Source organism: Phocoena phocoena, chromosome 13 (genome assembly GCF_963924675.1).
Source record: "Phocoena phocoena chromosome 13, mPhoPho1.1, whole genome shotgun sequence".
In the NCBI taxonomy this organism is placed as follows: domain Eukaryota; kingdom Metazoa; phylum Chordata; class Mammalia; order Artiodactyla; family Phocoenidae; genus Phocoena; species Phocoena phocoena.
This window is the reverse complement of record NC_089231.1, coordinates 762,955-832,944: the sequence shown is the minus strand read 5'-3', so window position 1 is coordinate 832,944 and position 69,990 is coordinate 762,955. Positions and strand designations below refer to the sequence as shown.

Below are 69,990 nucleotides of genomic sequence, written 5' to 3'. Positions count from 1 at the left end.
CACAGAAAAGTGGCAAGACGGCCATGCTTTTGAAAAGTTATTGTATTTCTCCAAAGAAGACATGCAGATGGCCAACAGACACGTGAAAAGATGCTCTACGTCGTTAATTATTAGAGAAACGCAAATCAAAACCACAATGAGTTATCACCTCACACTGTCTACAAATAATAAATGCTGGAGAAGGTGTGGAGAAAAGGGAACCCTCCTACACTGTTGGCGGGAATGTAAATGAGTGCAGCCAGCCACTGATAAACAGTATGGAGGTTCCTTAAAAAAAAACACCTGAAAATAGATCCAACAATCCCACTCCTGGGCATATATCCAGAAAAGATGAAAACTCTAATTTGTAAAGATACAGGCACACCCATGTTCATAACAGCACTATTTACGATAGCCAAGACATGGAAACAACCTAAGTGTCCATCAACAGATGACTGGTTTAAGAAAATGTGAGATCTGTATAGAGAGACATAGATATACAGAGGTATAGATACTCAGCCATAAAAAGAATGAAATATTGCCATTTGCAGCAACATGGTTGGAGCTAGAGATTATTATACTAAGTGAAGTAAGTCAGAGAAAGACAAATATTATATGCCATCACTTATATGTGGAATCTAAAAAATAATACAAATGAATGTATATACAAAACAGAAACAGACTCACAGACATATAATACAAAATTATGGTTACCAAAGGGGAAAGGGAAGGAGGGATAAATTAGGAGTTCGGGATTAACGGATACACACGACAATACATAAAACAGATAAGCAACAAGGATTCACTGTATAACACAGGGAACTATATTCAGTATCTTGAATAACCTATAATGGAAAAGAATCTGAATATAGATCTAGATCTAGGATAGAGATAGAGGTAGATATCTGAAGCCTTTTGCTGTACACCCGAAAACTAACGCGATATTGTATACTTCAACAATACTTCAATAAAAAAGTTACAACTTTAACAACCCTATTGAGATGTAATTCACGTATATATGCGATACAATCCACCCATTTACAGTATAAAATACAATGATTTTTTTGTTTGTTTGTTTGTTTTTGCGGTACGCGGTCCTCTCACTGTGGTGGCCTCTCCCGTTGCGGAGCACAGGCTCGGGACGCGCAGGCTCAGCGGCCACGGCTCACGGGCTCAGCCGCTCCGCGGCATGTGGGATCTTCCCGGGCCGGGGCACGAACCCGTGTCCCCTGCATCGGCAGGCGGACTCTCAATCACTGCGCCACCAGGGAAGCCCCAATTCAATGATTTTTAATATATTCACAGGGTTGTGCAACCGTCGCCACGATTTGACCTTAAGTATTTATTTATTTTGGCTGAGCCAGGTCTTAATTGTGGCACGCGGGATCTTTAGTTACGGCATGCGGACTTCTTAGTTGCAGCATACGGGATCTAGTTCCCCAACCAGGGATCGAACCTGGGCCTCCTGCAGTGGAAGCGCAGTCTTACCCACTGGACCACCAAGGAAGTCCCCCCACGATTTGATCTTAGAATATTTTTGCCCCCAAGAAGAAACCCCTTAACTATGGCACAGTCTCTCCCCTTCCCCCTCAACTTCCTGTCTCCATGGATTTGCCAATCTGGACACGTCACATGAGTGGAATCCAGCCACGTGTCCTCTTGTGATTGGCTCCTCTCACTGAGCATCACGTTCCCAAGGTTCATCCATGTTGTGTCACGTGTCAGGGCTTCATTCCTTCTTACGCCTGAATTATATCCCATCGAGGGGAGGGACCACGTTTTGCTTATCCATTCGTCTGTTGATGGACATTTGGGTTGTTTCTACCTTTTGACTAGTGTTAATAATGCTGCTGTAGACATTTGTGTACATGTTTTTGTGTGGACATATGCTGTCATTTCCCTTGGGTACATACCTAGAGGTAGAACTGAGATTCTATGGTAACTCTATGTTTAAGTTTTTATGGACCTGCCAGACTAGCTGCACGACTTTCCATTCCCACCAGCGTGTGACGTTCCAACTTTGCCACACCCTCGTCCACACTTGTTATTGTCTCTTTTGATTTTAGCCATCAACGTGCATGTGAAGTGGATCTTGTGGCGGTTTTCATTTGCATTCTCATGATGACTAAGGATGTTGGGTTTCTCTGCATGCAAGGCTGTGTTTCACACACATTCAGCAACCAGGTGTCCCCACGTAGTCACTTGGCTGGGCTCCCGGGATGTTGACAGGACCCAGACAGACACAGCCCTGCCCCACAGAGGGGTACAGACATGTAAACAAAGCAGGTACTTGCTAAGAACAGGGTCCTGGGACATCACTCATAAAGTGCCCCATGAGCCACAATCCAGACAGGCCTAAAGGGCATCTGAGGGAGGGAAAGTCACAGTGAGGCCTTCCTTCCAGATCGTCGATAAAATCAGAGCAGAGATGCGAGTGTTGGCAGCCTGTTGGAGTTGGTCACAGAACATAACTATTCTTTTTTTTTTTTTTTTTTAACCATGCAGCGTGTTGCTTGTGGAATCTGAATTCCCCCAACTGGGGACTGAACCTGGGCCTTTGGCAGTGAGAGCTTGGAGTCCTAACCACTGGGCCGTCAGGGGAGTCCCAGAGCATAAATATTCTTAATCTCAAAGTTGACAGCAGACATGGCAGGGGTCCGGAGAGATGGCCGAGCCTCCTAGATGGATGGTCCCAGGTCCCAGGACCGCAGTGCGAACTTGGGCTGTGTGGTGACTGCAGCCACATTCCATCCCCACCCCTGCCTCCAGGATCCCCCATTAGACGGGTGACAGCCTTGCAAAAACACGACGGGACACAGGGGAAGGGCGAGTGCTGGGGGCTGGTGAGGCTGGGGAGCCGGTGTCTCCTGGATGCAGAGCTTGGTGTGGGAAGATTAGGAAGTCGCGGAGGGGGGCGGGGGGGTGGGGGTGGTTTGCACAACAGTGTGAACGTACCTAACGCCACCGCACCGCGCCCTGAAAAACAGCGAGAACGGCAACTTGTAGGTTGTGTGTTCTTTGCCACAATGATAATGAAAAGGTCGTGCTCACCCTGAGCTCTGACGCAATGAAAACGAAGCCAACAGCGTAGCTGGGATCGGCTGGTCCGGCGAGGTCCCGCCCCGCCCGGACGGCCACCTGCGCCCCGCTACGGCCTCACCTCCGTGCCCGGCTGCTCGGCCCGGTTCGGGCGCACAGCCCGGGCCGCGCGGGTGGATCCACGGCCATCGCCGCGGGAGCCGCGGGCGGCGGAGCGGAGCCGACAGAGCCAGCGGCCCCGGGACCAGCCGACCCACCTGGACACCCCGCACCCCGGACCCGGGGGACACCCCGATGGCCGCGCGGGGCCCCGAAGCCCCCAGCGGGCGCGCGCTGCGGGACGCGGTGAGTCGGACCCCGCGCGCGCCAAGCTTCGCTCCCCGGCTGGACACCCTCCCTCCCCTACCTCCTCCCCTCCCCCCTCCTCCTCCCCTCCCCTCCCCCCTCCCCTCCTCCTCCCCTCCTCCTTCCCTCCCCTCCCCTCCCCTCCCTTCCCTCCCCTCCCCCCCTCCCACCCCGCCCAGCGCCGGGAGGCCAGCGGTCCTGCTTCCCGTTCGCTGAAGGAGCCGCAGCGCCGGAGAGGAGACAACCAGTGGTCAGGACTGATCAGTTTGCCTCGTTAAAAAGAATTGGTTAGCTGTGCACACTCGAATCCACGTTTTCCTGACATGATTGAAGGGAAGAGCTCCTGACAGAGGGCCTTCTTCATACGTAAACGCAGGCTCCAGGTGGAGATCCGCCTCTATATCCTGGGCTCTAAAATGGAGATAATACACGGGTGCCAGGAGTGAACTGTGTCGTAAATGGTATGAGATTTAAATCTGTTAACTGTAAGGCGACTTACAATACCGCCTGCTGTCAGTCACCATAGATGATATATCCGTATGGCCTGGTAACCAATTTCTGCAACCCCAGTCCCAGCTAATAAATACCCACAAGTGTGGGCGAGGCAAGAGGCCCACGGTGGGTGTGTCTGGTGATTGTCTCAGGCCTTCTCAAGAAGTCTTTGAGGAGCCCAAGGTTAATAAGACTTTCTCCTACATTATCTTCTAGATGTCTGATAGTTTATCGCTTATATTTAAGTGTATAATCATTTTGAGTTAATTGTTGTGAATGGTGTGAGGTAAAGGTCGGGCCTGCTTATTTAGCGAGTTATGCATTTGGCTAGCACTGCTCCAGTGCTGTTGGTTGAATAGACCTTCCTTATCCTTTGAGTGGGAAGGCCTTAACACCTTGTCAGGAACCAACTAATTGTATATATAGATGGTTCTCTTCCATGGCGCTTAGAATGCTCTGCATCACAGGTAAATATATATTCACTTGTGGTTCATTTTTCAGGCAGAAAATCTATTTCAGGAACTTCAAGAACACTTTCAAGCTCTGACTGCAACGTTAAACCTGAGAAATATCCTTTTCTGTCTCATAACAAATACTGCAGTTGCTTTTGGACTATTGAACTGTCGGGGACTATCTTGTTGTTTTCTGTATTAGTGGATAATTGTTGACCTAAGACTTACTGGTGTTTACGTCTGCGCCTTTACATGGCATCCTGATGTATTAATTACCGCTCACAGGTAATTACTTCCTGCTTGACCAGCAATACAGGGCATTTCATGAGGCAAGGATAAAACACAAGGACACACGAACAATACATACTACCCAGTGGGGCTTCCCAGCAAGCCCTAAAGAAATCTGGTTAGTCTGCTAAATAGCATTTATACTCCCCCAAACAGTCAACCCTGCACAGGTACTGGTTAGGTCTCCAGCGCAGGGTACGCTGTGTGGCTCTCCTTGCCTTGTTTTGTTTTGTAACTTCAGCAGCTCGCCATTTGGTAAGCCATGGATTCAAACAGAGTTAGGTGGAATGTCTGTTTCCGGTTTAAGAAAATCCAGAAAAGGGGACACTTGCCCTAAGACTTGCCCAAGTGAACTCACTTCACACAATTAAACTCCTGTCTTAAAATGTGTGCAAATTGTTTGCAGAGAGATCCTGTAGATGGGCTCCTACAGGGAAAAAGAGATTCTGAAACAGGATAAAATTAAACAGTAGCAAAGTTTGTTTTAAACACAGTTAATTTTCATTGTATTTACATACTGATTAGAGTTTGATTAAAACATAAACATACCAGACAACCTCATCTCCCCGAATCTATGTCCACAGAAAGGGAGCCAAGGTTTCAGAACCGGGCTCACAGTGCAAAGATTAAAGGCACGTACAGACCCTCAGGGATGTGATTCATGTGCACTGACTTAAGGTGTTAGTACACATCCGCTGCCTTTGATTCCCTCATTTTAGATGCACCACAGGGCATTTTTATCAGCCCTGGTGATGCAGTTTACGTGGAGGCTTTGAGGGACCTGGGTGGGTGCCCGTGTTCCATGTGCTGTTCTCCTTAACCTCGTACTGGAAGAAATGGGAGGTCGCATTGAAGACTTGCAGAAGAATGTGAACGACTTGATGGTGCAAGCTGGGATTGAAAGTTCCGCTCAAGAGCAAATGGCGAGGCCTTATTAAGGCACTAAGGTGTTCACCGTTTACATATCTTCTGCTTTCATCTTGAAACATTTAAGCCCATACTTGTTCACTGAGGGAACTACTGCTTCTGCACTACATGAAAAACCTTCAGGAATAATAAAAAAAAATCACAAATGCTCTTTTCTAAATAGAACAGAAATACTCTTTGTCGTTGTTCCTTAAAAAGTGCACATTTTAAAGGAAAACTATTATTTAAAAATTGGATTTTGTTAAAGTACTTTTCACCCTCATCCCTCAAATTAGTTTTCAATCAAAACACAAGTCACGATGAATGAGTGCTTGGGGATGACAACTAGTGGCTTCTGTTTGAGACGTTCATGGAAGGATTTAAAGAAGACACATGTGCATTAGGTTCTCACCCCGTTTCATGAGTGGTTCCTGAGGATCCCACCCCACCCCCCAGAATGCAAATATTTCTTTTCCAGTGGAATTTTGCATTTCATCTTTTTTCTTTTACTATTTTATTTTTAATTTTTAGTCTTAGTTTTATTTTTTAATTGAAGGTTTTATTGTAGTTGACGTACAATAGTATATGTTATAGGTGTACATGTTATAGGTGTACAATGTAGTGATTCACAATTTTTAAATGTTATACTCCATTTATAGTTATTAGAAAATATTGGCTGTATTACCCATGTTGTACAATGTATCCTTGTAGCTTATTTTATACATAATGGTTTGTACCTCTTAATCCCCTACCCCTAGTTGCCTCTCCCCCTTCCCTCTCCCCAATGGTAACCACTAATTTGTTCTCTATATCTGTGAGTCTGCTTTTTTTTTTTTTTTTTTTTTTTTTGCGGTACGCGGGCCTCTCACTGTTGTGTCCTCTCCCGTTGCGGAGCACAGGCTCCGGACGCGCAGGCTCAGCGGCCATGGCTCACGGGCCCAGCCGCTCCGCGGCATGTGGGATCCTCCCGGACCGGGGCACGAACCCGTGTCCCCTGCATCGGCAGGCAGACTCTCAACCACTGCGCCACCAGGGAAGCCCTGTGAGTCTGCTTCTTTTCTGTTATATTCACTAGTTTGTTATGTTTTTTAGATTTCCTACATATAAGTGAAATCCTACAGTATTTGGCTTTCTCTGCCTGACTTATTTCACTTAGCGTGATGCCCTCCAAGTCTATCCATGTTGCTGCAAATGGCAAATTTCATTCTTTGTTTATGGCTGAGAAGTATTCCATTGTATATACACACCACATCTTCTTTATCCGTCATCTGTTGATGGACACTTGGGTTGCTTCCATATCTTGGCAATTGTAAATAATGCTGCAATGAACATTGGGGTGCATGTATCTTTTCAAATTAGTGTTTTTGGGTTTTTTTCTGCACTTCATTTTGAAGATGCAGATAAATGCTTGGCTTCGGGTCTTGGACTGAATATGTATCTGTGTGACATACCTGGAGACACAAACCTTTTGTCTTTTGTGAAGATACTCAAGCATGTTTCACTGACATAATATTCTGATTCTATGAGCACATTCTAATTTTAGTTGAACAATTAGATGCTGCTGTTTTCCTTGCTTTCCTATTTCTCTGTCAATTGTTATCCCAAGTCAGCTGGCAGATCATCCATGCTTATCCTGCTGAATCAGAGTGAGTTCACCTGTCAGTGACTTATTTATAAATTTCTACATCTGCTGTTCTGGTAGAAAGGGTAATTGGAATCTGTGTCCTGCACACACGAGCTGCAGATCTCAGGGAGGGCGCTCCAGTTCTGTCTGCAGGATGAATACTTAGCTCTACCGAGGGAGGTTGCGTCAGACGGGTCCACCTGCCCTGGAGCCTTGTCCTCCCTCCACCCTCTGCAGAGCCCAGCTCTGGGCACGCTGCCAGGAAGGGGATGGCGGCCAGTAATTTAGTTCCTTCCTGTCATCACCCAGACTCCAGCTGGCTGTTTTAAATTTGGTCAAAACCCACCACATATTAGGCATCAAATTAAATGGATGAGTAGGTATCAAAACTTCACTTTTTTTTTTTTTTTTTTTGCGGTACGCGGGCCTCTCACTGTCGCGGCCTCTCCCATTGCGGAGCACAGGCTCCGGACGCACAGGCTCAGCGGCCATGGCTCACGGGCCCAGCCCCTCCGCGGCACGTGAGATCTTCCCGGACCGGGGCACAAACCCGTGTCCCCTGCATCGGCAGGCGGACTCTCAACCACTGCGCCACCAGGGAGGCCCCAAAACTTCACTTTTTTGATGCACGTACAGCCATTATTTAAAGCAGCATGAGAGAAGGTCAGATATCTAAAAGTGCGTTTAAAAGCTGATAATGCCTTTTAAATTAAAAGAAGGACCTGAGTGAGTCTAAAACTGTTTGGCTAAATCTGTGCTTGTTGGTTTTGCTGGGTCAAGGATTCCTAGCACAGTGCTGTGGATTTCAGGGGATTCGGCAAACCCCCTAAACTGGCTGTGTTCCTGCTGTGGGGAGGGGAGTCCATGACCCCCAGATGGTAGGAGCTACTGTTCCATATTCCAGCGGATTTGGCCCGCCGCCCCGACATCTTCCTGCTGTGAGGAAGCAGGCACGCTGTTGTCTGAGGAGAACCTCTCCACACTGTTGATGCAAAGTGATGCTTTGTCACTTGAAGAACACACCCCTTAAGCTGTGAATCCACACAGACTCCATCTGACTAAAATGAACATCATTTAACATTTAGGGTTTTCTATATTCCAAATTTTTCCTGTACAAAACTGTTCTAGTAATTACAGGAAAGTAAGCTAATTTTATTGATAGCTTTGGATTCCAGTTTACGGAACTGTACATTAATTGATATATAACTCAATCGTTACTTCATTCAACTTTTTTCTTACAGACTTGAAGACAGTAGACCAGTCATTTGAAAATGTGAAAGAGTGAAAACTGTACTTTTTGAGTAATAATCTACATAACACGAGTTCTTATTTTTAGTATTTAAGAATTCATTTTATAAAAAAAATAAAAATAAAAAAAAGAATTCATTTTAGTAAAATAAAGGATTAAAAGAACAAAGGCAATGCAGTAAGAATGTAATTAAGGAGGTGATTAACCACTTAACAAAGCTGGTTGTAAAATGGCAGAGCACTTTTCAATGCACACCTAATATTTGTAAATCATGGAGGAAAAGCACGACTTACATTAGGTCAATTTTTTTTCCAGAATTAAGTTCTATCTAGATCCTTCTTTAAAATACCACAAGCAGTTTTCTGATAGAAGTTGCTGTTTTTTGGCCACCGCAGCATGTGGGATCTTAGTTCCCCAACCAGGGATCGAACCCACACCCTCTGTATTGGAAGTGCAGAGTCTTAACCACTGGACTGCCAGGGAAATCCCAGAAGTTGCTTTTTTAATAACTGCATTGCAATTCAATAATTCCAGTCACAGTTTTGGGGAAGACTTGGTTTAATCTGCCCAGTCCAAGCAAATTCTAACAGTATGTTCTCCAAACCAAAGGAAACCAATCAAAGGACAGCCAAAGAAACAGGTGATGCAGGAGCCCCCTGATTGCTTCCTGGGACACCCTCACCCGCTCCAGCCCCCATAGAGGTAGTTACCAAGGATATGCACAAAGATTGCACCTAAGTTTACTTTGTCAGTTAGAGATGCTTTCAAACAATTGTTCAATTCACCTGTCTCTGAGCCAAAGTACAAACAGAGCTATGATCGCCTAAAAAGGCTTTCATTGTAAAGAATAACATTATTCCTGCATATAAAATAAATCATACTCTTTATACAAAAGTCAGAATCACTCACAATTCTACAATTTAGAATTAACCACTGTCAATACTTTTTTCTAGGCAGGCACTTTTATATAGCTGATCATATTGTTTATAATCTAATATCCTGTTCTCATATCGTAAACACTTTTCCCCAGGTGAAAGTTTCATACCCACTTTTTATGGTTACTAATATTCTATTATGTGGTTGAAATAATTTAACCATCCCCTTAACTATTCCTTGGACTTTGAGGTTGTTTCTCACTTCCTTGCTATTATAAAGAATGCCTTAATGAGCAGTGTTATCCACGAATTCTCTGCACATTTCACTAGGGCCAGAGGTATGACCACAGGCCAAGCACATTGAGCAGAATGCACCTAAGAAAAGAAAGGAAGGGTCATTTCACACCCCCGACAGTGATGCAAACCCAAAGTTTTAAAATAGCATCATTTAAATTCAATATTCTTGGTGGTTTAAAATCACGACATTTCCGTTTGATTATGTGAAAAATCTCAAAGCATCTTAGCCGTAATTATAATTTTAGTAGAAACTGGGGCAAGTACTTGAATTAAAGTAAACTAAACAGATTTGAGCCTTCATCAATAATATAGAACACAACTTAAAGTCCAGGATTTTTAAGGAATTAAATAAGTAGAAAAGAGAGCTTCTATTAGTTATTAACTAAAATAAAAACATTGATATTGTCAAAAATATGCTACCTTCTTTCTAAAGAAAGTCCCAGGCTGATCCCCTTTTATTGGCTCATCTGACTGACATCTCAATTACTCACTCAAACCACAGACATCTAACTTTAAAGAGATTATTTGGCATTTCATAATATCATACCTGTTTCTATATCTTCCTAATGTTTTTATAAAGAATTGCTTTTTTCCAGCACCCTGTTACATATATTTAAAAGAAACGAGAATGTTTTCATAAGGAAAAGAGGGAAAGTAACAGATGGATTTACATGTACTTAAATACTCTTATTCTAATCTAAATTGGACTAACACAACATTTTAGTAGAAAGCAGTGTATTCGTTGAATACTTAAGTAAAATGGAGTCACTTCAATATCCAATCCTGCATTCATGTATCTGTTATGAAACTTATGAAAGCATAAAGCTTAATAATAAAGGGATGAATCTATAAGGCAGAAGTTCTGGGTGCAGTTGTCTGAAGTTTTAAATTCTCACATTTCACTTCCTTTTTTACAATTGCCCGATCTATTACCATAGATTTTTAACTCCCCCCAAATCTCCCTTCAGCCGCTCCAAGCTTGGGCAAGAAAGATCTTTTCAGAACTGAAGTTCGATCACCTTACACCTCCTTCCCCAAGCAAAGCCTCCATAGCTGCCAGCACCCCCCTTTCCCCCCACCCCGCATCCCACTACACTCTCCCCGCAAGACGAGCCCCGCTCCCTCCCACCACTGGCTCCTGAGGTACCCTCTGGAATGGAGTTACACACACACACACACACACACACACACACACACACACACGCGCGCGCGCACGCCTAGTTAGCACTTTTTATATCTGATCTCAGCTTGAAAATAATTTCCTCAGAGATTCTTTCCTTGAGCGCCTGTCCGGGTCTGAAGTAATTTTATGGGATCTCTTGCTGACTATCACAGTTGTAATTTTACTTTTATGTGATCATTTGATTGTCTTCTCCACAAGGCAGCAACTCGATTGATTTTGTTCACCCCAGGTGCCCAGATGCTATTCAAACATTTTCTTTGAATTAATGAATGAATTTTGAGAGTTTCAGAATACTTTGCAATCTTTTTGTCCATGGAGATGCGTGAAAACTTGACCACTTTTTGAACAAGAAAACCGGAGGCCAGAGGGAGGGCTGGGGGCAACAGCAATGACTGGAGGAGACTAGTGTGATGTGGCCCCCAGAGAGCAGGGGAGGTGATGCCGAGCTCCTGGGGGAGCTGCGGTTGTTCTTATAGAACCTTTGATGATAAATGTAAAAACGCCACAGAAGAATGCTACGATCAGATGCATTTTAAAAGCCATTAATAGAAACAATGTAGGAAAAACAATTCAAAATGATACCCACTTAAAGCAAGTCTTCCAAAATGTCCTGGTCTGATTTTCAAGGCCTCAGACTTTCCCAGGCAATCCGGGGAGGTCACAAGAACACCCTGCATTTTAACTGAGCAACCCGAGAAAGCAAACTTTCAGGGTGGTCTTTGGAATCATCGGTGATGCGGTTTTCTAGGGTAGTTTTACATGGGAGATGCTTTGATTCTGTTGGTGCCCCAAGCTCCCCGTCTTGTCCGGACTCGGCGCGGGCAGAATAGGGCAGTCAAGCCCACAGACCCTTGGACGCCTACGTAACAGCCTAGTGCAAACACGGAGGCTGCTGATTGTCTTACTGTCTCAGATCTTGTTTTCGATGTCTTAAAACTATATGAATGGCATCATGCCGTAGTGTCCTCCGGACCTGGCTTTTCCATTCAGCAGTTTGAGATTCGCCTGTGTTGATATGTAGAGGTCTAGACAACGTAACTAACTTCAGTGTAATAGTCCTTTGACTCTTTGCCATTGGTTTCCAAATGATGCTGCAGTGAATACTCTTGCATGTCTGCTGTGTGTATGTCAGTCTCTCTAGTGTACCTGATAACTTACTATATTCCTGAATATATACTGTACCTCCTAGGCTGGTTGCCTCTGTGTCAGCTGCCATGTCTAATTCCTGGACTTTGCATAAAAGCCATCCTGGGAAGGTTGGGAAACAGAAGTCACTCGATGCCCAGAGAACCAGGGGTATCAGCATACTTTCTCTACCAGTTAATTTCAATTTGATTAAAGCAATATGCACACAGCAGTGAGGTAAGGTTTGGTAACCCTGCAGATCTAGGTTTTGAATTCCTGTCCTCTGCGACTGGTTGTAACTTTGGGCAATCTATGCTTTAGTTTCCTTCTCTGCAAACTATCTACCTGGCAGGTGCTTGGAAGGATTTGAGAAAATGGCTTATAAGTTACTTGGTTCAGGGTGAGGTAGACAGTAATAAGATATAAGCTTATTACTACAATGATAAGCTTATAACAATAAGATATAAACTTGGAATGAAGAGGCCAAATCATTATAAATTCAACAATATTGCAGTTACAAAGCACCGGTGAAAAAGATAGTTATTAAAGTCAAACGTGAATGAACTTATAAATTAAATTTACAATAAATATACAGTAAGTTTACAAATGTGAAGTGTAACCTTTTTGCTTGCTTATTTTTTGTTAACAGTTAATAAAGCTTTATCAATGAGATATAATTCACATGCCATACAATTCATCCAATTAAAGCATCCAATTCAATGATTTTTGGTATATTCACAGAAATGACGGTGAGCGTCTTTTCAGGTGATTACTGGCTACAGTATTTGTTTTGAGTAAGTGTCGGAAGTATATTATTATTTTTTTAAAATAAATTTATTTATTTATTTGTGGCTGCGTTGGGTCTTCGTTGCTGCGTGCAGGCTTTCTCTAGTTGCCGCGAGCGGGGGCTACTCTCTGTTGTGGTGCGCAGGCTTCTCGTTGCGGTGGCTTCTCTTGTTGCAGAGCATGGGCTCCAGGTGCGCAGGCTCAGTAGTTGTGGCTCGTAGGCTCAGTAGTTGTGGCTCGTGGGCTCTAGAGCGCAGGCTCAGTAGTTGTGGCGCACGGGCTTAGTTGCTCTGTGGCACGTGGGGTCTCCCCGGACCAGGGCTCAAACCCGTGTCCCCTGCATTGGCAGGTGGATTCTTAAGCAGAGTGCCGCCAGGGAAGTCCCGGAAGTATATTATTGAATGTCTCTTATATGCCAGGTACTTGGGGTCACGTTGACCTTTTTCATTAGCACTTCATTTGATATGGTATTATACTATTTTGTAAATGGGAAAATTAAAGCTGGAGATATTAAACTGCAGATTTACATTTGAATTTTATATCCATTTAAAAGTACAGTCCTTCGTGTGAGTGTGTAGCTTTTCTTGTATTGGTTAATTTCATTCTTTGGTATGTACTCCTCATGTTTCAACAACGAGTCAATCTGACGAGGCAGTGGGTGTTTTCACACCACGGAGGGCCCACCGGCCCTGTTCTAATTGATCTGCGTGTAACACAGGTCGGACAGCAGACACCATCATCCCCTTCACATGGGAGGAAACGGAGCTCTGGGGGCCACTCGCCCAAGGTCCTCAGTAACGACAGAGCCTGGCTGTGAAACCAGGTAGGGGCTCCAGGGTGTGCCCCCCACAGGCCCCGGGCTGCCTCCACGCCGTATGCCCCCTCTCTCACCTCAGAGGCTCTGTGCCCTGAGATGTGCCTGTGAAGATCCCAACCAAACACGCTGCTGGGGTAAGAGACTCAGGAAAGAAACTTGAGATTGTGATAAGGAAACTAGCTACACGGACTGAAGGGTCACGGTTGCTGTGGAAAATACGATGCATTTCAGTGCGTTAGATACAATCTTAGGAGGAATGGGAAACACCTCTTACTTTTTATATTTAAAGGGAGTCCAAAAATCATTATTGCACTGTTTTTATAACCAGAAGAATAAAAGATGATTTTTCCCCTTTCCTGAACTCAAGCCTTTGGTTCTGCTGTGGGTCGAATTGTGCCCCCTGAAAGTTCACATGTTGGGAATCCTCCCCCCAGGACCTCAGAATGTGCCCTTTCTAGAGACGGGGCTGTTGCAGGTGTAACTAGTCGAGATGAGGTCATGCTGGAGCAGGGTGGCCACCACCCCGTGGGGACACTTGCACACAGACACGCACACGGGGAGAACACCGCGTGAAGGCGAATGCTGGGCCTGGGGGGAGGCGTCGCCAGCCAAGGGACCCAAAGATGCCAGAAACCACCAGGGCCGGCAGGGGGTGGGCACAGACGCCCCGTCAGGCCCCGGGGGACCAGCCCTGCCGACACGTGGACCTGACCCCAGCCTCCAGAACTGTGTCGAGTCACCAGTCTGAGGTCCCTAATTACAGGAGACCCAGGAAACTCAGATAGACTCTCACTGACAAGTGTGCAAACCACAGCAGCCCCATGGGACCCACACCTGAACCTCACTCGACAGTGAAGAGTTAATTCTTGACTACCAAAATCACTAATCTATACACTACTTTTCATAAGAAATGATTTTGACTGTTTCCATCACCATGTATTTTATTTATTTCAGCTAGATATTTACAGATATTTGCTGATACAAAAATACAAGGACCAGGCAGACTGGAAGTTGAGGCAATGCCACCCTCACTGCAGAACCCTCCAGCTCCTTGAGCTCTGTGTACTTTCCCAAACGCTTTCTCACAGGCTTTAAATAGTTGAAAATGTTTCCGCGTGAGAACGACCCCACGGCACTGCATGCACCAGGACTGGACGGGGGCTCAGTATCTGTACTTGGTGGAGTAGTCCTTCGGGGACACGACCAGGCCGCGGCCCTTCCGGGCCCCCCGGTACACCGTCTCGATGATGTCGATCATCTCCTGCTTGTCTTCCATGGCCCAGTTGATCTTGTTGTTGTTGCCAGTGCCCAGGTCGATCATGATGTGCTTGTTCCTGCAGGTGGGCAAGAGGGGGTCAGTGCTCATGAAAATGCTTCTGAAGCAGAATCCCATGGAAAACATACCTGTATCTCCCACTGCGAACGAGGACACGCACAATCAAGGGGGTCCGCCACTGTTTAGCAGGCTGGAAACCACCTAAATGCTGCTTAAAGAGACACACAGCTCCTTCCGCGTGCTCTGCACTCCCTAAGACAAAAAACCTACGGGGCAATCAAGGCCAAAGGACACAGCTTCAGTCACCTGGAAAGACAAACGGTTTTCCAGAGGGCTGCACTAATTTACCTGAAAAAGGCAATGTATGCGTTTGTCATGGTGTTCTTATGAGCACTTGGTGTAAATTTTATTGAAAGCCATACTAACTGTGAAATAAATGATATTTTGCATTTCTATAATTCTTCGTAGACTGACCTTTCGAGACGCTTCTTTCTGAAATGAAGTTATACGGGCACTGCATAAAAGAAAGACATTAACGCTTCTTGCACCAGCTGCACTTTTATCAATTTAGCTTCCTGTTTCTGCAAGGTTGTGTGTCTGGCCCCCGGCTGCTGTTCCACGGTGCGTGCCCCATCTATCCTGAGGTCACAGCGTGGCCTCCTTTCAGCCAGGGCGAGCTTCCAAAAGGCAGACCTGATGCTTCTCTCTTGCTGCAAACACTCACTTCCAGGAACCTTCCAAGTCCACACACTGGCCCAGGAAACTGGGCATCTGGGCCCCGCCACGCTCTCCCCTGAGCACCCGCCACTCCCCAGCCCTCACCTGTCCGTCCTCCCTCATCCCCGCAGGTCCCCAAACGTGCGGCCTGCGCTGGCCTGTGCCCCTGCCTGCGCTCGCCCGTTGGGATGCACGTGGCTCATGCCAACCTTACCCAGCAGCCTTTGGGCACTCCCCATCGCCCTGCTGCGCTCAGTGTTTGTGCCTCTGTAAACCCCTGTTGCAATACTGTGATTTATAGGAAAAATATATACTTGGTCACTCAGAAGAATATATTTCTCATGTGCCTTTGGTCTTCACCCACAGATCCTGGCTCACAGCTGCAAAACCTTCGGAATTTCCTGCAATAAGAGTGATGGGATATTTGGACTCCAGTCCTCCGTTCCTGAAGACACTTTAGGGCCATAAAGGTGAAACGGGTGCATAAGCACCTTTCTGTCACAGTGAGTTTGCTAACGAAGGTGACTTCTAGATCCCACCAGCAGGGTGCCCAAGAATTGCCTGTTGGCGTAGGGAAGCCTGCACACACGCACACACGTTGCAACTGGGCCCGGGAACCCCTTTATCACCTGTCCCCTTGCATCTCCCTGGCTCCCCGTGCTAAGTTACTCAGCTGTCGCCATCAGATGACGGTCTGTGATAGGAGGAAGCCTGTCTTATCTGACTGAATGTCCCAGCACTAGACATAAAAGCCAGCAGGACTCTATACGTATATATACTTGGTGAATAAATTAATTAAAATACTGTTACTACTTGTCTTAGAATCCTGGAATCCCGGGTCACAGAAACAGTAGATTTTGTCCCCTTTTCCAAGTGCAGCATCAGTCCTAAACCATCAAAACACACGGTGGCCGCAGCGCCACTCGACTCCTTTCTGCAACCTCCTTCCCCGTCAGGGCAGCCCCGCCCAGGCGGGCCCCACATAGGGCAGTGCTACGGCCCACCTGGAGGGCTCTGGGAAAACGTGAGAAGCACGGCAGGAAAGGCCGAGACTGCCTTAAACAGCCTGTTAGTGGAAACGTGGCTTGGAAGGAGGTGGGGATGCATTTCGGGGAGTGGAGGAAGGGGATCCTTGCTGCACAGCGGCAGAATGTCTGTGACGCTCCTAAGTGATGAGCGTGGATACCAGCCGAGGACACGTAAGCAAAGTCTTGAAGGCGCTGCCTGGGTTTATACTGCTTATAGTAAAAGGAGGGAGACAAACCGGAGTAAGATCCGTTAACCCAAAAGATTTCTCAGCCTCTCCAGATGGCAGAAGATGCTGAAATCCAGAAATGGCTGCTGAGCTGTTGACAGAGGCCACACCACCGTCTGCTGAAACCTAGTAAAGACCTAAAAGTCAGAAGGTTCAGTCACAGGACAGGATCTTCCCCCAGGAAGCAGCCATCGGACAGAGGGCAGCCCCGGTGCCCAGGACAGAAACCCGGCTGGCTCAGGCTAAGAGGGACAGAGCACGCAGTGAGAGGGGCTGATGCAACCCCAAGATGCTGCTGGCAGGAAGCAGGTTGAAAAATGAACCAGCTGCAAATGGCTTTCATAAAAAAGGCAGGAAAAACTGGGTAGAACCCTCCCAGGGGGAGGCACTGGGCCAGGACTATGGTCCCAGTGCCGCATCAGAGCCCCCTTCCGAACCCTGACGCCCCACGGTGAACCCAAATCGCTTCTTGTGCCTGTCCCACACTGCGTCCTGGAGAGGGGGCCACAGATACGGAGCTGTGTCCAGGAGCTGTGCTTAATGGGTCACCTGGGAAGCCTCATCCACACCCAGTTTTGCACATGGGAGGGATATGAATCTTTGGGAGCCGGAGGGCAGGCTGCAGTAGGCAAAATGCTAAAATAACCCCTGCTACTTCCCGCCCTAATCTCTGGGACGGTGCTATGATGGGACACCATGCCTCTGATCAGTTACACTACACTGCAAAGGGAATTCTGCAGATGTCCCTGAGGTTACTCCTCAGTTCATTTGAAAATAAGGAGACTCTCCTGGATTACTAGGTGAGTCTAATCCAATCACAAGCGCCCTCTGAAAGCAGAACAGGAAGTCGGAGCAGCTGTACGAAAAGGACTCAACTCACTGCTCAGGGCTTCGAAGACAGAGGGGCCTCTAGAGGCAGAGAGCGGCCCTGGCGGAAACAGACCTCAGACCCCCAATCACCGGGAGATGGACCCAGCCCACAGCCCCGGTGAGCCAAGTGGATTCTTCCCTGACCAACTGCCTACATGACAGCCCAGCCCGTGACTCTGGCCTTGTGAGACCCCGAGGCAGAACCCACTGAGCCTGCCTGGACTCTGCCCTACAGACCTTGAGCTCATAAATGGTGTTGTTTTCAGCCACCAAGTTTGTTACAGAAAATAGAAACCGAATACACACCCTGCACACTCCACCCAGACCTTCCTCGACCATCAGGGAGCTCTGCTTCTGCAGTATGGCCTAATGTTTATATTGCTACTTACTAACTTTTGTAGTAACAATAAACAGTACGAAATTTTGACAAGTAAAAACAGTGATTTTTTTTTAAAAAATGGTGATTTCTTTCCAAATTAAACCTCCACAACAGAATTTTTTTTTCACTCATGATGTTACTTAACTTTATTATATAAATACCATCAAAGGTACTTGCGTCCGCATCAGACTCTTGTGTACCTAACTCCGCATTTTCCTTTCACGCAAAGCCTGCCAATCATGGGTACAAATTAATTTAAGGTGATTAGGGAAAGTCTGTTCCTTGAGCCCATGACTGACTGACTAGGGTACACAATAGAATTTTTCAGCTGATAAAAGATTTTTTACGAGATTCTGTATTTATAAGCAAAGTAATTAAGTACAGGTTTTCCTCTTGGATATCACAAAAGGATGCTAAATAGAGTCACTGATACATTTAAAAAGTGAGTTATTTTAAAGACATTTTTCATCAACAGATTAAATTTAAAGGTATCTTAAATTTCAGAAAGAATGTCTTCCGTTTAATAACACTACCCCTAGGTTCCTGGGCAGTTATTTCAAAATGGTAATTTGTTACTGAGTAAATGCTAAAACTGGAATTGTTACTTTGAAAATTATTTAAAAGATTGATTGCCTGGTGATACAAACTATATTATAATATGACTGCATAACTGATTTCCTCCTAAATAAAAGAATCTAAAGATTTCTTGATCTCATTAAACTTCCAGACCATCTATTCAATTTAAACAACAACTTTAAGATAAGAGAACATACCTGAAGAAAAACATGACAGTGCACGGATCGTATAACTCATACATTTTGTTGAAGTCAGGTACTTCTGTAATATCCACAAGATAAATAACTGCGAAATTTTTAACCTAAAAGTAAAGGAGATTGGGGGAAAAAAACTAAAATAACAAATCAACTTTTTATTCTGTAAAAGCACATTCAAAAACAAAAACAGAAGAATTTGTGTATAACAGGACAATTTTCAAACTGACTCTGCAACATTTTTTCCCAGTAGAGCTGCCATGTAGGAAATTACTTCAAGAGGATCAGGGTCCTGAGCAACTGTCCATTAACATGTCGTTTAATGTTTTTCAGAACAGCAAGTTATGAGAATCCTGCAGAAGACGTCCACAGATACATTATTCACGCTGATCTAGTAATAATCTATGTGAACTTTTCCCATTTGGACTTTCACAAATACTGAATTACACGCATTAAACAACTGCTTTAAAACATGCCTTTGGAATTCAGCCACACACTCCCCTCTTACTGAGGTCTGGACACTTGCACAGACTAACGGCCTAACACCCCAAATCACACTGCAGGTAACTAAGGTTCTTTCATTTCTTCCACAGCTGCAAGCTCATCAGAGAACATCTGGAAAACCCAGAAAACCATAAATAAAACAACCTTCAACCCCAACACGCAGAGCTGACTGCTGAGAATATACTTTCACTATATCCTTTCCCATTTTTTCTGGTATGTATGTTTATACTCTTTTAACAAATGTGATCACAGAGTGATCACACTACAAGATTTTGCATCCTGCTTTAATTATGAGCATCCTCTTATATGAATCGTATACTTTACGTAAGAGAAAAACAAAATTTTATGGCTACGTAACAGTTCAAGTGGCTATGCCATTATTTTTACCATTCTTTTGTTATTTTCTTTGACTTTTCATGAATATAAATAATTCAGATTTTCATTGATATCAATTATTCACATGTGCACATTATTACCCTTAAATACATACTTCATCATTTCCTAAGGATAAACTCCTAAAATAGAATCTTTAGAACAAAAGACATGACATTTTAAAGGCTCCTTGTAAATACGGTCTCAACGCCTTTTAGAAAGCTTATACCGATTTATATCATGGGTTGAATTATGTCCTTTCACCCCACAAGAAGATATACTGAAGTCCTGACCCCCAGTACTCAGAATGTGACCTAATCTGGAAAAAGGGTGCCTGCAGAGCTCATCAGTGAAGGTCAAACGAGGTCATACTGGAGTCTGACCCCTAATCCAGTCTGACTGGTGTTCCTATAGGAAAAGGGCCATGTGGAAACACACCAAGGGAGAAGCCACATGAACACGGAGGATTGGAGTGACGCACACCTACAAGCCAAGGAGTGCCACAGATCGCGGAAGACGCCAGGAGTTGGAAGAAACAAGAGGGGGTTCTCCCTTGAGGGTTTCAGAGGGAGCACGGCCCTGCTGACACCTTGATTTCGGACTTCTGACCTCCAGGATGTGAGGTAATAAATTTCTGTTGTTTTAATCTGCCCGGTTTGTGGCGCTTTGCTCCAGCAGCCCCCGGAAATTCATAGAAAATGCACAACGTTTCTTCATATAGAACTAACTCTAAAAGCCTAACTTACAGATGAAACAATGCGGCGTTTGGGATTTGCTTTCAATACTTCAGCACGGAAAGTGTACAAGACTGACCAAGTATTGGTGATTGCAGCAGGTACAGAGGAATTCACTGTTCTCTCCCCTATACTTGGGAATATGAAGAAGCGTTTAATATGGAAATTTAAACCACCATCACCCAGAAAAAGGAGGGAAGGAAGTTTACATTTAGTGGGCTCTCCTTTTGAGGACAGACCTCGGTGCTGAGGGAGGGAAGAACAGGTGTCTCTCCCAGCCGCATGCCCCTTTCCTGGTGAAAGGAGAGAACACACCTGCAGAAGGCGGAGAGTGGGCTGAGCACCAGGTGCTCACGTGGCCACAGTGGACGCCGAGGTGGAGGACTGGGCAAGGCCAGCCACGCGCTGGCGGAGCTGCTTCCTGCAAAAGTTACCCCGCTGGTGTTTAAGGTTCTGCCCACATCCAATTTCACTAAGCAGACATATTTTATTTCTTCCCACATTATATATAAAACAGATATTATAATTAAAAAGATAGATACTAACATCACCGTATAACCAAACACAAACACACACACACACATCTACCTCCTAAAGCATAAAATGACAATCCAGCAAGAGTCCCAGACACCTTTCAATCCAACGGAAGCCAATTGGTTCTGCTTCCGAGAACCTCCAAATCTCCCAAGTTAAAGCAGAAATCGACCGGAGAAACCACAGTCTCTAAAAAGTTACTAGAATATATCTCAACTAGTTCACGTATGAAGACATTCAACTAACCCAACTCAATGTCTATAATTTTCACACTGTAAACACTGGTTTTTATGTGAGACTTTCTAAACAGGCCTTATTTTCTTTTGCCTTCAGTGATGAGTAAGAAAACCGTAGCTCATTCAGAAGCAAAAAACAACTGACACGACAGGATTTCATTTTCTCTTCCCTCCACGTAAACCACATCATGGTAAACGTGACGCCTCACAAGGTCGGGAACCACACCTGCGATATTTATTAAAGAATGAATGAACTTCAGAAATAAACCTATATTTCAAAATTCAGGAAATATATTATTGTCATTATGGACTTAATTACCTAATCCTGAGTTCAAACAGACCTGCATTAAGAGATGGTCTGGTCCCGCTTCTTCCTTAGAGGAGGTGCCCTGACGGGTCCTCCAGCCCCTGCAGCTCTGGGAGGAGAAGGCCCACAGCACCAGCTGGCCTTTCTCTAATTCTGTGACCCTCCCAGCTTCTCTCCTCTGGAAGAGCTTGTCCTAAAGGCGGTTGCACGGATTCTATCATGATGCTTTCTACAAGGGCTGAACTATTTCTCCTGAATGTTTCACATCCATTAATGAATCTGCAATTAACTATAACCCTTGTGTATTTTTTATATAAAACTGAGATAAGCTAGGTGTCTATGATCTTTTCTCCATTTAAAAACTGCCCATTTTGAAAACATAGAAATGGAATGGAAACATCACTGCTTTGTTTCCAGCCCAGTATTTTTAAAACAAGTTATATAATTTAAAAGTACATGACAGGGCTTCCCTGGTGGCGCAGTGGTTGAAAGTCCGCCTGCCGATGCAGGGGTCATGGGTTCGTGCCCCGGTCCGGGAAGATCCCACATGCCGCGGAGCAGCTAAGCCCGTGCGCCACAACTGCTGAGCCTGCGCTCTAGAGCCCGTGAGCCACAACTGCTGAGCCCGTGCTCCGCAACAAGAGAAGCCACCACAATGAGAAGCCCGCGCACCGCAACAAAGAGCAGCCCCCCGCTCGCCACAACTAGAGGGAGCCCGCGCGCAGCAACGAAGACCCAACGCAGCCAAAAATAAATAAATACAATTTAAAAAAAAAAAAAAAAAAAAAAAGTACATGACAATCAGGAAATTCCCTGGCGGCCCAGTGGTTAGGACTCGGTGCTTTCACTGCCAGGGCCCGAGTTCAATCCCTGGTTGGGGAACTAACATCACACAGCCACGCAGCCCGGCCAAAAAAAAAAAAGTATATGACAGTCAAATAAAATCAATAGTATATAAGTGCTTTAAAATGAAAAGTAAATGTTTCCCTTTCCCCAGACCCACATGTTCTCTTGTGAGAAAACTGCATACATTCTGCTTTTCTCCAGCTAATGTCATTAACCAGTTTCCCCACGTTACTAAATAAAGCTCTTAGGAAATCATTTTTAATGGTCAAATAATATCCCATCCAGGGGAGAAGACGCTCCACTTTAAATCCTAACGCCCCATTTCTGAGCCCGGACAAACTGCTTCGTGGCACCTGCCTCGGGGAGCTGCCGTGAGGACCACGCCGGGAGTCCACTTCCCACCCCGCCGTGACGGGCCTACGTGCCACACACTGGGGATTACGGTTATAAGCATGCTCCCTCTTCACTGGGCATCACGGTTCTTTCCAGTTTTGCTATCAATCACAGCAAGAGTCTCGGGGAGCCTAAGGCACGGCTGTCTTTAGGGCTCTTCACCCAATGCCGAGCTGCTTCCCAGGGGCGGTACCAGCTTCACTTCTGCCTGAGCGTTAGATCTGCTTTCAACGTACGCCCTAAGAGTTAGACCTTTGATACACCTGAAAAATGACAGTACACTATTTTAACGTGTGCTTCTTTGAAGTTTATTTAACCATTGGAATTTCCTCTTTTCTTCCAGTTCGGTGCCCATTTATCCACAGGGGTCTTACCTTTTTCAGTGGTACTTGAAGCTGGCCTGCAGGAGCCTACAGTATCTACAATATTTTGCCCACTAGATCTGCAGTAATGTTAAGCACCTGTGGAAGAGTATTTTTTTTGAAATCAAGAACCAGATGTACAAATTTCCCTTCTATTATCAAGCTGTTTTCTAGTATATGTTCTTTTGATCGTCTAAACTAGTAGCTGTCCTTTCCAACCCTGCTGCCACACATTTTACAAGCAGGCTGCTTCTTCAGCAAGTCAGTGATTACACAGTTCAGTGGTCCTGCATGCTGCCAGGTGCCTCCGGGTTAATGTAACTCGTGCAAGTCACCAAGGCTGAAGGCCGTCGGTGCTGCCAGCCACGCTTCCACCCTTCTGTACAGAGCTCCTCCACTAGCTAAGAACCCACCTAAGATTCTGGAAAAAATGTTCCTGACTGTCAATTGGCACTATGTATTTTTGAAGTGTCAATTTTTACATTTTTATAGTTCACTTCAAAACCATCAAAAAAATGCACGATAACTTCATTTTCTCAAATTACTGTTTGCCCTGATTGGCTGTCGGTTCCTATGACATTCCTCATTTGAGCATAAATTTCTGCTGATTCAACCTACTTTATTTCATGCTTAAGAGTGACCCCCTGAAGTCACTCCTAAGTACTTCCATGAATACATTTACGTTATGTACAATCTAATTAGCACTTACGGCTATGAGATAGTATCACTGAGGTTTTGCATATTTTAAACTCTATCTGTATGAGCTTTTTAAACAGACCAAAATTAAACATCCCACTTATTCTTACATACAATGGGATTTAGAAACGGTGAGCTGTGGCAAAGTGCGTTCCTACAAAATGGCAAGACAGCTCAGAAGTACACAAAGTAGTCTCGCTTCGAAGCTGTGCGTAAAATCACCCACTCAACGGGAACCTTTATTTTGGTCATCACTCTACCAAACTCCAGGCATCTGTCAAATCTTTAAACATATCTCTAGGTTTTCCGTACAGCGCAAAACGAGCGCAGCATGTGGCGGGGCTGGAGCTACCAAGCAGCGAGTCGGTGAGTCCTGTTCCAGGAGGGACAGAGCGGTCAAGTCCAGCCTCAGCACTGGGACTCTTACTCACTTTAACACAGCTGGGGTATCCAAACAGGGCTCGCAACAAGATGAGGAAGATCCCCCATTATCTGCCGTTTCTGCAGAGGGAGATAGACAGTTAAATTGTTCTTTATACTAAAACCTTAAATTTCAAAAATTCCTATTGTGCTTCCCCAGAAAGGGCTTCCAGAATTATAAACTCATGTTCTGCCCTTATACTAAGTAGAAAATAAAACATTAATAGTCTTGTAATGCATTTCAAGCTTGCATTCTGAATAACTATACTGTAATATAGTATTGAAAGTTTATTAAAATAGAAATCCAAGTTTTGGACAAAAGAAATGGAAGAACTTAAAAGACCAAAGAAAAGCACTCAAAGTGAGCCCAGTTAAACTGTACCAAAAGAGCGCGTCTGCTAGTACTATAGCGATTTGCTCTCTGACTGGTATATAGGGATTAGAAAGGAACAGTTCTGGTAAAACTCCCTAAAAACTTACACTGACACAAAATCTGCCTCCTAGCTAAGAGTATCTTGCTGAGTTTTGCTCAGATACGAAGAGCAAACAACCCTCACGCCTCTGCCATCCTAGCCTCGTGCTGGGGGCAACCGGGTCTGGACATGCCCTGGTGCTACCTGCAAGGCAGAATCCAGAACACACACCTAAGTTACCTCAGAGTCAACACAGCAGTGATTCGCTTACTGAACAGTGTCTTTGCCCTTCTTCACTGAAGCCTGCAGTCTCTGCCCTTGACTACTGTAGCTTAAGCCACGCAGACACGAGTCCCCGACACCACCTCACTCTTGACCTCTGACGGGACTGGGAGGACCCCCGGGTGAGAACCCTGCTCTCCTGAGTTCCCCAGGCACCTCCTCAAGCTCCCTCAATGTCTAGGCGCCCAAGAGGAAGAAGAGGGGAACGGCTATAATCACAGCACTCCTACTCTGACCCTGACCTCGTTGAGGGGATTCTGAAAGGCAAGTCAGAATTCCCTGGGGAGCTTCTTTAAAAAGCCGTTTCTGGACCTCGCCGCAGACCTGTAGAATCAGGATCTCTGAGATGCACTTTGGTATCCCAAGCGATACTTACACTGACAGACACAGAAGGATGGTCCCTAATGTTCACGAGGCCACCTCCCCCAACTCTGCCTGTCCCACCAAATAGGAGACAGTGGAAATTACCGATGGCAGGTCAGATCATTTTTCCTTTCCTAAATACAAAATATATCCTTACACCTGTTACTCTTTACTCAAAGGCGTTATTTTAACTCAGCCCATATTAGCATATCCTACTCCTGTGAAAGAAAAGATGGCTTCAATGTTTCTTACTTTTACTCTTCATTAAAATGAATAACCTCTCAAATTATTATGGAATATTAATAAGTTAAATATTTTATTAGCATCCTTTTGCCTTTTGCCCTATTGCTACACCTGCAAAAATCTAAATCAAAGTTATCTTAGAATCCCTATGAGACAATTATAGAAAAAGAATTAAGCCCTGGTTATTCAACAGTGCCCTACAATTGCACTTGATTGTCAGCAAACAAAGGCCACAGACAATCCAGTGTACTGAGTTTAAGAATTAGGAAAATTAGCTCTAACAAGTATAGTTCTAGTTTCTCCCACTGTCTCCTGCACCTGAGTCACTCTAAGCTATAAATCGAGTCACTTAAGAGCACCGGTGGGGTAAAGAACCGACCCCAAGAAGAACGGGATCTACTAGGCTATCAACATAAATGTTCTGCTTCATAAACGCAACAAATAAACATGGTACCAAAAAAAGGACAATCCTTTTAAACTAAGCTATTCAAAGTAAGCTCCTAAGCTCCTGCCAGTCTGCAAATGTGTTTTGCTCTGGGCACTACAGATGAAAATTTTTGAAAACACCCTCTCAGTTAAAACCCCTGTAAGTTAATAGGAATTATGAACTTCTTTAGGGGGGAGAGATCATGAACTTCTTAAAAATTTGAAAATATATGGAAAATTCTCCCAGAAAAGAACATAAGCTATTCTGACCAATTTCAGGGAGCCCATCCTCACATCCCAAGGGAAGGCTGTCCGTTTGTGAATCCTACTGCTTCTCTTTCGCCGGTGAACGTGCCGCACTTTTTTTTTTTTTTAGTTTTTACATTTATTCTTTTTTTTTATTGGAGTATAATTGCTTTACAATGGTGTGTTAGTTTCTGCTTTATAACAAAGTGAATCAGTTATACATATACATAGGTTCCCATATCTCTTCCCTCTTGCGTCTCCCTCCCTCCCACCCTCCCTATCCCACCCCTCTAGGTGGTCACAAAGCACAGAGCTGATCTCCTTGTGCTATGCGGCTGCTCCCCACTAGCGATCTGTTTTACGTTTGGTAGTGTATATATGTACAGGCCACTCTCTCGCTTTGTCACAGCTTACCCTTCCCCCTCCCCATATCCTCAAGTCCATTCTCTAGTAGGTCTGTGTCTTTATTCCTGTCTTACCCCTAGGTTCTTCTTTAAATCTTACCGGCAAAGCAATCCAACACGATGAAATGACCAAACGGAAGGCGGGACGCGTTGTGAGGCGGGGCTGCGTTACCTTTTCAGCTATGCTGTACAGAACCTCGTCCATCTTCATACAAGTAGGGTCCCAGTCGTGTCCAAACCGAATGACGACCACGCGGTCTTCTTCCGAGAGGATGGCCTGATCCACTTGCCAGCCATTGTGCAGGTGCGGGAGCATGTACGACATCTTGGGGCCGACGGGTCTGCGGGAGGGAACCACCGGCCAGCTCCTCCCAGCTCCAGCGCGGTGCACCCACGGGGCCCCCACCCCACGGAGCCTCACCCCGCGGGGCCCCCACCCCACGGAGCCTCACCCCGCGGGGCAGTCGGTGCGCTGCCGGGAAGGCCAGGCCCGCGTCCACCTCGTCCCCAGACCCCGACCGACCCCACCAACGGATCGCCTCCGCCCCGCGGCCCAGAACCCAGGGCGAAGGGACCCTTGGGGGTCGTACACCCACGCTTCCCTCGCCACCCGCTCCGGCGCCCGGCCCGGCACGCACACTGGGCCCTGCGGCTCAGCGTTCCTTCCGGGCGTGTACGCACGCCCGCAGTGCGTGCGCGCCGGCGAGTGCGTGCGCGCGCCCCCGGGCGGGGGCCTGGGGGCCGACTGGGCGCCGCAGTGACGGGCGTGGCTGGGAGGTCCTTATAGTGAGAGGCTCGGAGGCGGTTCGGCTGGGTAGGGCTGGTCCAGACCTGCTGCCTCTCCGGTTGGTCCATCGGAGTCTGAGCTCCTACGGTGCCACCGGGGCCCGGGGTGGACGGACCGGCCCGCCGGGACCCCGGGCTGGACGGAGAGGATGGCATCGCTGAGGAAGGGCTCGTCTTCCGAGAGGCCCCAGACGTTTACCCCCAGACGAAGTCCCCCAAATTAATCATTTTGGCGGTCACGCTTTCCAGACGTAAACACAGTTGCTTTACTTGTCAAAAGCAAGTAATTAACAGAAGAGTCCTGGTAAGACGCACACGCGCCCAAATAACTTATTTAAATTAGTATTTCTAAACATTTTTTATTGTGGTAAAATATATATAATATAAAATTTACCATTTTAGCCATATAGTTCAGTGGCATCGTTGACATCCTTGTACAGCCATCACCACTCCAAATACTTCTTTTGTTAAAAAGCTTTGTTGAGGTATTATTCACATAACGTAAAGTGATTCCCGCATTTCAAATAAGATGGTTTTTCCCAGAGTTGTGGAACACTACAGTCTGATTATGGAAAATTTTCATCACCCCAAATCCTGTACTCATTAGCAGTGAGTATCATACCCCTCCCATCCCTTTGGCTTTTGTCAACTACTAATCTATCCTAGACATTTCACGTAAATGGAAGCATAAGTATGTAGTCTTTTGTGACTGACTTCGTTCACTTAGCCTAATGCTCTCAAGGTTCACCCACACTGTAGCAGGCATCAGCACACTTGACGCTTGAGCAACAGGGGTTTGAACTTACACATGTACTATGTACTACATGATCTGCAATTGGTTAAATCTGCAGATGGGGAACCGCGGATACGAAGGGCCAACTGGAAAATTATGCGTGGATTTCTGACTTCACAGAGGGTCATGGTTGAAGGGTCAGCTGTACTTGGTTCCTTTTTGTTGCTGATTAATCTATTGTTTGGATATACTGCATTTTCTCTCCCCATCAGTTAATTGACATCAGGGTTGCTTCCACTCTTTGGCTGTTGTGAACAATGCTGCTGTGAACATTTGTGTACAAGTTTTTGTATGGATTTTAAGTCTTCCTTTCTCTTGGGTATGCAGGTGGCATGGTTGAATCATGTGATGTTTACTGTTTTGAGAAATTGCCACACGGTATTTAAAAGCGGCTATACCATTTTACATTTCCAACAGCAATGTGGTGGGGTTGGATTTCTCCATGTCTTTGTCTACTCTTATTTGTGTGTTTTTGTTTTTGTTTTTTTACAATGATATCCTGGTAGTTGTGAAGTGATGTCTTATTATGGTTTTGACTTGCATTTCCCTAATGGCTAGAGATATAGAGCATCTTTTAATGTACTTATTGGCAATTTGGAGAAATGTCTATTCATCTCCTTTGGCCACTTAAAAGTGGATTAGTTGTCTTTTTATTATTGAGTTGGAAGAGTTCTTTATATATTCTGGATAGAAATTCCTCATCAGATAAGAAAATATTTCCTCCCATTTTATGTATTGACTTTTCACTTTTTATTGGTATCATTTGCAGCATAAAACTTTTAAATTTTGATTAAATCCAAGGTATCTGTTTTTCCCTTTGTTGCTTGTGCTTTTGGTATCGTGTCTGAGAAACCATTGCCTAACTCAAGATCATGAATATTTATTCCTCTTTTCTTCTTAGACTTTTAAAGTTTTAACTCTTACTTTTAGGTCTATGATCGTCGTGAATACATTTTTATGGACGGTGTTAGGTAGGTGTCCAAGTCTATTCTTTTGGTTTTTTGTTTTGTTTTGTTTTGGCGGTGCCACGCAGCTTGTGGGATCTTAGTTCCCCCACCAGGGATTGACAGCTCTATTCTTTTGTATGTGGATATCCAGGTGTCCCAGCACCATTTATTGGAAAGAGTTTTCTTTCCCCATCACATTGCCTTGGCTCCCTTGTTGAAACTCAATTGACTTTAAGTATGAGGATTTATTTCTGTAGTCTCAATTCAATTCCATTGATCTGTACGTCTAGCCTTATGTCATGAAATGATTATAACAATAAGTTTAGTGAGCATCCAGTATCTCATATAGCTGCAAAAGAAAAGAAAAAGAAAAAATACTTTTTTCCTTGTGATGAGAACTCAGGATGTATACTCTTAACAACTTTCATGCATAATATACAGCAGTATTAATGATATTAATCATGTTGTACATTACATCTCTAGTACTTATCTTATAACCGGAAGTTTGTACCTTCCGACCACCTTCTTACAATTCCCCCTCCCCCCAACCCCCCGCCACTGGTAACCACAAATCTTATCTGTTTTTCCATGAATTTTGTGTGTGTTTTTTGAAGTATAATTGACCTACAACACTATGTTAGTTCCTGGTGCACAACATAGTGATTTGCTATTTCTGTATATCACGAAATACAATTGAGTTTTGTATAGTGATCTTGTAGTCTGCAACCTTGCTGAATCATTTATTATTTTGAATAGTTTTTTAGTGGATTCCTTGGGATTTTCTATATATAAGATCATATCATCTGCAAATAGGGACAGTTTACTTCTTCCCTTCCAATCTGGTTGCTTTTTATTTTTTCCTTGTCTAACTGCCCTAAAACATCCAGTACAATGTTGAATAGAAGTGTCAAGAGTAGACATTTTGTCTTGTTCCTGATCCTAGGGGGGAAGCATTCAGATTTTCACTATTATGATATTTACTGTGGGCTTTTCACAAATGCCCTTTATGAGGTTAAGGAAATTCTCTTCTGTTCCTACTTTGTTGAGTGTTTTTGTTTGTTTGTTTGTTTAAAATCATGAAAGGTTATTAGGTTTTGTCAGATGCTTTTTCTTTTTTTTTTTTTTTTTTTTTTTTTTTTTTTTTTTTTTTTGTGGTACACGGGCCTCTCACTGTCGTGGCCTCTCCCGTTGCGGAGCACAGGCTCCGGACGCGCAGGCTCAGCGGCCATGGCTCACGGGCCCAGCCGCTCCATGACATGTGGGATCTTCCTGGACTGGGGCACGAACCCGTGTCCCCTGCATCGGCAGGCGGACTCTCAACCACTGCGCCACCAGGGAAGCCCTGTCAGATGCTTTTTCTAATGCATCTGTTGAGATGATCATGTGAGTTTTGTCCTTTATTCTCTTAATATGGTGTACCACATTGATTTTTGTATGTTAAACTAATCTTGCATTCCTAGGATAAATCCTATTTGGTCACAGTAACTTTTCAAAATATGTCGCTGGGTTTGGTTTGCTAGTATTTTATTGAAGATTTTGTGTCTGTAACTCACAAGGGATATTGGTCTGTAGTTTTCTTGTGGTATCTTTGTCTGATTTTGATAATAGTGGCCTCAAAGAATGAGTTGAAAAGTCACCAGCCCAGACAAGAAAAATCGATTATTTGACTAAGACTCTGCATTTCTACTTCCATTTCCTCAAAAAGTATCTGATCATTTAGAAAATGGGAATAAATAGGCTAAATCATCTCTGAGTTAATCAAACTTCTTGAATTACATTTTTTAAAAAGATTTATTTATTATTTATTTATTTTTGGCTGCGTCGGGTCTTCGTCGCGGCACTCAGGATCTTCCTTGCAGCATGCGGAATCTTTCATTGAGGTGCGCGGGCTCTTGGTTGTGGTGCACGGGTTTTCTCTTCTCTAGTTGTGGCACGCAGGCTCCAGGATGCATGAGCTCTGTAGTTGTGGCGCGCGGGTTCCAGACTGTGGGCTCTGTAGTTTGCGGTAGGCGGGCTCTAGTTGAGGTGTGCTAGAGCTCAGTAGTTGTGGCACATGGGCTTAGTTGCCTCTGGGCATGTGGGATCTTAGTTCCCTGACAAGGGATTGAACCCCTGTTCCCTGCATTGTAAGGCGGATTCTTTACCGCTGGACCCCCAGGGAAGTTCCTTGAATTACATTTTGTCTTTAGAAATTGAATTCTTCATTTAAAAAAATGACTAAACATAAGAATTAAATAATGCAGTCTCATGTTCTCAAGTAAGAGCAAGACAGATGTTTGGTGGAAGATGTCCCTGTGTCTCCTAACTGGGAAAGGATACACATGTCCAAACAGAGTGCCCATTCCTGCAGAGCAACTGGCTTGAGTTAAGTTGAGAAGAAGGCAATTTGACTGAACTAATTGTTACTAATAAAAAAATCACTGGAGAGGCTTATAACTTTTCTAGAGGGATTTGCATTTTTAAAAGGAGAAATGGGGCTTCCCTGGTGGCGCAGTGGTTGAGAGTCCGCCTGCCGATGCAGGGGACACGGGTTCGTGCCCCGGTCCGGGAGGATCCCACGTGCCGCGGAGCGGCTGGGCCCGTGAGCCATGGCCGCTGAGCCTGCGCGTCCGGAGCCTGTGCTCCGCAACGGGAGAGGCCACAACGCTGAGAGGCCCGCGTACCGCAAAAAATAAAAATAAAAACAAAAGAAGAAATGTTTTAAGTCATATGTAAGACAATGTTACAGTGAGACTTTCCTCTCAAATTTCAGCAGAGGCCCCAAATTGAAGATTAAATGATTTAAAATGCCATATTCCAAATAAAGAAGGCAGACCAGCTTTTTCCAGATTTTGCAGAGGAGGTAAGAAAATGTGTTAGGGAAAAACTGTGACATCGTTTCTTTGGAGGAAGTTATGGAGTGATGTCCAGTCCCATTCTCATTCTCTTCTCTTTGGGAAAGAGAGGGATGCTTCCATCCTGCCTCAAGCCAAGCAAAGGAGCTCTAAAAGAACCCCTCACTTTGGGTGGGAAATGGTCAGGAGGCAAAAGACCCTGTCACCCAGGACTGTATGCTTAGCTGAAGAAATTTCTACATCCAGGCCTGCTAAAGGGGCCAGAGTTGAACTCTTGGGAGAAACCCTCAAATTTATGCAGTGTGCTCTCTTTGAAAGTGGCCAGCGCTCAACCTTACTTACCCTAAGAGCAATGCAAATATCTGACTGCAGAAAAATAGATAAACTGAGGTGTATTTATTGATATTATATAGCTGTAAAGATGAATGCCTACACCTCCATGTATAAACGGGGATGAATCTCACATACTGACAAGCTTAGAAAAAAAGCAGGTTACCGAAGACTGCATAAGGTATAATTCCATTAACATAAAATGCAAAAATATGCCAAACCAGACAATATATTATTTAGGCAAATTTTCTATCTATCTATCTATCTATATCATAAAATTCAAGATAGGAGTTATATCTGGAGCAGCAGGGAGTGGCACAGGGAAATTCAAAAGTAGCGGTAATGGTATATTTCTTAAGTTTGGTGGTATATAACCAGGGGCTCATTTTATTGCTGTTTTCGTAACATGCGTATTTTATAACATTGTGTATTTGTAACGTGTGTTTAATTTAAAAATTAAGGCCAGTTTTATCAAATTCTAATTTTTTCATTATATTTACTCCCAACTGAACACAGCAGGGATTCTGGCAATCTGTGAATTCTTCTTGCTGGACCGAATTCAATAGAGGCCCTCTGGCTAGGTAGCTGAATGGTAATAAAACTCCAAATAATCTTTTGTGACAGGTAGTATTCACTTTTGCAAGGCGATGCTTTCTCAAGAGCTTTTTTATGATCTTGAGATAGAATAGTAAAACTCTACATCCTCTTTCAGTCTAGACTTTCCAAACAGTTCTAAGACGCTTTCCTCCCTTATCTGTATTTTATTTATTCTTTAGTTTTTCAATAAATATTTATTGAGCATGTACATGTGCCAGACAGGATATCGGTGCTGTTATCGAGAAATAGGACAATAGCAAGACTGAGTCCCTGCCCTCATGGAGTGCAGTCTGGCAGAAGGCCTGACGTTGCACAGAAGATCGTACACTGAATTTGGATTCACAGCAAAGTCCTACAGGTAAAGAGTTTAGGGTATTAAGAGAACATTTAGCAGGAACACACTTAGTTTAAGGAGTTCAGGAAAGGCTTCCTTGAGGATATTATGCTTAAATGGGGACCTGCAAGATGAGTGAGAACTAGGGGAAGAGCTGGGGTCCAGTCCAGGCAGCCAGGGAACAAGTCCAGTGCCAGGAGCGTGGCAGTTTGGGTAAATGTGCAACTGAAATGATCAGCACACACAAGTGGTTTGCTGGGTGGACAGGCCAGATAATGGGACCTCTGTGCTCAGGATTTTGTACTTTACCATATGAACAAGGCGCTGCCAAGGGGCTTTAAGCTGGGGATTAACATGTCAGATTTATATGTCCTTCAGGCATATAGACTGCCATGTACAGGAGAAAGGATTGCAAAGGGAGTACTTGAAGAGAGGGAAGTAGGGAGACTAGCCTCAGGGTAATGAAAGCTGCCAGAGAGGAGTTCTGGGCTGGAGATAAAAATTTGAGAGCCATCAGAGTAGAAGGCAGCAAGTGAAGCCAGGACACTGGATGAAACGCTCATCAGTGTTTCCTAAAGAGGACTATACCTGTTCATTACCTGTTCTCAGTAGTACCATCTAGTCTAATTTTAAAAATACCAGAGATATCCCCAGATAGTATTATTTTTGACTAGGTAAGTAAACACTTGAGTTGATTTTTAATTTACTTAGGGGGGAAAATGAGTAAATAGCAACACAGATGGTGTGTGACTATGAAAAACGACTGAATTTGTGACACACTGACCCAGAACCGTGGAGACACAGGAGTAAACCCTCGCGGGTGACTTAGAGCAGGGCCTAGGCAGCGCCAAAAAGGAGGAGGCCTCTTGCCGCAGGGAGGGCCTGCGTCATCCACTGCCCACTTTCCCGGGAAGAAGGCAGTCCTGATCTCAGGGTGAGACTTGCTCTTTACAGAAGCCAGCCAGGCGCCAGCGTGCAGACCCTGCCCAAAAATGCGCTCCCGCAAGGTCCCCCCACCCGACCACCTAAAACAATAAAATAGCTGATTACCAGCAGAATGGGTTTATTCAGGAACAGCAAAAAACTGCAATTTAAAACGCTCAACCTATAGCAAACCACAGGCAAGGGCAAAGAAAAACGCAGGGGAAACCCTTTTATAGAAGAGAAGGGGGAGTTGGGCGTGGCTGCTTGTTATAAACAAAGAGCCCATTGGAGGGAACCCCGAGTTGGAAGTGTAGTAGCTCCCCATTGGCTGGGCTGTTTCCAGACTCGGAGAAAGGCTTCCTTCCCCGCCTGTAGCGAGGTTGTGCCATTTTTCCTGCTGGATCTCCAATCGAGGGGGAGTGGTGCCAGAGCTATCCCTTCTGGACTCCCGGCTCCATCTTAAATGAGGTTTCTGTGTATTAATTTTCACACTCACACTGAAGCAGGCCAGCAACCTTCCCCACCACACAGTCCCCACACTCGACCACCCGGACTCTGCTCTTGAAGGAGGCTCCACCCTAAGCCCGCCCGCCAGGCGCGGGGCCTCGGCAACCTGCCCTCCAGGTGGCTTCTCGCATGCGCACTCCTGGCGCCCAGAGTTACCGGCCGCGAACCGAACGCCGGAGATGTGGGCGCGGCCTAGTTGATTGGGCGGGGCTACCAGACGAGGACGAAGCTGTGGGGCTTGGGGCGTGGCCTTGGGCCCGGCAGGCGGGCTTAGGGAGTGGCTGGAAGGTGTGGCCGGCGGTTTGGGGGCTTGGCTGGGAGGTGTGGTCGACGAGCTTTGGGGCCTGGCTCTAGCGTGGCTGGCCGTAGGACTGGGGCGGGGGCACTACGCTCTTTGACCTCGCGCCTTCGCTGTCCGGGTCTTGCCTGGGAGACTGGGCCTGCTGGGGCGTCCCTTAAATCTGGGGTCTTTTTAAAAGACCCGGATGTCGCGGTGTGGGCGGCAGACTGGATTGAGCTCTGCCGCGTGGTGTGACTGACCTCGAACTTCACCTGGGGCAGGTGGGCAGCATTAGAATCCTAAGACCCTTCTGGGCTCGCAGGGCACGATCCTGAAGAATTTAATAAGGAAAATACATTGTTGTTATTTGTACCTGCCTTGTTCGAGAGAAGACTTAAGGCGGCTTCAGACACTGCCAGAATCTAAAGATCATTTTGGACAGGTACTTTTTTCTAAGCTCCAGGCCGTGGCAGATTAAGCTTTAAATGAATAGATTCAGGTATCCACATCAGATTTTATAGTTTATTCCCCTGCATGAATCCAGGTTTGTTTGTTTTTTAATATATTTATTTTTGGCTGTTTTGGATCTTCATTGCTGCGTGGGCTTTCTCTAGTTGTGGTGAGCAGGGGCCACTCTTCACTGCGGTGCGCGGGCTTCTCACTGCGGTGGTGGTTTCTGTTGTTGCAGAGCACGGGCTCTAGGCGCGCACGGGCTTCAGTTGTTGTGGTTCACAGGCTCTAGAGCGCAGGCTCAGTAGTTGTGGTGCACGGGCTTAGTTGCTCCGTGGCATGTGGGATCTTCCCGGACCTGGGCTTGAACCCGTGTCCCCTGCATTGGCAGGTGGATTCTTAACCACTGCGCCACCAGGGAAGTCCCTAGGTTTTTTTTTTATCTTGTCTTTCTTTCCCTTAATGTTTAGCAGGCCCTGACAAACCATTTCTTAGGAGGGAAGCAACTGTTTTTGCCGAGACACATTGTGACAGTATTGGTTTTAAATTACATTGGATTTGTTGATACCTGGTGACTGGAGAAACCTCACATAAAGGGTGTAAACAGTGCAGTTTTCATTAAGCTAGAACTAGCAAACACACCCTCAAGGATATGCCCTTTGGTATATCTTAAACTTTTAGGTACTCATATCTAGTCATGAGTGAACAGATTGTTCTCCAGCAAATCCAGAATATCAAGCTAAGGATGATTATAAAGCAGAGGGGCTAACCATGGCGTCACCTACCCCTCATTACGGAGAATTCTTTTTTTTTTTTCCAGGCTGTTTTCTGAGCCTCTTTGGAGCAGAATCTGGGCTGGGGATCTGTAGAGGACAAAAAGCAAACAACTTTAATTTTATACCCATAGACAGGGCAGAGAACTGCTTGGTAGGTGAGGTGAGGATAGACTTTGAAAGGGATTGCAGAGAGGATAAGAGGACAGAGTGGCAGGGAGAGAAGTTAAAAGTCAGTTGGTGCCAGTTTGAAGCAAGTCTTGGCACGTTGGGTATGTGAGGATGATGGGGGTGGTATTGGGCTCACCTCTCAAATATTAAGAGAGGAAGCTTCATGAGGAAATAGGATTTTAAGAAATGTTACTGTGTTGTACGAATTCAGTCTCCCTCTTTGGTGTAAGTTTGTTTCTAGACACTTGGGTAAATATCTAAGTTGTTGTTCAGATTTAAACATTAGTAACTCCCATTCTTTGAAGGCTTGCAGTAGGTTCTCCAGGCTCTGAATGTTCTCTTTCACTGTCAGGGCCACCATGCCAGGCTGTCTGTTCCCCTCACTTTACGTTGGAGGATAGTGAGTTTCAGAGGGAAGCACAGCCAGGCCAAGCAGCCTGAACCCAATGCCCAGCTCCTCCTTTGCACTCGGTCCTGCTTTGTCCTCTTGCTGCCCTCACCCCGTCTTTGTTTCTTTCTCTCTGTCCCAAAAACTAAAACATATTTTTATTGGTTGCAGTTGGTTTTTATTTTCATTTTTGCTTTTTAAGTTAAAAATACCTTCCTTACTCCCCTGCCCCTTGCCTGCCCCCGTCCTTGCCCCTTCTGTGATTTGAATTTGTTCTCTCTGTGCTTGTGTTACCCCAGAACTCCTCCTGCCCTGTCCTCTTCTGGGCCCAGAGTCCAGCTGGGCAGTCACAGTCACTGGTCACGGGTCTGCATGCCTTCCGCCACACTTCCCTCTCATGAGTGCTATACAAACGTCAGTCTTACTTTCCTTTGAAAGAAGAGGTTGGAAGTTCATTCTACTTTATTTTTCTCTCTGGGTCTCAATTTTACAGGGACTTTAAAAGAAGAAAATCCTGAATTTAGAGCCTTGGGTGTGTTGAAGGCAATTTCCACAAAGTTAATACATAGTCTTTTATTTTTTAATTAAGCAATCATTTCGCAAGGAGAGAACTAATTTTTAATCTGTGCTAGCAGTTCAAATTAAACAGTGTAAGGAGAATGCACATAGCAGTTAGAAGACGTAGTCTAACTACATTTTCATGTCCGAACTATCACTCTGTTAACCAAAAACAAAGCTGTAAAGTTTTTGACTTTTCCAAATTTCACACATGGGTTTATCTTTTGACTTAGATGAAATGCAGTTGTGTAAAAATACACCTACTTTGTGGTGAGTTCCTTTGTTGTCAGAATGTCCCCAACCTAACCATCGTGTCAGTACTGTGCGTGCAAGGACACCTGCCAGAGGCATGTCCACTTAGCTCTCTTTATGCAGAAATTAGGGGAAGAGAATGAAATGTGATCTTACGGTGCAACTATAAAGCACTACCTGTTGATATCACTCCAGTTTCACCAAGAACGCAGGAAGCCCGGGAGACATTTGATCAGCCACAGAGCTGTGCGGGAGCCAAAGTTCTCGTCTTGCGGCCCTGCCCGCTCCTCTGCGCACAGGGCTCGGCATCAGCAGCGAACAGGGCCCACGCTCCTTCTCAGGAAGCTGCTGACGGTGGGTCCCACTTCCGGTCTCGTGCTCCTTTGCTGGACTCCTGGCTGTGAGTGGAGATGGTCAGAGGCTGGTGCTCGTGAAAGGAATTATAGAGCAAGAGACAGAGCCCAAGGATGGAGCAAGCTGTTGAATGTGCCTGGTGCTCCCATCCCTGCTGCGTCTATCTGCCCCAGCTGGGACCGTCTCCCTCTTCACTCGTGGAGCAGCCACGAGTCACTTGGAGGATCTTGGATCTTTTCCATGTACGACCACTGACAATAATGGTGTGATGGATGTGTGTCATTGCTCCATAACCAACGTTAAAGCAGCCAGGAATTGAGACTCCTTTCTATCAAAATAACTGAGATCTTACCTTGAACGAAACTCTATTAATCTTTTACTGAAAGTCCAAAAAGTAAACAAGTTTTTTAGCCCATCATGCTCTGAGCTTTGAACACACTGTAAACATTTTTAGCTAAGTTTGTGACCCAAAGATAAAATACATTCACTAGCCTCAACTCTTGAAAGCAACTGGTTTTCTTTTTGGAAGAAAGCTATAAAATGTTAAAGATACCTTCTTTTTAATTAGGAACAAAGAACGTAAAACATTATTTAATTTGTTTGACAGACAGTAAAAAGTATCTTTTACTTTCACAGTAAAAGATGGTCAGTTTTATTTGTTAGTTATTGTTGCATAAAATTACCCTAAATTTTAGTGGCTGAAAATCATAAACCTCTGTTACCCGCTATGTCTTCAGGTCGCAGTCCAGGAGTGGCTTACCTGGGCGGTTCTGGCTCAGGGTCCCTTGGGAAACTTTAGTCGAGGCGCTGGCCGGGGCTGCAGTCATCCCCAGGCTCCCAGGCCATTGGCCAGCCTCTTAAGTCCTGCCTCTCACTCACTTGGGCCTTGGCACAGGGCTGCCTCCCAGCATGGCCCTGGCCCCCCGGGAGAGGGGGGAGCAGGGGAGAGCAGGACCCGCCTTCGCTTCTGCTGCATTCTCTTCACGAGAAGTGCATTCCAGGCTGAGGGTCTCACGAGGGCCTGATCACGAGGAGTGCCGTCGGAGGGGGCCCAGAGGCTGCCACCGCAGCCGAAGGGCAGAAATAAAGACCCCTGTCGGGTGGGGAGGAAAGTGGCAGTGATGGGAGCATGGGTACCTTCAGAGTCCAGCTCTGCTGTGTTACAGGTTTTACAGGAATTTTTCCAGGAAATAAAATGAATTCCAGTCCTGTTGTAATTTAGAAAATCTAAAGAGCAGTAGAAGAGCATATGGGTTGTTCTCTTGAAGACTCTGACAGCAGAAATTGCATCTGTCTTTCTGCAGGCCACGGGCGATCAGGACCTACCTGGAGTTTTGGTGTCTGGACTTGAAGGACAGTATGGTATATGTGAAGAGCATGCTGGAGACCTGCAGAAATGCTTTAATCTCATTACCATGCAAGAGTTTTTGGAAAATAAAACACAGCTGGGTCCAAAGACCCAAGCCGTGTACGTCTGGGGCGGAAGGCCGGCCGTTAGCCAGGAGCTGCGCAGCCCGCCCTGCTTGAAGATCGTCGCTGGCGTAGGGGCGGGGCCGGACCACCTGGACCCGGGACTTGTTGCCAGCTTTAGTGTGAAGGCGGCCAACACGCCACACGCCGTTTCCAGCCCCACGGCAGACCTGGGGATGGCCTTGCTGCTGGCTGCAGCTCGGAGAGTCGTGGAAGGTAAACAGCCGGGAGACGCTTGTTTTCTAGAGATCAGATGACAGATACTTAATATCACACCTGATAAGGCCCTGATCTCTTCACACTGCGTCCAGGACTTTGTTGCCCTGGACTTGGAGCCACTTTTGGTTGTTTCAGCCTAGTCAGGGCCAAGCTTGGCACCCAGGCACATGCAGTCCATGTGATCTGTCCGATACACTGTTTTCTCCTCCACCAAATTCCACTCACTACGCAATGTGTGAAGTACTTTCAACACCACTGTGGAAATGCCCTTGGAGTAGTTCACTGGCCGGTCAGCATGCTACCCTGGGGTGAAGGCCCCCAAGTGAGCAGGCAGAACCCCAGCTCCCCACACACTGGACCTGGCTGGGCCCGCCCCGCGAGGAGCAGCGCAGCACTTCAGCACTTGGCCGTCGTCCTGGTGCGGCTCTGGGGTGAAGGGGCTTGAGGAAAGGAGGCAAGAACCAAGCAGGTTCTGTTTCTTTTTTTTTTTTTTTCCAATATTTTAATCTTAATTTTTAATTTTTGGCTGCGTTGGGTCTTTGTTGCTGCCCGCGGGCTTTCTCTAGTTGCGGCGAGCAGGGGCTACTCTTTGCTGCGGTGCGCGGGCTTCTCACTGCGGTGGCTTCTCTTGTTGCGGAGCACGGGCTCTAGGCGCGTGGGCTTCAGTAGTTGTGGCTCGCGGGCTCAGTATTTGTGGCGCGCGGGCTTAGTTGCTCCGCGGCATGTGGGATCTTCCCGGACCAGGGATTGAACCCGTGTCCCCTGCATTGGCAGGAGGATTCTTAACCACTGCGCCACCAGGGAAGTCAGAGCCGGTTCTGTTCCTGACTGCTGGTTCACATGTGCACACTCACAGACACACGCACACACACACATACACATACATGTAGTCACAAATGTACAGACACTTGGACACACCAAAACCAACAAATTTTAACCAGGAATCCTCCCTTAATGTGAAAGAAGTTGCTGGGTTTTTTAAAAAAAATATTTATTTATTCATTTGGTTGCACTAGGTCTTAGTTGCCGCAGGCAGGCTCCCTAGTTGCAGCTCACCTGCTCCTTAGTTGCAGCATATGGGCTCCTTAGTTGTGGCATATGAACTCTTAGTTGCGGCATGCATGTGGGATCTAGTTCCCTGACAAGGGATCGAACCCGGGCCCCCTGCATTGGGAGCCTGGAGTCTTAACCGCTGCACCACCAGGGAAGTGCCAGAAGTTGCTCTTTTAAAGCATTCTGCCAGGAGGCTGGGGTTTGTTATGAGGAAACTGCCCTGTTCCTGTCATTCTTCCCTTGCAGAAACATTTTGCTGTCGGATAGGAAGGAGTGAGCGCCCAGGGTCCGCCCTGGACTTCCTGTAACCTCGTCTCCCCCCTTCAGGCGGCCCAGTGAGGGTTGTGGGGATTTTGTGTGTGGTGCTGTCCACACTGCCCACTCTGCATCGTGTTTACTTTAGGTCATCATTTGGCTATTTCGCCACATACGGAGAACTTTTCTACAGACTGGATGCGTTAAGAAGTGACAGGGACCGCTCTGGGAATTATCGGCGTGGGGCGCATTGGCTGTAAGATCGCTCGGAGGGCCAGAGCATTTGAAATGGAGATTCTCTACCACAGTAGGAAACGCAGGTAAAACTCAGAAGGTGGACTTGCAGTTGACCGAGCAGAGCTTGCAGCGTCGCTGCCTTAGATGTAGCTTAGGTATATTAGCCCTCCGCCTCTCATACCGTTCTCCTGCTCTGTGTCTCCAAAAAGGACTGATGACCAAGGGAGGGACTCTGGTGTTTTTACGATCACCCAGAAACGCAGCGGATCATCTTCTCTTCACTGAAAACATTTCACCAGAGAGAAAAGAGATTTTGGCTCACCTACGGCTGTGCTCTGTTTCAGTTTGTACAGTGATTCGTTCTGATCATGGGAGATGCTGTCCACACTTGAACGCACGGAACACACAGGTGTATGCTTCCCACCCCCCAGTATTCAGTCTGAAACCCTCTTCCTCATACTCCACCAGCAGCATTCAGCCCAACACCCAGTCCTGTTAATTTTGTCTCAAAACAACCCTCAGACCTGCCTGTTCACTCTCACTTCATCGCTGCCACCTGCCACCGGCCTAGGCCCCGGCCTTTCTCACCTGCAGTGCCTGCCCTCTAAGGGGCTGCTCTCTGCTCTCGAACTTCAGCCCCGTCTGCAGACCGGCCAGATGATGGCGCTGTTCGCAGCCTTTCAGGGGCTTCTGTTGCCGCGGAATAGATTTCCACTCCCAGAGGCAGGGTGAGCTGGGAGACTTCACATCAGGACTGCCCCCTTCTCAGTCACCCTGTTTGCACAGTGGATAGTGGCGAGGCTTCGGTAGCTGTCACAGCTCCCAGTGCGGTGAGGGCCGCCGCAGAGGCCAGGACAAGGCGTGTGAGGTGGGCAGGGCTTTCACAGTGGCAGCGTGTGCTGGCCGTTCCTCTTTCCCTCAGGTGCTCTGCTGGCCAAGATGTGTAGAAAGAATTCATATATTTTTGTATTCCATATTTGTGGGGCAGTAGCGGCTACCAGGGATGCTGTGACCTCCTGGAGCTTGGAACTTCTGTTGAATAATCAGCTGTCTGGGTGCCCAGAGCAGGAGTTAGGACTGGACCCAAAACACAGCACTCAATCCTGCCCGCACCGGACCCTTGGATCCTCGCTCTCTGTTGAACAGATGGCACTCCCAGGCTCTCTCCCGTTTTATTTTTCTTTGGAAATTCAGATGTGTTTGCCCATATGCAGCAATGCTGGACGTCACCGAAAGCATGTCTGACACCATCGGGCTTGTACCAGACTCTGGGGGCTCGAAGTTGAGTGAGAGGAAGCTCCTGACCTCAAGGGGCCTGCAGTCTGGTGTGACACCCCACAGACACGGGGCTCAGAGCACCCAGAGACGCCCACGGCGTTTCCATGGGTGAGCCCTGGCCTCGGGGTCCAGCTGCCTCTGGACCCAGGTGGGGGTCTGGCCCACGGGAGGACAGACTGAGTCCATGGCTCCTCTCAGAAACTCCTTCCGGGAGTTGATGAATTTCTAACTAGAGAACGTGGTTTTTCTCCCTTGTTCCCTTCATAGAAAATCGGAGGAGGAAGTCGGGCCACTTACTGTGAGAGGCTGGATGACCTGCTTCAGCGATCGGACTTTGTGATGTTGGCTGTGAGCCTGACGCCCCAGGCCCGGGGCCTGATCGGGAGGCGCGAGCTGAGTGGGATGGAGCCCACTGCCATTCTCTCAACATCGGCAGCGGTGCGTGCTCCACCGCTGTGTGGAGGCTGGGGGGCTCCAGCCATGGCCATCCTCTCAGCATTCCCAGGAAACCTTTTCCCTGAATGGTCTGAAAAATCCACTTAGACGGCTGGGTGGTGAGTTAAAGGGGTTTTACTTTATATTTAGAAATACATCTGATTTTTGTCTTCACATCATTTTGAACCTCAAATTAGTAATAAAAAGAATGAGAATCGTACACTGTGGGGTTTTCAGATCCAAGTATGGGCATCTCCTTGGGTAGCAGAATCACAGTTTGACCTTCCACGTATAATCAAGCAAAATTTATGGGGATGAATTTTCTGAGCCTCAGTTTAAAAAAATAACTTTGTGTTAGTTTGGTTGGTTCTCTGACATTTCCGTAGAGCTTTGTGTGTTTGCATACAGGAGGCTTTAGGCCCCGCGCGATAACCAGATTTTCTGGTGGGTTGGTGTGGCATTTGTGAAGAAGAAAGCGTGGGAGTGCTCGACGCTGGGGGTGCCAGCACACGTGAGGATCGGTGCTGGCCTCAAACGTGCAGGCGGCTTGCCTTTGGGATCGGGGGCAGAAGACATGTGAGAGCTGGCGTCACCAGCAACCACCTGTGTCTCATCTGTAAAACAAGGAAAACAGGGCTTGCCGTGAAACCCCACAGGGCCAAGCTAGTACGCTTGAATGTTTTCTGAAAATTCAGACCCTGTAGACGAGCAGGAAGGACCAGTGCATTATACGCTTTTGGTAATGTCAGAGGTCGGTGACGAAGTAAAGATTCTGGAAAAACAAACACCCCAGGTAGGAGCTTGGGACTAGGTTTCTCCACCAGCAGCACAGGCAGGCTGGGTGCTGTGTCTTGGCCTGTAGGGCGGGTCAGCACACCAGCGGGAAGGAGGTTCCTTGAAGGTCTCTGCTGGGAGGAAGGGGTTTCCTTCTCAGCTGCTGCTGCTATCTTGTATTTGAAATGCACTTATGGGTGGTGTTTGTGGCTGTTTGGTTTTTTAATGTGTACCTAAAACTACTATCTGGGGGCTGTTTCCCGGAACCCGGCGGTGGCTTTGGGAGGCGGTGTGGTGAAGTGGCAGGGCCCAGGCTCAGGGTCAGACAGACCTGGCCTCAGATCTGGGTAGATGCTTTAGAAGCACGTGACTTTGGCTGAGCATGTAACCTACAAGCCTCACGTGTAAAAAGAGTATTGACTTTTGCTGGGTAAGTGGAGGAGGTGGCGAGACAGCATCTGTAAAGGGTTTCGTGCGCCGCCTGGCATGCAGCAGGCTCTCAGTGTCTGAGAACGAAGTGGCAGAAGGAAGTTCACGTGCTGTCAAACCTGTGACAAGATCAAGACGTGTTTGAACAGTAGTGAATGTGACGAGAGTGCACTGTCTGTGGGACTTACCGAGGAGGGGTCTCGTCCACCCAGGTCTGTTAGTTGGTCAAGACGCCCTGGTGGAAGCCCTTCAGACCGGGGTCATTAAAGCAGCAGTGCTGGATGTGACGTACCCAGAACCCCTGCCCAGGTAAGAAGGCCACAAAGGATCTACGGTTTTCTCGATCCAGGTGGGGCAGTCCTCAGACAACTGTTGCTTTTGGCTTTTGCGGCCACGTTGAGCCACGTGTTGTGATCGTGTAGGGTCTTGGCCTTGGAGGGGCCTGAGCTGGCCCCTGGTGACCTGTCCAGTTCTGCAGTGGGTCAGGCCTCTGCTTCAGCACCTCCGTGGACAGGGTGCTCGGGGCCCTCAGGCCCCAGACGCCGCGGATGGAGACTGCACAGGACAGCCGTTCTCAGATCAAGCCCAGTAGTCCTCCCTTTACCCACCGACCCTGGTTTGCCTTCTGCAGCGTCAAAGGCGAGCTCTGATTATTCTCTTTACAAACCTTCATGCATTTTAAGACAACCACTACATTTCATCTTAGTCTTTTTTTTTTTTGAGGCTAAGTATCTTCATATCCTCCAGTTGCAGCCTAAATGATGTCATTTCCAGACGCCCTGCCTTCCAGCACTTTAGATTCTACAGTCCTCTGAAAATGTGCTCCTGAGAATGGCACACAGTATTCATGTTGTGGCCTGACCACTGTAGAGAAATCACACAAAGGTTGTGTTGGCAGCACCCTTCCTCGAAGCCTCGCTGCACCTTTAACTCGTTAAGTTTTTAGTCAGCTAAAATTGAAATTGTTATTCTCTCAATTGTTTTTTAAGTTTATGGGCGGAATTTTACATTTACTTGTATTTAATTTCATTTGCTTGTGTGTTTTGACCCAGTGATCCAGCCTGTTGGGACTGGAGTCTCGGTCTGTCACTTATTTGGAATCTTGATGCTGTCATTCATTAAACCAGCTATTCCTAACTTTGATTCCTCCAGCTTTGATTTCTATCCAGTAAGCAAATTACTGTCAGATGAATGTTTGACATTATGACCAAATTTAATACCTAAGTTTATCAAGATTGGTCACAGAACTTACAGACATTTCTGAGAAAAACAATCATTTATTCAGAGCAGAGTTTCTCAAAATGTGGTCTGGAGACCCTTTCAGGGGGTCTGTGAAGTCAAAACTAATTTTTTTTCTTTTTAAAGGTCTAACTGGATTTATTTGATAATTCATGAATCAGGCAGCATCCTTTCTAGCAAGTAGAGAGGAGCTCCCAAGTCAAAACTATTTTCATGATACTGTAAGATGTTATTTATTTCCACTCATGTTTTCTCACACAAGTGTACCGTGGAGTCTTCCAGAGACTTAAGGACATGTGATGACATCATTACTCTGACGGCTAATGAAATGTGTGCTTCTGTATTAAATTTTCTTCAGTTTTCATTTCTAATACAATAAATGTCGATAGGCATAACCCTCATAAACACATGTTCTTTGGGGTTCTCAATTTTTAAGAGTGTAAAGACCAAATAAGAGAGCCACTAGTCTAGAACAAAAAATTTCAATATAAATAAAGAAGCATGACCATTTTAGACAGTTGTCAACTTACTGAAAAACGGAGAAGTCACGTTATCAGCCCCGTTGCCTGCTAAAATGAACTTTTACTCACAAGTCACAAGGCAAATACTAGGGTTATAGCCCAAAGCTTAGTTTATTCTCATAGGCGATGCGCTCCCATTGTCCCATGTGAAATCATTTTTGTGGCCAAGAGGTTTAACAACTATTTTATGAATAACTTATATTCAGATCCCATGTTAATTTCTAATCTGTATGTTCATCAGATAGGTCTGAGTTTTCATCCTGGTTTTTCAGGGAGACATTCTGATGCCACTTACTGTGAAAAAAGTAATTTAAAAAGTAGGAAACCTGTGGCTATTTAGTCATACTACATAAGTATTCTTTGCTTTACAAAAGGATTTACTGTGTTTTGTGTTTTTTTTTTTTGCGGTACGCGGGCCTCTCACTGTTGTGGCCTCTCCCGTTGCGGAGCACAGGCTCTGGACGCGCAGGCTCAGCGGCCATGGCTCACGGGCCTAGCCGCTCCGCGGCATGCGGAATCCTCCCAGACCGGGGCACGAACCGCGTCCCCTGCATCGGCAGGCGGACTCTCAACCACTGCGCCACCAGGGAAGCCCCCTGTATATTATTTTAAAAAGAAAAAATTCATTTGTCAATAGCGCCAGGAGTCCCCAAGATCACCTTCAGCCTTAATGATTTGCTAGCAAGACTCACAGAACTCAGAAAAGCTTTTCTACTCACAGTTACAGTTTATTACAGTGAAATGATATAGTTTAAAATCAGCAAAGGGAGAAAACTCATAGGGGAGTCGAGGAGAACCAGGCTTGCACTTCCAGTTGTCCCCCCAATGGAGTTGCGTGGACAGTGCTACCACCTCCAGCGATGGTGTGTGACAACACACGTTAAGTATTTCCAACCAGGGAAGCTCATCCCAGCGTTGGTATCAGGGGCTCAGTCATGTAGGTGTGGAGTGCCCACATGTCCGACGCTAGCTTCATAGTCTCCAGACCCTGCAGAGGTCAAACTGATACAGATTGGCCCAGAGCCCTAGGCGAACAAAAACAGGTATTCACCACAAATTAAATCACTAGCATAAACTATCTGGCTTTGCTCAAGGCCCCAAGTATAAGACACTCTTACCAGGCAGTATATCTCAAGGGCTCACAGGTTGTCTTCCAGAGGCCAGTCAAAGGCCAGTCCTGTCTTTGGAATGTGCAGGGTTCCAGAACTCCAAGCCTGCCTGCTGAGTTAATTCTTTACTACACAGGCCAGCCACTGGCCCTTGGTCTTAGCTGTCTCAGAGCAAATTGATGTTTATTGGATTATCTACATTTATTACAGTATTTATAAGACACATACAGTATGACTTCGCCTAACATTTGGAGGAGCCAATGTGGGGCAGGGATAGATTTAAAGAAACTAACCCATTGTATTTTTGTACCAACATGATTACTTGTTCCCCCCAACCCCTTGATCTACCACTATTTGTACATTATGATGAACTTGTGTAGCACTATTTAGTATATAAATTAGCTGGTATTGACCTAAATCCAGCATTCCTCAGGCCAGTCATTTCCCATTGCTCGTCAATGTCAGTATTATCATCTGACTTATTTACATGAGGTACTTAAATCTTACCAACAACGCCAGTGTTATACCATATTGCAATATTGTCGTGGTACAATGCAGTTTCATTACATAACAAATCGATAACAATTGCAGAGGTATTTGCTATGCCTTCTCAACAAAATTGTCTCTTGCCTATACACCAGATATTATTATGGGCAGGTGTTGTACAGTTGGCCGTGATTCAGTTCTTTCTGGGTTCCAAGTCAGTTGGGACAAAGCCAGTCACCCTGTCTCAGTTCGCACCCTTGTACTGTTTTCCAGCGTGTGATGTTATATAGTAGGACCCACCTCCTTCATAAGGGGAGGATGAGTGTTTTTCAGAATAGTTTCTACCACTGCTAACTGTACCACGGGATATGTCTTACTTCAGTCATTCCTGGAGGTGAGGGCAGTCAAACTGCATTGATATAAATTACAGGTGCCCCCAGAGAACTTCCATAGGTCTGGGGGTCTGTAAGATTCTCAAGGGTGTGCCCCTTGAGCCTCAGTATCTATGATGGGGGACCACTGCCACATGTCTACTTTGGCCTCTATTAAAATAGTCAGGGTGCCCGCTGGGCCAGGTCATAGCACTTTCCCAATCCTGGGTGCTAATATTATCCATCATTATGCTTGAGTCTGCCTGACCCACTTCACTAAAACCTCATTATCTTTCCAGGCTAACTCCCATCCTTTGCCTTCTTCCTGGACGAGAGCTCCCTCTGATCTGCTAATTCTAGTTAGTAAATCTTTCCCCTCTGAATGCTATTCCCATTAAAGGCACATTCAGCTTGTCCCATGATGCCTAGATCAATGCCTAATTCCCCAAGGCCCTTTCTTGTCCTGTGGGTCAGTGTCATTTAATCCATCATGCATGTTGTGCAATTGTGAACTAATGGCCTGGGTGCAGTTAGGATATGTATTTTACACCCAGAAATGTTGGGTCACCCAAACCAGGGTTAGATGAGCAGTGGTCATACCTTGGTGTCATTAAGAGTACACCATAAGGCTCCCACAGCCTTCCCCATCTCAGTGTAGGGGATATGAAACCATAACATGACATTAAAGAAACGAAACAACTCTGAATAGTTTACCTCAATTAATCTGTATTTCAGAGATCATCCTTTGGAGTTGAAGAACGTCACACTGACACCTCACATTGGAAGTGCAACTCATCAAGCAAGACGACAGACAATGGAAAATTTGGTTGAAAGCATCCTGGCTTCTCTCAATGGCCTTCCTATTACTAATGAAGTGCTATTTAAATGATTTATGTGGGCTGAGAATTCAATGGGATGAAAACATGGCAGATTAAATGGACAAAAAACACTTACTTTGTATGTTAAGAGTCCATTATATAGATCGAATTAATACTACTTAGATGAAAAACTTAAGGAATAGTAATCATAGTTACCACCCGTTGAGAGTTTGTTAAATGCTTTCCTTACACTCTCACTTCATCCTCAAGGCAGCTGTATGAGGGAAGTTATGTTGTTATGATTCGTAATGAAACTGAGCACAGAGAATTACTTGTCCAAAGTCCAAAAGCCTGCACTAGGTCTACGGATTTCCCAGTGAGCTATGTTGCTTTCGATCCTGATAAATTCTGATACTTTATTGGATTACATAGTCCCCCTGATACTCTAATCACTATCCATTTGTTTCAATTATTCAAAAAAAAAAAAAAAAAGGATTACTGAGCACCTTCTACGTGCCAAGTCCTGGGGCTGCTATAGGAAAAAAAGTCCCCACTGTCAATGCCCAGTATGGAATTATCAGGGATGACCATGAAGAGGGGTCTGAGGTGACTATGCCTCCTTTCTGGAGTTGTTTGGAAGCTGTGTCTTTCTCCACGTAGACTGGTGAGGAGGTATTACAGGAAGTGAGCAAACGAACTGGCAGCGTAAAGAGGAAGAAACTCGAGTCCTTCCTAGTGGTGCAGGCAGAAGGAGCTCTGCTCCGGGACGCCCACCCAATTAAGACCTCTTACCTCCCTGCTCTTCATTTGATATTCCGTGGCAAGGGAGTCGAAATGCACCCTTCTCTGTTAGCTTCGTGCGTTTCCGTAAAGTGTATTCCTCGCTCCGCAATCTCGGCATCCGGGTGGTTTGTGCGCTTCCTCACCACAGAGTCGCAACCTGCCTTGCACTCGGCGGCATCTGGCTGAACCCAGCCCGCCGTGGGAGTACGACGGGTGCGTGGCCCAGTCGCTCCGCCCACGCACCAGCTGGCCCTGCCCCCGCACAAACGTCATCACGTCCCGTCCCCGCTCCTCAGTTACGTCATCAGGCCCCGCTCTCCACCACGTGTCGTCTGGCCCCTCCCACAGGCGTCCCGTCCTTTACGTCACCAGGCCCCGCCTACTACCCCACCCACGCCGTGTCTAGCCACCCCTCCCTCACGCGTCGTCACGCCTGTCCCCGGCCCTAGCCGCACGTCGCTCCGCCCCGCCGCTTCACGTCCCGCCTACCTGTCCTCCAGATGTCTCCTCGTCCTTTCGTCCCGCCCACAGTCTCCCGGCGACTTCGCACGTCGCCTCGCCCCACGTCGCCCCGAGCCGCCGCACGTCGTTCCGTTTGCACGTCTTTCCGACCCGCTTTTCCCCGCCCCACGTCTCACTGTCAACCTCAGCCCGCCTCGCGGCACCCGGTAGGCCGTCGCTCGGCTGAGATGTGGGCGGCTCTCGGCGGGGCCGGGGGTCTCCATGTGGGGCTCCTTCTGGGCGGCGCTCGAGGTCTGCACAGCTCGCCTGTCTCCTGCGGCAAGAACCTACTCAAGAAATTTGCTTCGAAAACCAAGTACTGTTACCCGAGTGGGGGCGGGGGCTCCGGGGACGGTGGTCCGGGATGGGGGCTCCGCGGGCGGGAAGCTCGGCGGGGCGGCGGGTTCCGTGGGCAGGAGGCTCGGCGGGGCGGGGCGTCCGCGGGCGGGGGGCTCCGTGGAGCGGGGCGCTCGGCGGGGCGGGGTGACCGCAGGGGTTCCACCGCCGGCGCATTGGCCGGCGCCAGAGCTCCCGGCCGCGTCAGTAAGCGCAGCCGCTGCCTGTTAGGTTAATGGCTGTTGAAAGCTCACCAGGGAGCCCACCTCTGACAGTTAACGTTTTTCCCACCCAACCTTTTTTCTGTTCTTTCACACAGCTGTGACGGTAAAGTTCTAAGTCTCCTAAAAGCTAAGAGTGCATCATGAATTTATGAAGCAAAGTGATGTATACATTTACAGTCCACTCTGGGTCCGAGGTTCCCAATCCTCGGATTCAACCAACCTCGGATTGAAAATGTTCCGAAAAAACTCCAGAAAGTTCTAAAACACAAAACCTGAACTTGCCTTGCTGGCAACTATTTACGTAGCATTAAGTAACCTAGAGATGATTTAATGTATCCGGGAGGGTGTACGGAGGTTATATGCAAATACAGCGCGTTGAGCATCCTCCAATTTTGGTATCTTTGGGGGTCTTGTAACCAATTCCCCACAGATACTGAAGGATGATGATTCTTGTTACTAGAAGCGTTTTTCGGGAGAGTAGTTGCATCACATAAAGAGAGAAGGAAGAATTTCCTTTCCGTATTAGTGCTTTTTCTGTGGGGTTAATTTGAGGAATAAAGAAAGCTTGTCACGATAGGTTTTTTATGACGAGACATAAGTATAATAAAATATGTTGACTTCATATCATTTTAATTCAATTGTAGATATGTATATATGTATGTTTTTGTTTTAATACACTTTTTTAAAAGTTTAAGGTTTGCAGAAAAATTGGCAAAGGTGAGTGGAGTTCCCATATAAGCACACTGTTTCCCTTCTGTCAACCTCCTATGTTAGTGCAGCGCATTTGTTACAATTGATGAACCAGCACTGATACATTATTATTAACTAAAGGCCATGCCTTATTCACGTTTCCTTAGTTTTTCCCTAACGTCTTTTTTCTGTTCCAGTATCCCATCCAGGGCCGCATTACATTTAGTCGTCATCTTTTTAGGCGCCTCTTGACTGTGGCAGTTTCTAACTGTCCCTGTTTTGATGACCTCGACAGCTTGAAGAGTACCGGTTAGATATTTTGTAGGATGCCCTTTTGTTGGGATTGGCGTGATGTTTTTCTCTTGAGTATACTGGGGTTTGGTTTGGGGGAGGAAGACCACAGGTGTAAAGTGCCATTTTCATCACATCCTGTGGACACACACATGCTCTCAACATGGTGTATCACTGTTGATGTTGGTCTTGATGACTGACTGAGGTCATCTGTGTCTGTCAGGTTTAGCCACTGTAAAGTTACCGCCCAGCCCCCCAGTTCCATACTGTCTTCTTTGGGGGGAAGTCACCGTATGCAGCTCACACCTAAGGAGTGGGGAATTATTCGAAATTCATGAATTATTCAAAATTTTGCAGGGGAGATGTGTCTCTTCATTTATTAACTCATCAGGATGGACTCACGGGTTATAATCCAGTACTACTTAATTTTGCTCGAGTTGTTCCAGCTTTGACCATTGCGAGCTCTTTCAGGTGGCTCCTATATCCCTTTGACACACCCTGTTGTGGGGTTTTGGAGTAGTTTTTCAATTAGAAAACTTTTTTTTTTTTTTTTTTAGCACTTCCTTACTTTCTGGCACCACAGGTTGCCTCGGCCCTAGAATCCGCCATTTCTCCAAGGAGCTCTGGTTTCTTTATTGGAAACGGGGGTCAGAAACCATGATCTGAGAGCTTAGTATGTTTATTGCTACTGGGGTGTCTGTCTTTTAGACCCTTTCAGCTGGCAAAGCAAAAAAAAAATAGTGTTTATGTTAATCCCTGTGTCTGTGCTTATCTACAAACGTTTCTGTGTGTCACCACCTGTAGCTGTAGTAAGTGAGACTTGAGTTTACTGATCTCCAGCCCTAATCCACTAGCACGCGAACCATCCTCACTTCCTTGCCTTGCTTGTCTGCAGTAGCGAGGGGCCTGGATCCCCCGTCCGCCTTCTGTTTACTTAGCTGTTCAGTCCCAGTTGGTGTGTGGCGGTATCAGTCGTTAACCCTCCCCTGGGAAACAGCTTTATTCAGTAGAGGACAGTGGTCACGTGCAGTTTGGCAGGTGTGTTTTTAAGGTCCTCGTTCTCTACCTTTGGGACTGGAGGTAGACTTCGGTTAAAAGTTACGAGCTTGAACTGAAACTGTTGTCTGTCTGTCCCCACAGCCCGTGCTGCTGTTCATTGGGTATCTAAATCTTTTAGGCCCCTAGTAACCTAATTTCTATGTCCAGGGCTAGCCCCTTAGAAACAGTTATGATGTTAGCTTTTGTAACTGTTTCTTATTTTATTTGCCGTCAGTATCCAGCATAGTTCTTATCTTCTCCCCATAGGAAGAAGTTTTGGTATGAAGGTCCTTCCTTGGGCTCTCACTTGGTAAGTATAGAGTAGTAGCGATGAGCCACTTGAGAATCTCGGTGGGTGTGAGGCCCCAAACGTCGGCAGCTCTCCAGCCCTTCCATTTCAATATTGGAGGGGACAAGTTCTGTAGAGATGGGAGTAGATACACTGGAACCACAGAATTTTTACCTTAAAAAAAAAATTACACTAGGGGACTTCCTGGCAGTTCAGTGGTTAACCCTCCGCTGCAGGGAGCGTGGGTTCGATCCCTGATTAGGGAACTAAGATCCCACATGCCGCACCGTGCGGCCGGAGAAAAAAGAAAACAAAATTTACGGGATGTCGTATCTGTTATCAAATTCTAATGTGGTAATGTCCATTCAGTTTGTGTGTGTATAATAAATATGTGTAGATACACAGGCATACCTTGTTTTATTGCATTTCCCAGATACCGTGTTTTTTACAAACAGAAGGTTTATGACAGCCCTGCATTAGCAGGTGATGTTAGCATTTTTTAGCAATATTTTTCATTAAGGTATGTATATTGTTTTGAGACATTGTTACTGCACACTTCAGTGGACTACAGTATAGTGTAAACATAACTTTTATACGCACTGGGAAACCGAAGAATGCATGTGGCTCATTTTATCGTCATATCTGCTTTATTGCGGTGGCCTGGAATGAACCTGCAATCTCTCTGAGATATACCTGTACCGTGAGAGTTTATGTAATGAATGGTTCTTGATAGAAAAAAATACACTGCATATACTAGAAACCACCGAATTGTACTTTTTTTTTTTTTTGCGGTACGCGGGCCTCTCACTGTTGTGGCCTCTCCCGTTGCGGAGCACAGGCTCCGGACGCGCAGGCTCAGCGGCCGTGGCTCACGGGCCCAGCCGCTCCGCGGCATGTGGGATCTTCCCGGACCGGGGCACGAACCCGTGTCCCCTGCATCGGCAGGCGGGCTCCCAACCACTGCGCCACCAGGGAAGCCCCTCGAATTGTACTTTTTAAGAGGGAGAGTTTTATGCTGTGTGGATTATATTTCAATAAAATTTTTTTTGGAAAAAAATATATGCTTGGCAATACTTTTGATCTTTAAGGCATGGTAGGTAAAATCTAGAAGGGTCCTGGTCTGTAAAAGAAACTGTATCTTCATGAAAACTAAGATGGCCGAGAATGACCTTTACCCTCAGTAAGTACAAGTTTATGTACAGTTGTAATGTTGCCTGTGTGTCTGCCTTTCTTCTTAACGGAGACTCACAAGCCGTCTCAGTTGGCATCCCTGACAAAGAGCACCTCCAAGAGAGCCAGGAGGGAAGACCACGTGCGCCTGAGGGCCCTGAACGGCCTCCTCTACAAAGCGCTGACTGAGTTGCTGTGCACCCCGGAAGTGAGCCAGGAGCTCTGCGACTTGAACGTGGAGCTGTCCAAGGTAGGCCTCGGGGCCAGGGAGGGACTGCGGGCCTCGCGCCTCTGTCGTCGCCTGACAGTTAGAAAAGGCGGAAGGGATGCTCAGTGTGGCCGTCTGGGTATTAAGGAGAGGAAGGTGCTTGTGGGGTGCAAAAGCAGGTGTCTTGCTTTGCACGGGTGGTGTTTGGCCAGACAGCACCGAGGGTGCTCAGAGCCCAGTAAGTGATGAAGTGGGGCGTCTGAAGGTCTGGGGGTCAGGTGAGCGGTGGATGATCTGCCTTCATCTTGATGTAAAGACACGGGAGGCGGCTTCTGCCGTCTGTGCCCCCAGAGCAGAGTGCGTGCAGCCAGAGGGAAAGGACGAGGGGCAGTAGCAGCAGCTGACGCGTTGCTGTGCGTGGGTTGAGGCTGGGCTCCGCCCAGGGAAGGGGACGTTTCCCCCGTCCCCAGCGGTGTGCTTGGGGCACTGGCCCTGGCAGTGGGAGCCTGAAGCCAGGACTGCCCATGAGTTAGTGCGCCTCTCCTGACACGCTCCGTCTCCAGGAGCCCAGGTGAGCTGAGAGTAATTGGGGCTGGGCTCAGGTCTCTCTGACTTCAGACTTCTCCACCTGCCGCGTGTTCTGGAGGACGACTGTCTCTGAGGCTCAAAACGCAAACGTGGCGGCCGTCCTGCAGAGGAGTGCTGCGCACATGAGGTGAGGCCTCTCCTTGACCCTGCCTTCCAGCTGGTTTGTCCACTATTTTTGCTTTTAAGGAAAATTTGGGAAGCATTTTCTTGAATTTCAGAGCAGAACTTACGCCTTCATATAAGCCATAACCTAGGTCAGCTGTTCTTGAAGTGTGATCCCGGGTCCTTTGTAGGGGGAGGTTGATGAAGTGAGAGCTTCTTCACAATGAGGTGTGGTTTTCCGTCCCCACCGCGTTGACATTCTGTACTGAAGCTGTGGGGGTAAAGCTGCTGGCCCAGATGTCCTGGGTCGTTGTAGCTTCCGCTCATGCTTGTGCTAGTGCACTGCCAGCTTTATTTAAGGGTGTCCGTGACGCGTATCCCGACCCTTTGGCACATCTTTTTAGTATCTGTGGTGGGAAGTGTGCAAGAAGCTCTGGTGGTTGTCTCGGAACACTGCAGCTGCTGATTGTGACCCAAAATAGACACTTCACTTCAAAGAACAAGTGAACCAACTATGGTTATTCATTTTTTTTTTTAACATCTTCATTGGGGTATAATTGCTTTACAATGGTGTGTTAGTTTCTGCTTTATAACAAAGTGGATCAGTTATACATATACATATGTTCCTGTATCTCTCCCCTCTTGCGTCTCCCTCCCTCCCACCCTCCCTATCCCACCCCTCTAGGTGGACACAAAGCACCGAGCTGATCTCCCTGTGCTATGCAGCTGCTTCCCACTAGATATCTACCTTACGTTTGGTAGTGTATATATGTCCATGCCTCTCTCTCGCTTTGTCACAGCTTACCCTTCCGCCTCCCCATATCCTCAAGTCCGTTCTCTAGTAGGTCTGTGTCTTTATTCCTGTCTTACCCCTAGGTTCTTCACATTTTTTTTCCTTAGATTCCATATATATGTGTTAGCATACGGTGTTTGTCTTTCTCTTTCTGACTTACTTCGCTCTGTATGACAGACTCTGGGTCTATCCACCTCATTACAAATAGCTCAATTTCGTTTCTTTTTATGGCTGAGTAATATTCCATTGTATATATGTGCCACATCTTCTTTATCCATTCATAACTATGGTTATTCGGATGTGGGTATAGGACAGACATTTTCTCCAAAGTGAGCAAAGTGAACCTGTCACTTCAGGGGCACAACTGACCATATTTGTTGCCAGTGGTAAAATTTAAGCTTTCAGTGAAAATCAGAATTTTAGAAAACTGTATCCACCACTCTGAGTTTGACAGCCTCATGGTACATAAGACCCTTTTGATGAGATTGGAGGTGACGTATTGTAAAATACATCATCATTCTGAAGATCTGTGTGACCTGCTGAACCAGTATTTTCTAAAAGACCAAGGCATGAGGTTACAAAATCACACACAGGGAGAGATCGATTCAAAGGGCAAGAGGGCCAGTGGATTTTCATGTACAGAGAACGCTGTTCATGGATCTGGTTTCAGATTCTACATTGCAATCTTTAATAAACTACTCTTTGTTGAGTTCTTGTGTAGCATCAAAGAAGATCTACACTTTGCTGAAAGGCTGTTCATATACTCTTTACTTTTCAGTTACAGATCTTTGTGAGGCCAGATTTTCTTCTATTTTAAGCAAAATAACAGATTGAATACAGATAACAGAGATGAGAATCCAGCTGTTCCATTATGCTAGGTATTAAAGGAATTTGCAACTACATAAGCAATGCCACTCTTCTCATTAATTTCTTTTAAAATATAGTAGTGGGCTTCCCTGGTGGCGCAGTGGTTGAGAGTCCGCCTGCCGATGCAGGGGACGCGGGTTCGTGCCCCGGTCCGGGAAGATCCCACATGCCGCGGAGCGGCTGGGCCCGTGAGCCATGGCCGCTGAGCCTGCGCGTCTGGAGCCTGTGCTCCGCAACGGGAGAGGCCACAACGGTGAGAGGCCCGCGTACCGCAAAAAAAAAAAAAAAAAGTTACTTTAAATGAATTAATAAATACATACTTTCAGCTTTAGTTTCTAGTCTGGTATATATTGGTAGATGTAACCCACATAAACAAAAGGTCTTTGGCATCCTCAATAATTTTTAAGAGTATAAAGGGGGTCCTGAGACCAAGGATTTTGAGAACCGCTGAGCTGGCTGAGAGTAAAGAAGCTACTCAGTTTTCTCCTCAGTCTTAAAGATGCAGAGAGACCTGGCAGAGCAGCCCTCGGGACTGGAGTTCCTGCTGTTTTCTGAGTAGTTTTTAGGTAACAGAAAATTCAGTTGAACAGAATGTCCCTTTTCCCAATTCTTTTGATCACCAAGGTTTAGTGTAAAGGTTTTCCCATAACTGCGTCACTGAGCAGATGTGCTGTGTGTCACAGCAGTATTTTCACTGGATACTTGTCGCCCCTGGATCCGCATGTATTGCATGACTGGGTAATATGAAGATGGTTTCTGTGTCTGACGTCCGGGAAGCATGGCCGGCAGCCACACTTCTGTGGCGCTGTTGCCCATGAGTGTCGGTCGGATGGAGGGACGAAGTGCTGGCAGGTTGTTGGTGCCCAAACCACAGAGCCCAAGGCCACAGTGATGCCCAGGAATGTCCCAAGTTCACGTCAGACTATTTATAAGGATCTCAGAAGTTGCATTTAGAGAATTAAAAACAATCGTGATCATGCATTTTGTATGCCTGTTGAAATGTGGCAGTTGGCTAAGGAAGACTTTTCATCTTTGAAGAATGTGATAAGCAAAACTCATGCCTCAGGGCTTCCCTGGTGGCCCAGTGGTTGAGAATCCGCCTGCCAATGCAGGGGACATGGGTTCGAGCCCTGGTCCGGGAAGATCCCACATGCCGCGGAGCAGCTAAGCCCGTGTGCCACAACTACTGAGTCTGCCCTCTAGAGCTCACGAGCCACAACTCTTGAGCCTGTGTGCCACAACTACTGAAGCCTGCGTGCCTAGAGCCCGTGCTCCGCAACAAAAGAAGCCACCGCAGTGAGAAGCCTGTGCACCGCAACGAAGAGTAGCCCCCGCTCGCTGCAACTAGAGAAAGCCCACGCCCAGTAATGAAGACCCAATGCAGCCAAATAAATAAATGTATTAATTAATTAATTTAAAAAAATGATGCCTCACCTCTTTGTGAGATGACGTTTTCTGTTTCTGGCACCATCACCCCTCCACCAAGTGTCACCTGTGACTGCACAAATCTCTTTCTGTCTCCAGGCACCTTCTGATGTCCCAGCAGACCCTGAGGAACATGCCGCCAATAGTGTTTGTTCAGGACAAAAAAAATGCAGCTGTAGTGGAGGTAAGACTTTTACATAATTACCTGTTTATGATGTACACTTTTATATGGGTAAGATTTTACATTTAATTTTTAAATATTCAAAAGATAATGTATACAGTTTTTAAAAGGTAATAGAAGGGTACAGATGATGAAAAGTAAGGCACCTGTGCCTTGTTCTCAGCCCTGTTCCCCAGAGGTAACCACTTTTTATGGCTTTAATGCTTTAATGCTTGTCAGTATAGCCCTAACTAGTAAAGCAGATCCCTCTCTCTCTCAGTTTACAAACTTGAAGCAGTCAGAGCTGCCCTCCTGTGCTTACCTCCTTCTCTCACTTCCCTAGATTTCAGTCTGTCTATGGTTACTTTACACTGTTAAGGCTGACACACTTACGTTCTGTCCTGTAACTGTAATTGTTTCATACTTATGTTCCTTGTTTTAGGTATAGGTTAATTATAAAGGTTAAAAACCTGTTAAAACATACATACGTTTTAATCTGGGTGGTGGTTACTTAGTGGCTATTAAGGTATGTTATACCTTTAAAAAGTTTACCGAAGAAAACAGTAGCATTTACGGGGTTATGATTAGGTGGCTGTTACCCACTGTAGGACTAGGTAGTGTTCAGATTCACAGAGGGGAAAAAGTCTAATTGTACGTTGTTGTCTTTTGTTATTCATGACACAAGCGATACTGAAAACGTTATGTGGATAACTTTGATAGATGTGTGATTTCCTAGCTAGAAAGGGGAACAGGAGTGAAGTTGCAGTGCCGCTTACAGCTCAAGTGGAGTTTAGGTCGTGGGTGTGCTGTGCAGGTACTCAGCAGGAATGCCCGGGCACGTCGGGTGGGGCTGGTGGGAGGACCCCCCTGTCTCAGAGGATGAGCCCTCAGCTGGCTCGTCCCTCTCTCTGGAGGAAGAATTCAGAGCTGCAAGGTCCTGCCTGGCTGTGTGGGTTCCTTTCCAGAAAAAGTCACTGGAGGGAGGGAGGTGCATGCGAGCTTAAGCGTTTCTGGGAGGGCCGATCCGGAGGCCGTGCTGATGGGTGTTTGCATTGGAGACCTCTAGCGTCTGTCCTGCCCCGTGTGCTCCGGGGAAGTGGCCAAGGGTCGGACACGTGCCACGTGGTGATGGTGGGTCCTGCATGTGCCCAGAGCTCAGCTGTTGACCTGGGGGCCAAGGGTCGGTCAGGCCTCGGCTGGCGCCTCAGAGTCCTGCAGTTTCTGCCTCACTGTAGTTAGAAGTGAAGGCTGGACCAGAGGGGTTTCTGATTTGGGTAGGTGATCATTTGAGGACATGGTCATTGCTTCCCCTGGCGTAAGTCAGGGCAGTGTTTTTCAGACACTGTGTATGTCTTTAATAGATTTAAAGTCAGCTGTTGATAAAGCACTTGGCTAGAGACAGACATTTGAAATTGGGAGTGCTGGACGAAACTTTGAGTCTTCTATCAGTCCATTTATTTCTGTCTTATATTGGTTGCACCAAAAGTCACAGGTAGTTGCAACTGCTAACATGTTGCCAGTTTCAGCAGCTTACCTTGCATCCTCAGGTCACCAGTCCGGACATTTGAAAGAGAACTAGTAATGAGCTCTGTCCAAACTGCACCCTGAGTAATTCAGCAATATTGATGGTACTGTCAGTAAACACACGCGGAGGCGCTCAACCGGGTTCCAGCGCGCACCCCTCCGTGAGGGCTTTCCTTACAGGAATGAGGGTGCGAGCGCCGAGGGCTGGGGCCGGCGGGAGGGCGGCTCACAGTGCCCCGCTAGACTGGCCGTCCCCAGGGAAGCTGAGTCTGTGACCCTCGAGGCCCCCCACCCCCACCCCCCGCAGTACCCACGGACTCGGCCGGGAACGTTGGCACAGGGTCTCTGGCGAGTGCAGTTAGCAGAATGGACGCACGTGCTCTGGAACAGTCCCCTGGCCCACCTCCCACCGGCCGTGGAGCCAAGGAAAGGCCACGCGCTGAGAGCTTCTGTTCATAAACGTTCAGGAAGAGCCTGGCTAATCCTTGGTGTTGGAAGTAAGAGTAATGGCTGTCACGGGGAGGGGAGTGAGCAGGAGGGGCCTGAGGAGGCTTGTGGGCTTCACCTTCTAAGTGTCGCGGCCGTGCCCACACGTGTGTTCAATTTGTGGGATGTCACTGAGCTACACTTCATGGTTTGTGTACCTTTCCCATAGATGTTGCACTTCAGTCAAGAGGTTTTTAAAATGTTGATTTTTACTGTAACTATAGAGGAAACAACTTTTTTATCTGAATTTTTAAGGGAAATACGTAAACTCTGACACCAGTGTTGTGGGACGTGCACACTCGTCTCCCCACTGACCGTCAGGCTTCCGAGAGCAGGGGTCGGGCAGCCGGTGACCACCGCGCATGGTCTGGCCCGCACCATCTGAGCTCAGAGCTCCCCTTCCACACAAGAAGTTAGCCCGGCGGCCTGTGTTTAAAGTGTTAGAGTTTGAGGTTGTGTTTGGATTTGGTTCTTAATAAAATAAGCTTTACGGAGGCTTAATTACGTTGAGTTGTGCCTCCTTTGACAAACGCATACCTTTGTGTCATCGCCACCCCTGCTCACCCCGGTCAGCTCTCCCCTACCACCGTCTGGTTTCAGTCACTGTAGGTTGGTTCTGCCTGCTGAGATCCCTGTAATTTCACACGAATAGAATCGGGGTGTTGTCTTTTGCCTCTGGCTTTGCTCAGCACAGTGTTTTTGAGATTCATCCACGTTGTTTCCTGTGTAAGTAGTTCCCTTTTTATTGGTAAGCGGTATCCACTGTACAGCTGTACTGCAGTTACCCATTCACTTTTTGATAGACATTTGTCTTTTTTCCAGTCCTTGGCTATAAAGAGTGAAGCACTGTGAACGTTTGCGTACAGATGTTTGTGGATGTATGTTTTGTTTCATTTAGGTCAGTTCCTAGGAGCAGCAGGCGTATGTTTAACTGTCAGAAAGCTGCCAGGCTGCTTTAACCACGGCCGTGCTGTAGGCACTCCCACCGCAGCGTCAGGGTCCCTGGGCCTCCACGCCCTCGCCAGCCCCTGGCGTTGCCATCCTGATGGCTTAAGCTTGCATTTTCTTTTTTTCTTTTTTAAATTTTGGCTGCGCTGGGTCTCTGTTGCAGCATGCCGGCTCTTCGTTGCGGGCTTCTCTCTAGTTGCAGCGTGCGGGTTTAGTTGCCCCGTGGCATGTGGGATCTTAGTTCTCCGACCAGGGATGGAACCCGCAGCCCCTGCATTGGAAGGCGGATTCTTAACCACTGTGCCACCAGGAAGCCCCCTAAACTTACATTTTCTTGGTGACTAATTATGTTGAGCGTCTTTTCATGTGCCTGCTGGTCATTCCTCCTTTTGTGGATCAGTTAAAGTCTCTTGCCCATTTTTAATAAGGTTTGCTTATTATTGAGTTGTGTGGGTTCATTGTATATCTGGTACAAGTCAGTTGGCAGAAATCTTCATTGTGAATATTTTCTCCCACTTTTATCTTTGGAGGAGGCCACTTTGTCCTTGTTTTGTAGCATCGTCAGTCCCGTTCCTGGTATTTTCTGTGGACTGATTTGTCTCCAGTTCTTCTTTTCACCTTTGTGGTTTGATTGGTGTGTCACCGGTTGGAGATGATGCTTTAGTTCCTGCGTATGACAGGGCCCGGTTGTGGACCAGGCTCGCCGGGGCTTGCACTGAAGCAGGAGGTCGGGTCTCAGTGCGTGGCCCCAGTAGGACGACCTGGCGGCAGTCAGAAGAGACGCATGAAGGTGGAGAGGCCCTTGACGGGCCCTGCTGAGGAGCAGGGTCTGCCCCCAGCGTAGGCCCCTCAGCCCCTGCAGGACCGGAGCCACACGCTAGACTTGGGACACTCACGTTACCGCACTGGGGGGTTTCCCCGCAAATTCTGCGGCAGAATTGAAGCATTTTATGAAACTTCGTTAGAAACCAGTAAGCGTTAGTAATTCAACTAATATTTAACTGTTTCTTTGTAAATTTGACAGTTACAAGTTTTAAGTGTAGTTTTCAAAAAGCCTCAGTTCATTATCAGAGAAAGTGTGCTTGAGGTAGCGGGTGTGGGCAGCGGCACGGGAAGGAAGGGCGGCGGGCGGGCTTGAGGCCCGTGGTGGGGCTGGCCCCGGGCAGCGGGTGCTCACACTCAGCTGGCGCCCGGCTCCGACGCAAGCGGTGCTGCGGCTCGAGAACCACCCTCTTGTCTGTTCCCTTTCAGGTTGATCGGTTACTGGCAATCGCTGATTTTGGACCCCCGGATGAAAAAGACTTCGAGCAAAATGATCTCAGGTGATGCGTGTGGGCATATGTTTTTGATTCGGGCAGACACCCAGGTGTGGACGTGCTGGTCTCCACAGCAGCTGCACAGCCCTGCCTGTCCCCAGCCAGGTGTCAAGGGGCAGCGGGTCCTGCTTTGTGCGCTTGGCTCTTGCCCTGGGGCCCAGCCCGGTGTCGGCGTGCAACTGGTGAGCCACCCAGCACCTGGGCAAGGCTGTCAGGAGGGCCTTGGGGGTCCACACAGAAGTGCTGGGGGCTGGACTCTGAGTGCTGTCAGTAGCGGTTCATCCTCTCCACTCCCTTGGCACACTGCTGCCTGGCAGGCCCTGTTCTCGTACTTAGGGAACATCTGTGTACAGTAAATGTCAGGGTAGGCCTCTGAGAAGGTGACGTGAAGATTCGGAGGTGGGGGGGGCCCCATTCCAGGTGAGGGAGCAGCTGCACCACGTGTCTGGCCTGTGTTCCATAGATCAACTGTGTCAGCATCATATGGGTACCGTCAGGGCCTCGGGGTGGGGACCCCCAGCCAGCCTGCCAGGGGATGGGCTGCAGCACTCAGACCCCTGAGCTAGAGCAGAGGCCCCAGGAGGCAGTGGGTCCCCGGGTTCCAGATCAGCAGTGAGTGGACGTGGGGAGAGGCGGGTGGGGAGCCCTTCCAGATCAGAGAGTTGGGGTTAGGGGCATGATGTGGCCAGATTTGGGTTTTGGAAAGATTGCTCTGGGTTTGCTCTCAGAATAGATTCTTCTCTTGGTTCATCAAGTAACCTGAGCGACAGATCTAAAGAACCCTCCCCCGTCCCCCCAGTAATTCTGTTTAACTAGCCTAGTGTACTAGCCATGTTTAAGTGGGGAAAAAATGAAAACGCATTTAATGTCAGTACACCATGGCTGCACCAGAAGTATGCTGGCCTGAGCCACACACGGGCTCCAAGAGTGCTGGCCGAGAGGTTCTGGACTGGAGAACGCCAGACCAAACCCCCCTTCTGTCCAGTTTCCACAATTTCCCTTAGAGAGGTGCTAGGACAGTGCACAAGCAAACGGCTGTAGGAAGTATTGTGCATGGTGTGGATTTCTTCTCCCCTCCAGCACCCCCGAGGCCCTGGACATGACATCGCCGCGTGATACCCTGGGCCCTGCCGCACCCTCGAGTCTGTGTGGGATCGACCACGAGGCTCTCAACGAGCAGATCCTGGAGTACAAGAGGAGGAGAGAGAAGGGGCGTGGGAGCGTGGGCCCAGCGTGGCTGGAGTCCACGGCTGAGCTGATGAGGAAGAGGAAGGCCAGGCCCCGCGTGGACGACGACCTCCCGCCCAAGGACTGCCTGTGGGAGACGGGGAGTGACGGGCCCCTGGACGGCGGGGCCCTTCCCGAGGAGCACACCCCAGGACGCAAGGGGGCTCCAGGGGCAGAGCAGGAACTAGAGGCAGAGAGAAAGGATCGCGGGTCCTGACCCGCTCCCGTGAGCACACAGAGACCCGTGCTGCTGGTGCCCCCGGGATGCCCTTGTGCAGGTGCAGGCTGAGCTGTGCGGGTGTCATCTCTGAGCCCTTCAGACCTATTGCTGTGCTGCAGTGAGAGACGGGGCGAGGCTGTGGAGAGGGTGTGAAATCTCTTAGGTCGGTGGCGTATGGTCTGCCCTCCATATTTGGGGTTCCAGGCTTGCATGTTTGCTTGCTCACTAGAGTTTGTCCGCGGCCCCCAGATCCATACTTGTGGCACTTTCATGGTCATTCTCGGACACGCACAGACCAGTGGGATGCACATGTGGCCTGTGGTCACACAAGGCGCTGCTCTGTCTGCTTTGTTCATCTCGGGCTGTGAACAGCCACCCTCTCTGATCGGGTTAGCGCCACGTTAGTGCCTTCTGACAGAGATTTCACTCATGGTGCCTAAGTGCAAGAGGCCGTGATGTGTCTCCTAGAGAAAGCACGTGTTAGATGAGCCTCGTTAGGAAATAAATAAATCATTTAATGCTGACACAGAAACGTCGTCCTGGGCTTGGGGCATCTCCGTTTCCCAACTATCATTAACCTTGAAACACTGAAAATGATAAAGTTCAGATGATTGGAGAAAGGTACACTATAAAGCTAAAGCAAGGAAACCTGTAACGTGGCTTTTCAGGGATTATAATTTCCCTTCTTGTAAACTGTCTCAGGAAGGAAAGCGTTGCCTTGCCTCTGCAGCAGTGGCAAGCCCCAAGTGCCACTTTTCCTGTCGGCATCTGGGACCAGGTGTGATGCCCCAGCAGGGATATGGCACCAAGAAGCTCCGTCTTTGCCGGGACAGTGGCCCCCTCTGAAGGGACGGCATCACGGGCCACCCTGTGGATGCTCCAGGCATGTTGCTGTTTGAGTGGTGCTTGTGGGATCCTGCCCCGGAAGGGTGCATGTAGCCTGTGTGTGGGCTCTCTGCATTGGGAGTGTGGGTTGCTTACACAGCCGCTTATGACCAGAGAACAAATGTCCAGAGGGAGGATTGACCTGTGTTAAAATGTACACGGGATGTGTCCTGATCAGGTGTGGTAAGATGACAGAGTTGGAAACTGCTACCTTGAAAGAAGAGTTCTTGACTCACAGCTCCTGAGAGGAGGGGTGCACCACGCTGCACGGGGCCCACGAGGAGCGCCAGGGTCTGTCAGCAGGCCGAGGGTGAGGAGGAAGCGTGGCTGAACCTGTCTCGTGGCTCCTGGAGGACGGAGTGGGCCAGGTAGGGTGAGCACGTCTGGGCAGGCCTGGGGTCGGACAGCTTGGTCATTTCAGCAGGCTCCGGGCTCTAGGGGTGGCTTCCAGTTGTCCAGTCCCTGGCCCTGGGGTGACTTGGGGCAGAGGAGACACTGGCCGGGGAGGGCTCAGGCTTGGCTGGTTTGCGTGTGAGTGGTGCGCTCACGGGGAGCTAGCCAGCTTGCGGAGGGGTCTCTCCCCAGCCCACAGGCCCCCAGGATGTCAGAACATAACAGAAAATAAACACCGTGGTTAATACCCGACAGCACTGAGCAGTCTTTTCCACTGACTGCGTCTGGGCCTACACTGCAGAAAGTGCCCAGATCCCAAACTGCGAGGGGCAAGCATGGTGGCAGGCGATGAGCGCACTGGCCCTGTGAGCGCAAGAAGCCGGGCCCGTAGGAGAGGCTGGTGCGCGATGCCGCTTGCCCTTCTTCCTGCCTGTGCCCCAGCCTAAGTTCTCTATGAGGTTAAGTGGCAGGAACAGGAATTTTCTGCTCAGACCAGCAGTTTTGGGTTTTGCTCCATACTCTTACAGGAGGGAGTTACAGTGGTTTGTAAGGGTACAAGAGGGGCCAGGAATCAGACAGACGGTGTAAAAGGAAGGAGCCTGGAACGTGACCCTGGATGTCCTCCACAGGCCCTGGAATGCCGGTGCTGGGACGGCTGATCCCTGACAGCCCTGCACCTGCCCCAGGCACCTCACAAGTGCAGATGCCGTCTAATAGCTGCAGGCACGCTGCACATTTAATGTGAAAAGAGACAAAACTGAATACAGGACGCACCCAGCTCACCTTTCGTTTCATTCAAAGGGCATAGAACTTTGCTTCCTCAGAGCACATGGAAGGAGCTCCCAGGCTGCTGGACACGTGGAGCTGGGGAGTGGCCGCTCAGAGATCCGGGGAAGCTCCGTGCCCTTCCCGGTCCCTCGCCCTGTGCACCTCTTCCATCTGGCTGTTCCCGGGTTACATCCTTTCATAGTAAACCAGTGACCTGCAGGTGGAGCTCATTAGCAACCAGATGTCCTACAACTTAAACTTACTGAAGACAGAACAAAGGGACTCTGACTATGGATATCTTAGAAAGGGCCGTCTGAGCAGCCAAAGAACAAAGCTGAAGATGAGCGAATATTAAGCATGTAAAAACAGCCAATAGGAAAGAAAAATTGACAGTCTTCCAGGGGAGCACTGCCCACGAAAGTTACTTTTAGTCTTGAAAAACTTCATGTTCTTCAAAAGGGTTTTTCTACCTTGAGTTTTCCTCTGATGTCTTGGCCTTCTAAGTCCTATCAGTAAAGTTCAGAATACCTAAAATTTTCTTACGGCATCTTCTGTTCAAGAGTTTGTTATACGTATAGTTTTCTGTTGTTTTTTTTAAATAAAAAGTAAGTAGTTTTCATCATATGTTTTAAAAAGCATATTTAAGTCATCACCATCAAAACTGTGACGTATCTAAGCTCTAGAGTAAAAGATGGGGGAAGCCTGAGCAAGTGAACCGCCCCATCATCTGCCTACCTGTGGACTCAACGCCAGTCTGTCGAGAGGTGTGGACACCCATATCCAAAGGTCGCGTTTCAGAATTTGCTCAGCGCTTAACTGAAGGTTATCAGAGCTATGTAGAATGGAACACTGGAAAGAATAATGCGTCATGTGACAAAGTAGAGCTCCAGTTTGCCTTTTAAAGACAGTTCGCAATGAAGAACCAAAATCTATCAGATGAAATTTGACAGGAATACACACAGGCTCCTATGTTTGAGATTTAAAATGTTAATACGCCGCAGGATTGTGGGTTAGGTTAAAAGGGTCTGGCGGTCCCACTGAGTTCTGGCCGAGCTGGGGCGGGCGCGCCGCTGAGGCTGTGGATGGAAGCTGTGGCTTGGCCGGGGGTGGCCGTCACTCTGGCACCGGACCCTGGAGCCGAGTTTAAACAGGACTTCGGTGGTAGGGGATGATGCCCTGGGAAGGGCTGGCTAAGCCTGTTGTGAGACACGCAGGGGAAGCCGCAAGGTTATTCCGCCGTAGAGGAGAGCTGAGACCAAGACCTGCGGCAGCCGCCGAGGAGGAGGCCTGAGCTCCCCGCCTGGGGCACCTGCAGGTCAGCTTTGGATCTGCATTTTTACCTTGAGATGTTACCTCTGTTAGAGGCAAGGGCTTGCTAAGTGTTTGACTCACATTCACCCCTCTTTTCCCCAGCCCCCCACTTGTCACCCGCCTGCAGGCTTGCTTCTCTCCAGGAGCCCTCAGCACAAGCGGCCACTCAAGCCACAGCCCTGTGGGCGGGTTCCACGCTTGCGCACAGCCTCCCCTCCCGGCGCCTCACTGCGCTTGCTCCTGTGGCCGCATCAGGGCTCACGTTCGTCCCGCTGCTCCCGCCTCTCCTGGTGGAGAGCGCACATGCCCATAACCCAGTCCCCAAGGCCCTGAAATGTGAGCGTCAGCGTCTCGGGGAGAGCCACGGTCCTCGAGACCCGCTAGGCAAGGCTGAAGCGCGTGTCGATCCGCCAGCAGTGGACTGCTGTTGAGGTTTGCCCCAAGGTTGAAGGCAGACAGACGTTCTTGCTGCTCAGAGGAAGAGAAGACAAGCAGCAAACGCAGGAGTGGCTTTGAGGCTCTTTCTCCCCCTGCGCCTGAGAAAAGCAGAGAAGAAACAGACGTGGAGCCAAGAAAGCAGACAGACAGTGGGCATGAGGATCACTGGAAAAAATCTGGGTGTGAGGGTGAGTGGGAGAAGCGGAAAGAAGACGAGACACGATTCTCTGCATACAAGGAGGGTGGAGCCCCGGGTCATCCAGGTCCGACAGGCGGAAGAGGCAATGTGCTGCAGAGAAGGGCTTTTCGGCCATTTGACTCTTAAACCTGCTGCCCTGGGTTCAGTGCTTGGATCTGACACTTGGTGGCTGAGTGGCCTCTGCTCCGTTTTCTCCGTGGTCGGGATACTGGTAGCATCTGCCTCAGAGGTCACTGGGAGGACTGCCTGGGTGGTACGTGTGGCAGCACTTAGCAGAGCCTGGCACATGGTATGTGCTCCATGAGTCCCAGTTCTTGATGCTGCCTTCCTAGGGCTTTGGTTTCAGTGACAAAGGGACTGGGGGGGGGCAGTTGGTTCTGTCATGTCCTTTGGTGGAGATGCACAGCCTACCTTGTGAGGATGTGCAGAGCAGGACTGTAGGTGCCCTGGCTGGAGCTGGCTGGGCCTCTGCAGGGTGGGCCCACAGACGTGACTGAATTGTACACGTGGCCGGGTTTTCGTGTCTTTGGGACGTGAAGGTGAAAGGAGGAGACCAAAGTCTGCCTGTTAGAAGTGAAATGTGTTGATCAGAACCCAGAGCACGAAGGATACACCTGAAGAGCCCTATTTACGCCAACATCTCTGCAACCCCAAAATCCTGTTGGGAAAGCAGAAGCACAAACAGCCTTCTCTCTCAGGGTTTGCCTTTGGAACATGAGTACCCCTGTGTGTCTCTTCTGCATTAATTTGAATACCATCCAGCACTAGACTTGAGTAAAACCCGAACAGGAAGCTGAATGTTGACAAGTTGTTTTCATTCTGGAAAGTGAAGCTTAGTGTGATTCTCAGGTGTGGACTCCTTATAACCTCCTATGTTGAGATTCCCAAGCTGCGGCCGCAGTCCACCCGGTTAAGCCGGTCATGGGGTCTCAGGAGCCCCCTCGGAGGAGATGGGGCTCAGACATCCGGGATAAACAGTATGGAGGAGATGAAAAGATGCAACAAAGCATCACACCGTCCAAGGCCAGTGGTTAACAAAGACCCATCAGGTCCCGTTAAGGGCTTCTCTGTTTTGTTTCCAAACCTCCCTTCCCAGCTTGGCTCGTTTGCAGGCCTCAAGCTCCACGTGCTTGGATACATCGCCTTGTCTTTCTGGATGCCTCCTGGGCGTTTCTGATGCTCCTGTCTTGCCAGGCCGAGACCAGAACTCACACTCATGCCCTCAGAGGCTGGAGAGATGACGTCTCAGTTTTGCATGAAAATTCATGGCGCTGCAGTAGCATTCACGTTGAAGAAACACGTCTTCTGCTTGCACTGGGAGGAACCCCTGCTTTGCAGTGGTAACAGCACCAAACTGGCCAAGTCTAGCAGGATGGCAGCAGAATTCCAGCTTTCCTAGATCTCGGGGCACCTTCCCTTTTTAATCCCCCCCCCCAACACCCACACTCTCAGTGCAGTGTCTTAGTGCAAGAGTCTTGGTAGCCTTCCCTGCCACCAGGCCTCAGTTTCTGAAACTCTGAATCTTGGTGCGACGAGGGTTGGAGGCAGGGTGGAGGGAATCATGCTTCTTTCCCTTCTAGAACAGGAACTATGCACATTGGCCCATCTTCCAGATTTCCGCCATGCAAGGTGTCAGGAGTGAATTCTCTCCCCCAGGTGCAGAGGGCAGATGGAAGGTACTGTCACATTCCCCTGGGGGTGGGTGCTTGGGTGCCCAAGGACTCACCTCTAGAAACATCCAAGCAGCAGCTTCTTTCCCTGAGAAAACTTAAGCTCTGTCTAACCAGGCACTTCGCTGGACGTGCTGTGTGGGAAGCAGTTCTGACTCAGCCTTTCACCGTCTCCCCTTACCCTCCGTGAAGTGCACACAGGTAATCAGACCAGTGTTAGGAGAACTCCCTTCCCTTCACAGCTCTGAGGAATCTTTGGTGGAAGACGGATGTGGGACGTCTCGTTGTGCCACGTGATCCAAGATGACATGCAATCACTATACAGCTGCTGAGATCAGAACCCAAGTGTTCCTGGTAAACGTGGAAGCGATCTAATTTACATCTATTTTAAAAATAGGTTTTCAGTAACTGAAGGAAAAAGATGTAGCCTACAATATATCTTATTTAGCTCTGGACAACGGTCCCCAGTTTTATAGAATGCAGGTCCCTGCAACACTGTTTTCTGTACGTATTTTCAAATTCACTTATGTATAGCAGCTCTCAACATGGAGCATGACATTACTAGGTACAGCTTTTTAAAGTAAGCTGTTCCAGGAAGAATGTGTATAGAAGGAACTCTCAAGTGTCCAATAAAGCTTCTTCACTCAGCCCCAAACATCAAAT

General features: G+C 47.5%; 4 protein-coding genes across 5 annotated transcripts; 3 read left to right on the top strand and 1 right to left on the bottom strand.

Annotated features, from left to right (window-relative positions):
* Positions 1-3,312: 3,312 nt before the first annotated feature.
* Positions 3,313-5,533, top strand: HSBP1L1 (heat shock factor binding protein 1 like 1). Its single transcript, XM_065890343.1, has 3 exons — positions 3,313-3,363; positions 4,357-4,423; positions 5,424-5,533. The coding sequence occupies exons 1-3, from the start codon at positions 3,313-3,315 to the stop codon at positions 5,531-5,533; spliced, it is 228 nt and encodes a 75-aa protein (XP_065746415.1).
* Positions 5,534-14,383: 8,850 nt separating this feature from the next.
* On the bottom strand, positions 14,384-27,051 carry TXNL4A (thioredoxin like 4A). Of its 2 annotated transcripts, XM_065890028.1 has the most exons (4): positions 26,958-27,051; positions 26,678-26,846; positions 18,728-18,831; positions 14,384-14,791 (listed from the first exon to the last, which is right to left on the bottom strand). In XM_065890028.1, exons 2-4 carry the CDS (start codon positions 26,828-26,830, stop codon positions 14,620-14,622), a joined length of 429 nt encoding a protein of 142 aa, XP_065746100.1. In that variant the 5' UTR covers positions 26,831-26,846; positions 26,958-27,051; the 3' UTR covers positions 14,384-14,619. The 2 variants fall into 2 exon arrangements, with proteins under 2 accessions (XP_065746100.1, XP_065746101.1); XM_065890029.1 differs by lacking the exon at positions 26,958-27,051 and having other exon boundaries at positions 14,620-14,791; positions 26,702-26,830.
* An 11,853-nt stretch (positions 27,052-38,904) lies between these two features.
* LOC136133160 (glyoxylate/hydroxypyruvate reductase B-like) lies at positions 38,905-48,548 on the top strand. Its single transcript, XM_065890342.1, is given in 8 exon segments — positions 38,905-38,916; positions 39,088-39,469; positions 40,929-41,100; positions 42,212-42,344; positions 42,563-42,716; positions 42,719-42,733; positions 44,146-44,242; positions 48,395-48,548. Coding segments are annotated over 8 exon segments (1,119 nt in total).
* Positions 48,549-49,933: 1,385 nt separating this feature from the next.
* RBFA (ribosome binding factor A) lies at positions 49,934-63,660 on the top strand. Its single transcript, XM_065890341.1, has 7 exons — positions 49,934-50,077; positions 52,608-52,650; positions 53,873-54,049; positions 54,610-54,722; positions 57,882-57,966; positions 62,152-62,222; positions 63,297-63,660. Exons 1-7 carry the CDS (start codon positions 49,950-49,952, stop codon positions 63,658-63,660), a joined length of 981 nt encoding a protein of 326 aa, XP_065746413.1. The 5' UTR covers positions 49,934-49,949.
* The last annotated feature ends 6,330 nt before the right edge of the window (positions 63,661-69,990 follow it).

What these genes read in the sequence shown, in the direction of transcription:
- HSBP1L1 (XM_065890343.1), top strand. Translation starts at nt 3,313, where the DNA reads ATGGCCGCGCGGGGCCCCGAAGCCCCCAGCGGGCGCGCGCTGCGGGAC. An exon ending in GGCGCGCGCTGCGGGACGCG is followed by an intron (nt 3,364 to 4,356) that starts GTGAGTCGGACC and finishes TTCATTTTTCAG; the next exon opens with GCAGAAAATCTATTTCAGGA. An exon ending in TGCAACGTTAAACCTGAGAA is followed by an intron (nt 4,424 to 5,423) that starts ATATCCTTTTCT and finishes TTAACCTCGTAC; the next exon opens with TGGAAGAAATGGGAGGTCGC.
- TXNL4A (XM_065890028.1), bottom strand. Translation starts at nt 26,830, where the DNA reads ATGTCGTACATGCTCCCGCACCTGCACAATGGCTGGCAAGTGGATCAG. An exon ending in TGTACAGCATAGCTGAAAAG is followed by an intron (nt 18,832 to 26,677) that starts GTAACGCAGCCC and finishes CTTTACTTTTAG; the next exon opens with GTTAAAAATTTCGCAGTTAT. An exon ending in ACTGTCATGTTTTTCTTCAG is followed by an intron (nt 14,792 to 18,727) that starts GTATGTTCTCTT and finishes GCCCACCTGCAG; the next exon opens with GAACAAGCACATCATGATCG.
- RBFA (XM_065890341.1), top strand. Translation starts at nt 49,950, where the DNA reads ATGTGGGCGGCTCTCGGCGGGGCCGGGGGTCTCCATGTGGGGCTCCTT. An exon ending in AAATTTGCTTCGAAAACCAA is followed by an intron (nt 50,078 to 52,607) that starts GTACTGTTACCC and finishes TTCTCCCCATAG; the next exon opens with GAAGAAGTTTTGGTATGAAG. An exon ending in CTTCCTTGGGCTCTCACTTG is followed by an intron (nt 52,651 to 53,872) that starts GTAAGTATAGAG and finishes TTCTTAACGGAG; the next exon opens with ACTCACAAGCCGTCTCAGTT.